This window comes from Ictalurus punctatus, unplaced genomic scaffold, assembly GCF_001660625.3.
Source record: "Ictalurus punctatus breed USDA103 unplaced genomic scaffold, Coco_2.0 Super-Scaffold_100, whole genome shotgun sequence".
Lineage (NCBI taxonomy): Eukaryota > Metazoa > Chordata > Actinopteri > Siluriformes > Ictaluridae > Ictalurus > Ictalurus punctatus.
The window spans coordinates 119,906-185,016 of record NW_026521086.1 but is presented as its reverse complement, the minus strand read 5'-3'; the positions used below and the strand labels follow the sequence as shown (position 1 = coordinate 185,016).

At 40.6% G+C, this 65,111-nt stretch overlaps 2 protein-coding genes, 1 long non-coding RNA gene and 3 other non-coding genes across 23 annotated transcripts; 5 read left to right on the top strand and 1 right to left on the bottom strand.

The window, feature by feature from the left end:
* The first annotated feature begins 4,893 nt into the window (after positions 1-4,893).
* LOC128629697 (uncharacterized) lies at positions 4,894-6,929 on the top strand. Its single transcript, XR_008394074.1, has 3 exons — positions 4,894-5,603; positions 6,492-6,639; positions 6,763-6,929. It is a non-coding gene; the product is annotated as an uncharacterized LOC128629697 (long non-coding RNA).
* A 2,623-nt stretch (positions 6,930-9,552) lies between these two features.
* On the top strand, positions 9,553-35,375 carry LOC128629631 (TBC1 domain family member 10A-like). 17 transcript variants are annotated; one of them, XR_008393975.1, is made up of 13 exons: positions 9,553-9,622; positions 10,481-10,534; positions 10,638-10,753; positions 13,737-13,815; positions 13,916-14,016; positions 14,124-14,297; positions 14,723-14,839; positions 15,123-15,282; positions 20,234-20,383; positions 24,100-24,910; positions 25,313-25,364; positions 25,492-26,556; positions 27,531-28,670. XR_008393975.1 is itself a non-coding variant. In XM_053678411.1 (8 exons), exons 6-8 carry the CDS (start codon positions 31,933-31,935, stop codon positions 33,130-33,132), a joined length of 855 nt encoding a protein of 284 aa, XP_053534386.1. In that variant the 5' UTR covers positions 15,290-15,802; positions 20,234-20,383; positions 24,100-24,910; positions 25,313-25,364; positions 25,492-26,556; positions 31,877-31,932; the 3' UTR covers positions 33,133-35,375. The 17 variants fall into 17 exon arrangements, 4 of the variants coding, with proteins under 4 accessions (XP_053534386.1, XP_053534385.1, XP_053534387.1 ...); XR_008393977.1 differs by lacking the exon at positions 27,531-28,670 and adding an exon at positions 27,030-27,523; XR_008393972.1 differs by lacking the exon at positions 27,531-28,670 and adding an exon at positions 26,820-27,023.
* A 3,623-nt stretch (positions 35,376-38,998) lies between these two features.
* Positions 38,999-42,344, bottom strand: LOC128629675 (dynein axonemal heavy chain 6-like). 2 transcript variants are annotated; one of them, XM_053678461.1, is made up of 3 exons: positions 41,954-42,344; positions 40,354-40,757; positions 38,999-40,243 (listed from the first exon to the last, which is right to left on the bottom strand). In XM_053678461.1, the coding sequence occupies exon 3, from the start codon at positions 39,684-39,686 to the stop codon at positions 39,348-39,350; it is 339 nt and encodes a 112-aa protein (XP_053534436.1). In that variant the 5' UTR covers positions 39,687-40,243; positions 40,354-40,757; positions 41,954-42,344; the 3' UTR covers positions 38,999-39,347. The 2 variants fall into 2 exon arrangements, with proteins under 2 accessions (XP_053534436.1, XP_053534437.1); XM_053678462.1 differs by lacking the exon at positions 41,954-42,344 and having other exon boundaries at positions 40,354-40,991.
* Positions 42,345-44,238: 1,894 nt separating this feature from the next.
* Positions 44,239-44,309, top strand: trnag-gcc (transfer RNA glycine (anticodon GCC)). Its single transcript has one exon. It is a non-coding gene; the product is annotated as a tRNA-Gly (tRNA).
* A 14,186-nt stretch (positions 44,310-58,495) lies between these two features.
* On the top strand, positions 58,496-58,577 carry trnas-gcu (transfer RNA serine (anticodon GCU)). The gene has a single exon. It is a non-coding gene; the product is annotated as a tRNA-Ser (tRNA).
* A 5,998-nt stretch (positions 58,578-64,575) lies between these two features.
* On the top strand, positions 64,576-64,657 carry trnas-gcu (transfer RNA serine (anticodon GCU)). Its single transcript has one exon. It is a non-coding gene; the product is annotated as a tRNA-Ser (tRNA).
* The last annotated feature ends 454 nt before the right edge of the window (positions 64,658-65,111 follow it).

The window sequence follows — 65,111 nt, the reverse complement described above, 5'->3', positions numbered from 1 at the left end:
TTTGGATTGTCTCTCCAATACGTTAGCCAATTATGACCTGGTACATTTGCTACTGTATTTACCAGCTGAGGCAACAAAGATTTCTGTAGCCCCCCCCCCCCCCATCTTGAATGTTGAATGTTTGAATTTACCAAAATGAAGCTCGTTTAACAGCATGTTTATTCCTTACATAATACATTATAAACGCAAAGCATGTAGGGTTCTACATGCATATAGTATTTGCACAATCAATAAACTATTCGAGTAATACATTGTCGTATATAAACTTGATTTTGTGTTTGTGTCTGCAGTGTCCAAAAGCCCAGGCCGACCCCCCACCCCTTCAACCTTTGCAGCAATGCTGGCAGCACTATTTCCCAAAGACAACCTCTGGATATGACGCTGAGCACGTGCAATCAACTTCCTCTTGGTCGACCATGCGCGAGCCTGTTCTGAGTGCAACCTGTCCTGTAAACCGCTGTATGGTCTGGGCCACCGTGCTGCAGCTCAGTGTCAGGGTCTTGGTAATCTTCTTAAAGCCTAGGCACATTTTATGTAGAGCAAGAATTCTTTTTTTCACATCACAGAGAGTTCTTGCCTTGAGGTGCCCATGTCGAACTTCCAGTGACCAGTATTTGGGAGTGTGAGAGTGTATGACACCAAATTTTACACACCTGCTCCCCATTCACACCTGAGACCTTGTAACACTAACAAGTCACACGACACCGGGAGGAAATGGTTAATTGGGCCCGATTTGGACATTTTTACTTGGGAGCTGTACTCACTTTTGTTGCTAGCGGTTTAGACATTGTGTTGAGTTATTTGAGGGGGACAGCAAATTTACACTGCTCTTACACAAGCTGACACTCACTACTTACACTGTAGCAAAGTGTCATTTCTTCAGTGTTGTCACATGAAAAGATATCATCAAAAATATTTACAAAAAATGTGAGGGGAGTTCTCACTTTATTGTGAAATACTGTACATCGGTTTATTTACTTTAATATTATTCATAGTGTGTGTGTTGTTTTTATATATATATATATATAAAATAGAAGAGGAGAGAGAGAGACGCGGAGCGAGCAACGGTTCGCGTGTTCAAATCATGTCGGGTCATCAATGCACTGGGGTGAGATCTACCATTTGATCTTGAAAATCTCCCTAATGTCCAGGGAAGGGAAACCAGCCAGTCTATGCCTTTAAAGGGCTCGTGCCTTGTCCTCTGAAAGAGCTCTTGCCCAGAGTCAGACACTAGTCGCACCGTCACAGCCCACCACCTGTCCCGAGTTCCAATGCGTCTTGATGGCCACGCGATGAACAAGTATGCCTTGCACCATGATGCGCTATAGGCTTCGAGCTGGAACTCGTGGCGCAAACGGAAGTGCGTCTTGACTCCAGATCAGAAGGTTCAATCATGTCTGGGGTCATTCAATGTGCTCCTTTTCACCACAGAACATGATTTTCTGCGCAGGTCTAATAAGGATGCTGTTATGGGACTCCAATCTCTATGATGAACACCATGTCTTGTAAACTTATGCTAAAAGGTAACAAAGCTTAGGTAGCACACTCTCACCTTAGTAACCATCAGTAACTTGACAACCTGCTGAAGTTACCATAGTTTGCCCATTTTGCTTGCTGAACAAAACATGCTGGAAAGAGGCACCTAGATGGTTTCACCGGACCTCCGGAGGATCTGGAGCTGTACTACAACACGCAAAACAGGACTGAAACCTGGACCCTCAGACTAAAAGTCTTGACGCTCTAACGACTGAGCTATCTGGGCTCGAGGAAGAGAGAGCGCCACTTTACTCAGCTTGTAGGTCAGCCTGTGGACGCTCTAGTTCAACGGTTCTCACAGGACATAAATCCCATCCTGGTTCTCAGGCTTCTACAAACTATTATACACACTCAGCACCACTATTCAAGGATACAAACAACAGGGTTTCAACCACGGCTCTGTCTTCATACTTCTTTACCCACTGAATGCCTGCAGTCTGAGACATACAAAGAGACAAGTTCCTGTGAAACCTGTAAAATGTGACGTTACCAAGAGAAGTGAACTTTGGGTCCTATTCTATTAGTTGGCCAGTTTCTAAGTTGAGATCAACTAACCCCAGTGCTTTCTGTTTAGCGACAGTGTTCGTATTTTGTTAAAATATCACACTTTGACCAGCATGTCGCTTGAAATCGGTTACCAGCATAACTATATTCGAAGGCTCACTCTGGAGGCTTGTCTGATTCAAGGAATGCCTTCGTGTCATGGTATGAGAACAAGTAGAAAGCATCAGCATTTTTTAATTAAACTGGCTTTTCTGCACAAGGAGACCAAAATTTCTAACCAAACACGTTAATTCCACACCACAAACTGACGTGTAATCTTGTCTCTGTATGCCTCGCAAAAAAAGCAGGTTTACGCCACCTTGCCACTGATTGCCCATCGTCTGACACGTATAATGACACAAAAGGCCGCATACAAATGGTAAATGTGTGAAGTTACCAGAAGAAGGCTGAAACCATGGTTCTATCGCATAGGCAGTTGAGTCCCTGAGTTGCGCTTCAGGTATAAGTTGTCCGCGCTCACTCTCACGCACTGGGGTGAGATCTACCATTTGATCTGAAAATCTCCTTAATGTCCAGGGAAGGGAAACCAGCCAGGTTATGCCTTTAAAGGGCTCGTGCCTTGTCCTCTGAAAGAGCTCTTGCCAGATGTCAGACACTAGTCGCAACAGTCACAGCCCACCACCTGTCTCCGAGTTCCAATGCGTCTTGATGGCCACGCCGATGAACAAGTATGCCTTGCACCATGATGCGCTATAGGCTTCGAGCTGGGACCTCGTGGCGCAACGGAAGTGCGTCTGACTCCAGATCAGAAGGTTCAAATCATGTCGGGGTCATTCAATGTGCTCTTTTTCACACAGACCCATGATTTTCTGCGCAGTCTAATAAGGATGCTGTTATATGGACTCCAATCTCTATGATGACACCCTTGTCTTGTCAACTTCATGCTAAAAGGTAACAAAGCTTAGGTAGCAACACTCTCACCTAGTAACCATTAGTAACTTGACAACCTGCTGAATGTTTACCCTTAGTTTGCCCATTTTGCTTGCTGAACAAAACATGCTGGAAAGAGGCACCTTAGATGGTTTCACTGGACCTCTCAGAGGATCTGGAGGGTACTACAACACGCAAACAGGGACTTGAACCCTGGACCCTCAGATTAAAAGTCTGACGCTCTACCGACTGAGCTATCTGGGCTCGAGGAGAGAGAGCGCACTTTACCCTCGAGCTTGTAGGTCAGGCCTGTGGACGCTCTAGTTCAACGGTTCTCACAGACATAAATCCCATCTGGTTCTCATGGCTTCTACAAACTATTAACACAGCTCAGCACCACTATTCAAGGATACAAAACAACAGGGTTCAACCACGGCTCTGTCCTTCATACTTCTTTACCCACTGACTGCCTGCAGTCTGAGACATACAAAGAGACAAGGTTCTTGTGAAACCTGTAAAAATGGTGACGTTAACCAAGAGAATGTTGAACTTTGGTCCTATCTATTATGTTGGCCAGTTTCTAAGTTGAGATCAACTTAACCCCAGTGCTTTCTGTTTAACGACCTTGTTCGTATTTTTGTTTACAACTAGCACACTTTTGACCAGCATGTCGCTTGGAAATCGTTACCAGCATAACTCTTATTCGTAAGGCTCACTCTGGAGGCTTGTCTTGGTTCAAGGAATGCCTTCGTGTCATGGTATGAGAACAAGTAGAATAGCATCAGCATTTTTAATTAAACTTGGCTTTTCTGCACAAGGAGACCAAAATTTCTAACAAACACGTTAATTCCACACCACAACTGACGTGTAATCTTGGCTCTGTATGCCTCGCAAAAAGCAGGTTTACGCCACCTTTGCCACTGATTGCCCATCGTCTGACACGTATAATGACACAAAGGCCTCGTACAAATGGTAAATGTGTGAAGTTACCCAGAAGAAGGCTGAACCATGGTTCTATCGCATAGGCAGTTGAGTCCCTGAGTTGCGCTTCAGGTATAAGTTGTCCGCGCTTCACTCTCACGCACTGGGGTGAGATCTACCATTTGATCTTGAAAATCTCCCTTAATGTCCAGGGAAGGGAAACCAGGCAGGTTATCCCTTTAAAGGGCTCGTGCCTTGTCCTCTGAAAGAGCTCTTGCCCAGATGTCAGACACTAGTCGCAACAGTCACAGCCCACCACCTGTCTCCGAGTTCCAATGCGTCTTGATCGCCACGCCGATGAACAAGTATGCCTTGCACCATGATGCGCTATAGGCTTCGAGCTGGGACCTCGTGGCGCAACGGAAGTGCGTCTGACTCCAGATCAGAAGGTTCAAATCATGTCGGGGTCATTCAATGTGCTCTTTTTCACACAGACCCATGATTTTCTGCGCAGTCTAATAAGGATGCTGTTATATGGACTCCAATCTCTATGATGACCACCCATGTCTTGTCAACTTCATGCTAAAAGGTAACAAAGCTTAGGTAGCAACACTCTCACCTAGTAACCATTAGTAACTTGACAACCTGCTGAATGTTTACCCTTAGTTTGCCCATTTTGCTTGCTGAACAAAACATGCTGGAAAGAGGCACCTTAGATGGTTTCACTGGTCCTCTCAGAAGATATGGAGGGTACTACAACACCCAAACAGGGACTTGAACCCTGGACCCTCAGATTAAAAGTCTGATATATATATATATATATATATATATATATATATATATATATATATATATATATATATATATATATATATATATATATATATATATATATATATATATATATATATATATAATATATTTCATTAGAAAAAGTGCAGTACATTTTCATGGTACGGTCAGTACTGTTTATTTTTGTAATAAAGTGAACTTAATTTTCCACTGAGTGTTATATTTTCATTCAGTAGTAATCGGTTATTAGTAGGTGCTACCCGACTTGGTTATCGGCATCTGTAAGATCCACTGTCGATCAGCCTTTAAAATAGATTAATGTGTATGACATGATCTTCTTTAATTAATAACGAAATGCGCTTGTTGACAACTTGCTGTGGTGTAAGGGGAATAAAACACTTCAGAATGTGCAGTTCTACCTTAGGGTGATAACGGTCACTCCACTTCATTGGATCGTTGACTGTTTTCCTATAACCGTATGTTTATTCCTTACATAAATTAAACACAAAGCATGTAGGGGTTCTACATGCATGTAGTATTTGTACAATCAATAACCTATTAGAGTAATACATTGTGGTATATAAACTGAACTTTGTGTTTGATGTGTCTGCAGTGCCCAAAGCCCGTGGTGGTGGAAGTGCATGGCGTTTGTGTGGAAGCAGGTCTGTTGGGAGTGTTAAGTACCATCATCTCATACACTCACCACAACTCTGGGAAGTTCCATCCATATTGTTTGCTGTCACTTTTCCTGCAACGCTTTAACCATCAGAGAGTTATCTTTTACTGGGGCTTTTAGCTGCAGGAGACTGAATTACTAAGTTTTTTTTTTTGTGGATCTGATTTCTTCTTTCGCAGGAGTGGATCTAATCACAGCCTGTGATATTCGTCTGTGCACACAGGATGCCTGGTTTCAGGTGAAGGTATGAGGAACATTAACTTGCCATACATTGCTTGCTTACATGTTTACACCAAGATCTGTAAACAAGCTATTTTTGTCCATGTGATCATATATAGAGATAGTAAGTGATGAGAAGATAAGAATGGGCTGATTGTTCTGACTCGTACAAGCCCCTATGAAAGAGTTGACCACAAGGGGGCACACTCTGAACAATTATTTACATTTGCAGTTTGTTGAAGATTAAATAAACCACTGTGAGCATCAGATGTCTGGTTTTAATACAAAGTTTTATGATGAACTATTTTATGATATTACCATCTTGTCATTTATCAAAGAAGAGCTACAAAACCTGAAATTTGTTCATTTTTAGACAGAAAAATTCTGCAGTGTAGCTCTTCTAGTGGGCTTTCCCACTGGATGTTTAGTCCAACACAGAGCAGTTTGCATGAAAAGTTGGTAATGTGACCGTCGTAATGTGGACTGGGAAGTGCACTGCGGTACCGAACCCGAGACTACCTGTAGAAGGTGGTCCGAGTTCAGTTACAATGGAACTGTGAATGTGAATTGTCCCATGAATGTGAACGTAACTTGTATCCGGGTCTGCACTTTTTCAGGAAGTAGAGTAACCTGTGCTGAAGGCCTGTTGTGGTGATGACGTGTCATGACATGTTTTGGCCCAAATTTGCAGTGACTTTGAAAAAGTGGAAGCTCCTCTGAATATTGTGGAGTTTCTTGATTTTGCGTTAATTTCTGTGATCACAAAAAGGTGAAATTCTGGACTGACACATGGAAGATATGGAATGATAACAGAAGAATGTGACTTTGGGTTGTACCATGTATTTTTTTCATGTAGCTTTATTATTTAGTATAAATGAAGGCAAGTGTGTGTTCTGTCTCTTCATCTCTGCAGTCGTGTGTTCCCTGATAGTCCATGATTGCTGGAGCTCTGGAAATAGCAGGTGAGATTGCAGGCCGGAGTCGCCGTCGCTGTCCAAGGAACCAAAATCAACCTCCTCTACTCCTGAGACCACAGTGTGACTGAGAGCCTAGACTACATGGTAAGAACCTGCTTAAGACATGAAAAGCATTTTTAGCCTCAAGGTAGACCCATGCACACACAGTATGGCCACAAACACAAAGTAGAGCGGTCGAAATCTGAGATATCTCCTCTGCGTCTCCAGGCTACTTGGAACATGAACATGTTGCAGACACAGGATCTTATGAAGTCAGCGCAGGCAGCCCTGGAAAAGAAGAGTCCGAAAGACGTGCCCTTCTCCAAGCTTTAAAGGAGAAGATCCAGGGCTGTTGAAGCTGCGGTGGAACTGAGACATCATCATCCACATATCTTCAGTTCTCTTCTTGCTAAGTCTGTTTCTTTTTAGTCTTTTATTTTTAGACTGGTCAAAAGACTGATTAGTGGAAGTGAAATGATAGATGAACTTTTATTTACTTGCTTTATTATTTGCAGGTGCCTTGTACAGTAAGACAGGGTAACTAATACTCAAAAGCTTTTTTTGTGTGTTAACATGTACAGTAGATGGACATATTTTTTCTGGTGCTGTGACTGCAGAATGTAGTGCAGTTAACACATTAAATTTCCTTGGATGCTCACTTTTAACTCTAGGAGGTCACAGTTTGCCCAGACATCTTTTTTTAAATCCGTCAATCCGTCACCCACACGTCATTCTGGGGACGAAGAGGAGGAAGCTGGACAGATAAATTTATTTATTTATTTATCATTGCTGTGTTTCCTCAATCGAGTGCAGAAAGAAGAAAAACAACACAACTGATTTAAAATAAAAATATAGAAAATAATCTAATGTAAGATTCTGATCCGGTTTGCTTTCAGCAGGAAGGCTGTCCTCTTTCCTGTTGCTCTTTCTCTTCTATTAGTCCATTTGTCCAGTCTGAATCGGTTTTGATTCGTTCGAGACGATTCGGAGTCGAATAATTTTCTAGTGAGAGTCGCACACTTCCAAACGAACTAGACTGAGATGAGTATTTGATTCTCACTAGAAAGTGATTCGACTCTGAATAAACTCGAAATGAATCAGTCAACTGATTCAGACTCTATAAAAGGACTATGAGATGTGATTAAGATATATATTCCAATGTTTTGCTTTACAATTCCATTGTGTGTGTGTGTGTGTGTGTGTGTGTGTGCGTGCGCGCGCACGTGTGTTTTTCAGGGAGAACGAGAAACTCGGACACAACAGTACATCCTGACCATTGGTACTGTGTACACATCAACATACACACACACGTCTCCATGCTGGACATCTCAGGAGCTTTCACACAGTGCTAGGAATATCCCGGGACAGAGAAACGCACCTTCTAAGTGAGCGAGTTTAGCGTCAACCGGTGAAATTTGCTGTAGCGTGAACACTTTGCCTCTGTGAGCTTCACTCTCCGTAGGGTTCACTGTAATTAGACATAAAATGTACATAGATTATTTTTCATGCATTTAGGATTTCATGGTTTTTTTTTTTTTTTTTTTTTTTTTTTTTTTTTTTTTTTTACTCTTCGAGGAAAAGAAATGATCTTTCGAGGCAGCTTCTTCATCACTACCTGCTCCGTTTGACTCAAAATGTAACGACCGGTTCAAAAAGTCACGATGTCTTCAGTTCATGAGATTTTACTGTTGAATTTAAACAGGAAATGTGAAATATTTTTTCCCTTTGTTTCCTCTACTGTCTTTTTGCTGTGATCTTGAACACAGTTGTAATTTTAAAAAAAAAATAATAAAAAAAAATGATAATTCTAGTTCTCTCACTTTCCTTGTCCTAATTGTCCTGTATCTGTTAAATCCGTTTCATCTCTGGTCTTTCTGTCTGTATGAACACTTGTAGAAATGACTTCTAGTCCATATTTTTAAATGATTCGTGATTTTGAATTTAAATAAAGATATTCTTTAATTCTGTATTTGTCATTTAATTATCATTAGAAATCAGAAGATCAGATTAAAGCCATGGCTTCTTTACCTGCCGAAGCTGTAAAACTTTCAATAAACCAGTCAATAGATCAGCTGGATAAATGTAGATTTTTAATTTACTTATTAGATGTATTGATGGTGTTGATAGATTATTTGAAGATTTTTATTGATATTGAAACAATCATTCAGTTCAATATTGAAAAAACTTGATAAATAGTTGATTAAATAAATGTGGTGTAATGTACTGAGTCAAATATGAAAACTACAAATAAACAACATCTATTTATATCTGTGTATAATTAAAAACCTCTCTCAATACAAGAAATTCATATCCTAAATGTTGCAAGTGATTAATCTGATCATTTTATTCAGCTGTTTAATTATTACTTTCTAAATAATAAACAAATGAATGTTCTGGATTCATGAGGAATGTTTACATTTTGTGTCCAAACTCAAAAGTTTAAACAAAGTGTATATTTATGATAATAAAGCACAAAGAACGTGAAACCTCAAAACGTCTACAATCATCGATGAATTAAATATTAATTTAAAAAATTTAATTAATAAGAGTAAGATGAAGTATATTTTTAATTAAAATGTAATTAGGAGCACTTTAAAGTGGATTTGATTTAAAATAATGATAAAGCTGTTTTTTTATGTATTTGTATATCTTATCCTCTATCGTGTTTAAGAAGAAGAGAATAATGAAGCTTTTATGAAATAATATTTGGGTTTATTTTATTTTATTTTCTCCTCAAAGATTCAAATTTACGTCAACGTCCGTTACGTTGGTGACGTCACCACGAGCGCGAGAAGTCGAAGGTAGGAGCAGAAAGCGGTGTTAGTGTTAGTTCTGGCCCGTTTGGACCCAAACTAAAGTGAGTTTATTTGGTTCTGTGTAACCGAACCCGTTCTGTTTTTTGCTGTATTGTGTGTATGTGTGTAGTTAACAGTGTTAACACCTGTGTTTCAGGTGTATCAGTATGAAGCAGGCGGTGACGGCGCACTGATTCACTCTCGGAGCTCGGTTCACTAATGAACCGAATCACCGAGGAACCGACCAAATATAACTCACACCCGCACGGAGAAGAAGAACAAGAGGAGGAGAAGTGAGAAATAACATTTTAAAACTGTTTTTATTCACTCTGGTTCAGTATTAATGTTAATATTATACAAATATACTAGCGGTGCTAGCTTTTGAGGAGCAGTCCAGTCCACGCATGCGCAGTGTAATTAATGAGCAAGCTATTCGAAATGTGATTAGCAAATAGGTCGATGTTATTTTTGATTCTATTTAAAAACGATGAATTCACTCTGTCAATAACTGCCCAGTCTGAGAATACTGCATGATTTACTTTATAAGTGGACGTGGCAGAACGACATTTAGCTTCACTGGCTAATTAGAGCTCTTTTACTAGTTTAATGCTGAGTCATCCGGCTTCGCGCATGCGCAGTGTGGGTTAAGGCGCTATAGTTCTCTTCTTTTGAATTATTATTATTATTATTATTATTGAGACCATTTGGGGTGAATTTGGAGCATGGGGGGTTCGAGTGACCCCAGAATGACCTATAAATATTCTTTTAATATCTCCGGAACTGAAGCAGCACAAACGAAAATTTTTACGGCACAAACCAGCACAAACTATTCTGCATGTTTTGTGTTGGTGGGGGGGCCAACTTCACGCAGGTTGTGTGTGTGTGTGTGTGTGCTCTTCAAATATCCAGGTGTTAGATGGTCAAGTGTGTAGTGTACAGATAGAGTGCACAATTTAAGAAATAGGAACCAGTCAGAGAGAGGACATCGAAATAAGAACAGAAAGCACTGACCAAATAAGGAATAGATTAAACCGGTACAACGGCGTATGGGAGGCAGGAGATCGTGACAGTTATGTTGAATTATAACGTGTTGGATTATAGAAATAATAAAGTGGTACTGATGTGTGTGTGTGTGTGTGTGTGTGTTTTAGGATGAACTGGAGTGGGGCAAAGAGAACTGCATTCAGATCAAACGGATACAAGAGGTTATGACTCTCACTCACTCACTCACTCACTCACTCGCACACATCTATACACACACTTCTCGACACAGATCCCTAACTATCATTTCTGGTGTGTGTGTATTAGAGGTGGCCGAGTTGTTTGAGGATCTAAAGAATTGAGTGTCACAATTCAACATGCACATCAGCGAAACTTTTCCCTCTGACTACACCAGCACGCACGCACAGAAATTCATAGTGCAGGTAACACACACACACACACACACACACACACACACACGAGTAGAGCAGGTGTAGTTTAACAGCATATGTGTATAAAGAGGCTTTTTTCTTCAGGTCAAAATATATACAGCAGGGGTGCCCAATATGTCAATCGCGATCGACTGGTCGATCGCAAAGGAAGTGCAGGTAGATCACTAGTTGACGTAGTTAGTTGACGTACAGGGCAGCCAGTCTGAGATCTCGTCTTTTCTCTCACCACACGTGTGCTATCAAGCGCGCCAGTGCTAAAGGCTAGCAAGCGAAATCGTGGGGAGAGGACATTTTTCAGTCTTTTAAAGACTTCATTGACAAAACCCAGCTCCAGTGTGCAAATTGATATCAGTCAATGGTTGAGCAGTGCAAATGGATTCATTGCCAAGTGCAGGGAAGACGATGCTTTCCCTGACTTCTTTAACTACCACTGTGTTGTGGATAAAAAATGTCATAAAATAAACATAAGGGAGACCTAGCATCCAGCAAAAAGAAGAAAAAAACGGGCACCTAGACACATAGAAGCGGGATTAGGCGGACATTGACGGAATGGAATTACACTTTAAAGATCTTTAAGAGCAGTAGTAGTCAAAAAAAGCCAAAAAGAGGTATACGAGCTGAGCTGAGGAGTGCTAATACACACACACACACACACGCTCGTACAGTCAAGGGCGGGCAAGTAGACACAACATACACACACACTCTCTCGCTCTCATACACACACATGAATAACTTTAATAATATCTTATAGTAATAGAGAAACTATAAAAAGACAGAATAGTAGGATATGCAGGACAGTAGAACTGTAATGATATTAAGAAGTTGGAAGTACAGTAAACCGCTTTTCAAGTAGTATAAATATATATATAAAATAAGAAATATAGTGCAAATATGAAAATAAATTATAAACTAGAAATACAGGAAAATGTAAACTTACTCATGACTCAAATGGTGAGGGTTCTTGGCTCGCAAGGAAGGCCTTAATTTTAAGAAAGAACCATGAGGAGCCAGTTATAAGGGTGGCTGGGTCAAACCGGCCCCTCCCGAGATAACGATAAGACCAAGGTCCCTCCCGGTTGTTTAGTCGTCTTGTCTACGTCATTTTATTTACCTAGGTAATTGAGAATCCTGGTTTCTGACCACCTAGGTAAATGAGAATCCTGGTTTCTGATTCTCTATGTAATTCAAAACGCTGGGTTTTTATTTTCTGGGTTATTAGAAATGCCTGGGTTCTGATTCTATGTGTAAGTGAAATAGGCCTTTTCTGGAAACATATGGGTTATCTAGTGTGTAAATACAGTATAAATACTGGAGCTTAAGCTCAGGGTAGGGGGATCACTTCTGAGAATTCTCATCGGTGTGGATCTCGTGTGGTGGAATGGAACAATAAAGCTGGACCCTTGCTTCTTCTCACTCACGGCTGGTGTATTTTTTCCATCTCCAACTGGTCTCAGAGGTAGATGTGAGTATTTATTGGCTTTTAAGTTGAGTTTTAAATGTTTTTGGGTAATAGGCTAAATTTGAGCCAACAACTGCATAATACACCAACAAGCCTTATGCACAAGAATGCTAAACGTGAAAGAGATCATGGATGTTGAAACAAAGATCGCCTGTTCTATACGTGCTCGTTCACTTCAAAGACGGCTGTTCCGTGCGCATCTGGAGAAGGCAGACTACGACCAATCAGCTCCTGCTACACACTGACGTGAGACGGCTTAGTAGGGGTAAATTCCTGCAGAGATTTCGAGAGCTCTGTCCGGAGATAAGCGAGTTTCTTTTTGCTGTTAAACATGCAGAATACACCCAGGTCAATGATGATCAGTGGTTGCTGGACTTTTTTTAACCGAGCATTTTTAACCGATCTGACCAACTTAATTTGGAGCTGCAAGGAAAAGACAAAAATTAAAGGCAGTTAATGCCTTTAAACGGAAAATGCAACTTCTGTTTTCAAAGCTGCAGCACCATGTTTTTGGGAACTTCCAAAACCTCGCGTCAGATCTGGAGACGCAGCGGAAGGCTTGTGCGCAGTTTAACATTGCACGCTACACGGAGCAGATTGACAGCTGTCGGTCAGAGTTTGACAGACGCTTTCAAGACTTTGCTTTATTGGAGGCATTCGCCACATTCATGTGCTACCCGTTTAGGGACAATGTTGAGGTTGATTCACTCGCATTGAAAATTGCAGCGCTGTTTCACCTGAACTCGTCTGAAGTGGAGGATGAGATTTTTGAAACTACAGACTGACATTCAGCTGAAGTCCAGGGCTCATGGACAGTTCTGGAACTTACTCACAGGGGAAAAGTACCCAAACATGAGGAAATGTGCCACCTCCTTGACTGCATTATTTGGCTCTACTTATTTATGTGAGTCAGCCTTTTCCCTCATGAAGATCATTAAGTCCAAATACCGTTCCACAATGACTGATCATCATTTGGAGGCCTGCTTGAGGCTGGCTACCAGCAGCTACTGTCCGGACTATGCAACCCTGGCTGATTCTATTCAGTGCAAGTCATCAGAGTAAGGTAATGACCAAAAATGTACTGAATTGTATCGCGCCATAAGGGTTCATGCAGTTATGCAAGGTACATGAACATATATTGTATGTATGTATGTGTGTGTATATATATATATATATATATATATATATATATATATATATATATATATATATATATATATAAGTATACGCAGTATATAAATAAATATGTTTAGCATTTTTAGTGTAGGTAGATCTCTTTGACTGGTCATGTTAAAAGTAGCTCGCAAGTCAAAAAAGTGTGGGCACCCCTGATGTACAGTAAATATAAATATTAGTCATAATTCGCAGCCTTAGAAGCACAAGCATCCAAAGTAAAATTGCAAATGCAGAGTTTAAAATTGTCACCATGACGACAAAGTCCAAGAAGTGTAACTTACTCCTGCAGAAAATAAATAATAATTATTATTAAGTATCAGTGATGTTTCCGTTGTTCAGGTGGCGATTGCAGGCGCATTTTATCCGAACTGCTTCCTCCAGGGAACTCTATGGAAACGACCCCAGGACCACCATAGTGGTATTCAGTCAGCTTCCATTTAACTAGGGGATTATTATTATTATTATTATTATTATTATTAATAATAATATTTCTCTCTCTCCCTCCCTCTCTCTCTCAGGTGTGTAATCTCCCTCCATTTGCATTCCTCTACTATAAACAGCTCCAGTCTCTCTTCAGACACTGTGGTTAAATCAAATCCATCTCCTTTGACAGCTCCAGGTGTGTGTGACACCACTGTGTGTGTGTGTGTGTGTGTGTGTGTGTGTGTGTGTGTGTGTTTAATTGTGATTTTCTATAAACATGTATTGTGGGTCTGTGTGTATCAGGGCCTATGTAGAGTTCTACCGCTCGTCAATGAGAGGTTCTGGCGTTCTCCCAGAGGTCTCTCTGTCTCTCCTCCTCACGCAGCAGAGACTTCCTCTCCATCTCAACGTTTAACCCGCTGGAGAGGTGGAGACTTGGGCAGGGGGGTAGTGTATCTCACACCTCAGATATACACGGTACACACACACTCTGCAGCGAGCATCATCAGATGAGTCATGGTTACATTTTAAGTGAGAGTAGTCATGTGACCACATCTCCTAGACAGTGACAGTTTAGATGATGTTCTGTACATTAGTGCTGTTCTGTTACAGGTCTCTCTCTCTGTGTCTCTCTCACTCACTGTGTGTGTGTGTCTCTCTCAGGGTGAATGTGGATTTTCAGAATCAGTCAGTGAGCCCTGTCGGGGTTCTGAGCAGCTCCATTGAGTTGGAGAATCTTCCGTCTAACCCTGTCTTTATCGTCAATATCACCGAGGTGTCTGTTCCGCCTCTTTCACTTTCAGTGCACAAATAAAAAAGAAGCTGTGGCTCCTGTGTGTGTGTGTGTGTGTGTGTGTGTGTGTATGTGTGTGTGTGTGTGTGTGTGTGTGTGCACTAACAAGGAGGTCCAGGTGCAGCCTTTGGATATTGATGAAGATTTACTGCCCCTGCAAGACCTTCCTCAACTGCGTAGTCTGGAGCAAAGGATGCAACAGAGCCCAGATTACAAGCAAAATCTGGTGAGTTTTTTTCCTTTTTGTTAACAACTACTTGCACAATTACACAGCTACTGAGAGCATTTCTGTTTTCTCAAGGTGACACACTCGTACTCAAAGCACAACACTGAACACCACTTTGATATTAGGGAACAGTTATGACCTACTCTTTAGTAGAGATGGAAAACACACAGGGCAGGGTAACTGCAGGAGTAGTGAGAAGCACTGACACAGTTGACGAGGCAATACATGCTTATTAATTATTTGTTTTTATACTAGTGTATATTATTTTTTAAATCGGTTTCAGGTAAACTGGTTGGCGCTTATTGACGGGGTGTATGTGCGTGACTGCACCTGGCGCATATTGAAGAGGGTGATTGCTAACTCCCTGGCAAAGAATCTCAATTGGAGGGGAGTCAATGGAAAGACTTCACTGTCCGCTCTCCAACTCGGAGAGGTCGTGATTGGTAAGTATATCTGTTTACATACAGAATTAGCTGTCTCTCTCAGATGATATGTAAGGGGTAATCCACGGCTAGATGTGCATTAAACGATTTTAATGCATGATGTGGAGGAAAAGAACCACTCGTTCAAATCGTTTAATGCACACCTAGCCATGGATTACCCCGCCTATACCATGGTCTTTCCACAATTAATAACGTTAAAGCTGTCATTGGTTTAGAAGTGCAAACTTTGATTAGAAGTTTAAAATAAACTTTGGGAGGTCCCACTTCGGCTCTAATTGGCTATTTATATTTCTCTGGTTTACTTTATTTAAATGGTTAGTAGTCATATGGATCCCAGCATAGCTGGGACAGGCACGCCTTTAAGATTTATTAGTTGGAACGTCAGAGGTATGGGTAATCCTGTCAAGACATCTAAGGATTTTATACATTTGAAACATTTAAACTTCAATATAGTATTTTTACAGGAGACGCACCTACGTCTTAAAGTATTAAAGATCATCAAAGGTTACTCTGCCCTTGGGTGAGTCAAGTCTTCCACTCGAACTTTAATTCGAAAGCAAGAGGGGTCGCTATTTTAATTGACAAAAGGTCACAGTTTTCCTCCACTAACGTTGTTGCTGATGTGAACGGTAGATATATTATAGTTGCTGGTACTCTGATGCAAAGACAGGTGTTGTTGGTAAATGTACACGCTCCAAACTTTGATGATGTGGAATTTGCTAATAGATTGTTGAGCAATCTCCCTTTTTAAATACTCACCTGTAGATTTTCGGTGGAGATTTAAACTGTGTAATTCACCAAAACTTTGATCGGTCTAATCCCCGTACTCTGAATCAATCTGCTATGTCTAAAACATTTTCCGATTTTATGGGTCAGAACGGTCTCGTTGATCCCTGGAGATCCCGTAACTCTGCTCTTAAAAAGTTTTCTTTCTTCTCCCAGGTGCTATCCTATTGAAATCCTATTCGAGGATTGATTATTTTTTATAGACAGCACTCTTGATTCTTGTGTAGTTTCTTCTGACTATTTGGGTATTGTAATTTCTGACCATGCGATCATGAATTAGATATTCATCTTTCTATTTATAAACGTAGCCCACCGCCTTGGAGATTTAATTCTCTTCTTTTAGCAGACAGTGAATTCTGTGAGTTCATTTCTACTTCTATGGATGACTTTCTTTTCTTCAGTCAGAATGACTCCACCTCTTATTCATTGTTATGGGAGACACTTAAATCCTATATCAGAGGGCAGATTATTTCTTACTCCACTCTCTGTAATTAAAAGCGCACTGCTAGGGTTAATGAACTTACATCTGCGATCAGTAGTCTCGATCAAAGATGTGCGTTGAACCCCTCTCCAGAACTTCTTAAACAGCGAATCGACTTACAGGCAGAATTCAATCTTATTTCGACTAAAGAGGCGGAGCGCTTGTTGTTACGTACTCCTGGTTCATATTATGAACATGGCGACGAGCCGAGTCGTTTACTGGCACGTCAGCTACGGCGACAGGCCGCTTCCCGTCTCATACCTAGTGTTAAAAACACTCATAATATCGTCACTACAGAGCCCATGGAAATTAATGCTACTTTTAAATGGTTTTACTCTTCACCTTATAAATCTGAATTTCCTGCAGACGATACTAAAGTGAATGCATTTCTTCAAGACCTTTGTAACCCTGTTAGTGATTCGAATACTGCCATGCAACTGGACTCCCCACTCTCTTCAAGAAATTTGAATTCAGTTAAAACTATGCAATCTAACAAAGCTCCTGGCCCGGACGGGTTTCCAGTTGAATTTTTTAAAATGTTTATTGGAAAATTAGCTCCATTGCTTTTATCTGTGTTCAACGAATCCTTGGAATGTGTCTTTGCCTCTGACTCTGACACAAGCCACGATAGCTCTGCTTCTTAAGGAGGGTAAGGATCCAACCTCCTGTGGTTCTTATAGGCCGCTGTCTCTGCTTAATGCAGATGTAAAGGTGTTGGTGAAAGTAATGGCATCTCGTTTAGAGAACGTACTCCCTTATATTATATGTGAAGAGCAGAAGGGTTTTATAAAGGGACGTCAGATGTTTTTCAATACCCGTACGCTCTTTAATATAATTTATTCAAAGCATTCGGCAGTGCTTCCTGAGATTGTGATTTCATTAGATGCTGAAAAAAGCATTTGATAGGGTTGAGTGGGAGTATTTGTTTGCAGTCTTGAGGAAGTTCGGATTTGGGGATGAGTTTATTTCTTGGATTAGCCTCCTTTACTCAACCCCTAATGCCAGGGTTCAGACAAACGATCTCGTCAAGGTTGTCCTTTATCCCCTCTGCTTTTTGCTGTCGCTATCGAACCTCTGTCTATCGCATTAAGATCTTCTCTCTTGTTTAAAGGAATAGTTCGATACGGTGTAGAATACAAATTGTCGCTATATGCTGATGATTTGTTATTGTATGTAACCGATCCTGTTGCCTCTATGCCAGCTGTCTTGGCTGTTCTGGAGTCCTTTGGTGTTGTCTCTGGTTATAAATTAAATTTGGATAAAAGCGACTGTTTTCCTGTCAATACTGCAGCATTTTCTCTCCAACAGTCAGATTTACCGTTTCGATTTAGTCAGTAAGGGTTTAAATACCTAGGTATCAACGTGACACGTTCTCTATCTAATCTTTCATCAGCTAACTTCACTCCCCTTATCTCAAAGGTTAAATCTAACATTCAGATTTGGGTAACTTACCCCTTTCTCTAATTGTCAGGATCAATGTCGTCAAAATGAATATATTACCGAAGTTTCTTTTCTTGTTCCAGCAAGTGCCTCTTTCTCTGCCAAAATCATTCTTCGATTCATTGGATAAGATAATTAGTACTTTTATTTGGGGAGGGAAGCCACCAAGGGTTAGTAAATTATTGCAGAAATGTAGACTTAGTGGAGGACTTGCATTACCCAATTTTCAATTCTATTACTGGGCTGCGCACATCCATAAACTCTGCTACTGGGTTAAATCTCCTGGATCTTCTTGGTCTAAATTGGAACTATTGTCGTGTAGGGAATCCTCTTTACCTGCTTTACTTTATTCCTCTCTACCTACAAAACTCTCCCTATATACTGGTAATCTAGTTGTCCTCAACACTTAGGACTTAGGACTTAGTATCAGTTTAGACGGCGCTTTAAATTTGTAGGTGCATCCTCTTTGTGTCCTTTAGTCAACAACCACCTATTTCCTCCATCGTGTTTGGACTCCACATTCTCAGTGTGGGATGACAAGGGTATTGAAGAAGTTAGAAATCTGTATCACGAAGGTGTGTTCGATAGCTTTGCCAATCTGGCATACACTTATGACCTCCCTGTGACTCATTTTTTTTCGGTATTTTCAAATTCGGAATTTCGTTTCTAGATGTTTTCCTGATTTCCCCTCTGCGCCTCCTGAACAGGCTTGGGAAAGCTTGTTTTCAAACAATCCACATCAGAGAGGGGTGTTGGGAACGTGCTATAGGGAGGGTACAGTCTACCACTTCCTGTGCTCGTCTTGGACTCATCCAGTTCAAAGTTTTACACAGAGTCCATCTGTCCAAGTCGAGACTTTCTGTGATGTATCCGGACGTAGAGGACAAGTGTGATAAATGCCATGGCTCTCCCTGTCATCTTGGCCATAGGTTTTTCTTCTGCCCTGATCTCCATGGTTTTTGGACTGTTTTTTTACCATCATGTCCACTATTCTCAGGGTAGATTTAAAGCCTTGTCCATTGATTGCTGTATTTGGGATTCCTGATGCCTCAGTTCCATTGAGATTGATACAAAAGGATGTTTTTGCTTTCACATCCCTTATAGCAAGACGTTCCCTACTGTTGCAGTGGAAGTCTGCTAAATACCCATCTATCTCCCAGCGGCTAAAGGGCGTGATGTTTTTTCTGAAACTCGAGAAAATAACATATAGGATGAATGGTTGTACGGACAAGTTTTTTTTATAAAGGGCATCCCTTTATTGTATACTTTATGGAGTTAGACACTTCCCACTTAAATTTTTGTGCCTGTTGTTGGATTTTACAATATCTTTATAACCAGCGACAGTTATTGGGTATCCATGATGAGGCGGGGGGCGGGTTTTCTGCATTTTTAATTTTGTTTTCCTTTGTTAGTGAAAAAAGAAGAAAAACCTGTGAATGTTTACTGCTGTGTGTTGCTCAATTTGTTTTCCTTGGGAAAGGGAGGGGAGGAGAGAAGAGAAAAGGTGATGTTCAGTTGACATGTAGACGTGTTCAGGAGAAATGTTCAATAAAAATGAAACTGGAAAGAAAAAAGTAGTTTAAAATAAACTTTAATTTCCATAAGTTAGGTGGTCAGATCTGGAATTTTGTCTGAAGTAAATCAGACACAGAGATAAAGTAGTGTGATAAGATTTAGGAATGATCACGGTGATCAAACTGGCTGAAATTACCTGTGCAATAAACAGTTACAGTGAGGGGGAAAAAAGTATTTGATCCCCTGCTGATTTTGTACGTTTGCCCACTGACAAAGAAATGATCCGTCTATAACTTTAATGGTAGATTTATTTGAACAGTGAGAGACAGAATAACAACAAAAAAATCCAGAAAAACGCACGTCAAAAATGTTATAAATTAATTTGCATTTTAATGAGGTAAAAGTATTTGACCCCCTCTCAATCAGAAAGATTTCTGGCTCCCAGGTGTCTTTTATTTTTTAATTTTTGACATGCGTTTTTCTGGATTTCTTTTGTTATTCTGTCTCTCACTGTTCAAATACAACTACCATTAAAATTATAGACTGATCATTTCTTTGTCAGCGGGCAAACGTACAAAATCAGCAGGGGATCAAATACTTTTTTCCCTCACTGTATAATGCACACCTTCCAGCCAATCAGAATCCAGTATTCACACTGACCGTGGTATAAGTGTAATTAATGCTTAAGATTCATAATGACTGTACGATATGTGTTGCTTTATTCCAAAGCTGCAGTTCATAGAAACCTCTTCACGGCTAAAGCTGCAGAGATGGAGGTCGAGGGGACCATGAAGAGGCGGCTCCAGCTGGCATCAGATCGAGAGTGTGGGCGCAAGAGCAGACTTTTGATAAAGGAGGGTATTTACAGTGTTTTAACTGGTGTGTTTTTTGCGCTATTATTAATTTGTTAAAATGTTCATATTATAGTCTATTTTTAATTGTTTATAAAAGTCCTTGCTGTTTTTAAGTGGCTGAATTAGTGTGTGTGCGCGCGTGTGTGTGCGTTGGTAGCTGGGTGGGTATATAGTTCTGGTCTGAAGTTGACATACCCCTTGCAGGAGAAAGAGACCCTGTGTAATCTGTTTAAACGACTTTTACGCATGTTTTGCAGAGAGATCATTTTCACCTTGCTGTTTGGGTCTCTGTCCCACACTGTTACAGTGCAGTATTGAGAGCGCAAGGGAGATCGATTTTCTATCAGAAACAGTAACTATATAAAATGGACGTCAACACGCAGCACTCTGTGAGGTCATTTCTCGCTCTCAACAGAGTAGTTGTGATTGTTCAGTGTTTACCACGGGGCCAAAACATTCAAGGCCATGGTGTATTTTGACTGTTCCTGTAGCATAATCTCACCAAACTGTGTGTACACGAGTCCACAGACACTGAGTCTATTCACAGTTCCATGCTGTGTAGATGTTCTGCTCATCCTCACTGTACCGTAAAGGTCAGAACCTCACATCTGTAACCTTGTAGCTTTCCTTAATCAACATGACTGCAACCAAGCTTGTGTAGCACTACTATTTTTAGATCTCCGCCTCTCAAAAGTATTGTCGCCCTGCGCGGCCGCCTCTCAAATCTTTTGGCGGCCAGCTCTCAAATCTGTTGGCGCCCTATGCGTCCGGCTGTCAAATCTATTGGCGCCCTATGCGTCCGGCTCTCAAAACTATTGGCGCCCTTCACGGGCAGTTCTCAAAAGTATTGGCACCCGATCTGAATTTTGCCACGGCAAGCACCACTCACATTTTCTTCAGGAAATGTACCTTAAAATAATAAAAAGTCTCTCACTAGGCTGTGTGTCGAGATAAACGTGAAAACATCTTGAGCTTGTGTTCACCACAGACCTTATTTCCGGCATTTAACCCAAAACCCCATTGACGGAAGTGCTAATACGCTGACTCGTTTCTGGGTTTCACGACTCATTCCTGCAGCACTCTGTAAGACGGGCTGTTGTTATCAAACCATCGAAGTAAGATAAGCGGCTTTGGTAATGATTCTTTAAATGAACCGATTCAGAATCCTCTTCTTGAATCGTTTGAGTCGTTCTCACTCGGTCAGGGTTGCACGTGTGGGTTGCTTTTCCTGCACGTGTAATCAGCACGTGTTCACAGACCGTAAATCCCGACCCCATGGTAGACACTCGACAGAAATTTCATACTAAAGTAAGTATTTTATATTTTCTGGGTCTAAACAGAGCAGAAGTATTGCTAACGTGTTGTACAGATTCTATTGGACTGGTGAACTGTGTGGATTTGTATATTTAACCCAGTTTAATATGGCCTGCTTTCTACAGTCAGAGACAAGTAAATCTGTTCTAATGTTCATTTATTTTCCATAGATAAAACACGTTTGTTTACACATGAATACGTACTTTATGCTTTCAGAATGGTGGAGATTTGGCTCTTAACTATGGTTAAGTGGGGGGTACTATAAAATGCACAGTTCTGAGACACTATATACCTATACTGTGAAATCAGTACATGTGTGTTTAGAATGATTATAGCTTTTGGGGAAAAAACTATTCTTGAATCTATTAGTCCTTGTTCTGATGCACCTGTAACGTCTCCCTGAGGGCAACAGATCAGAGCCAGGGTGAGAGCTGTCCTCAATGATGGTTTTTCCTCTGCTGAGGCAACGGGGGGTGTAAATATCCATCACGGAGGTGTTGTGGATAAAAAATGTCATAAAATAAACATAAGGGAGACCTAGCATCCAGCAAAGGGGAGAAGAAGAAAAGATGGGCACCTAGACACATAGAAGCGGGATTAGGCGGACATTGACAAATTGGAATTACACTTTAAAGATCTTTAAGAGCAGTAGTAGTCAAAAAAGTCAAAAAGAGGTATACGAGCTGAGCTGAGGAGTGCTAATACACACACACACACACGCTCGTACAGTCAAGGGCGGGCAAGTAGACACAACATACACACATGAATAACTTTAATAATCTTATAGTAATAGAGAAACTCTCTATAAAAAAACAGAATAGTAGGATATGCAGGACAGTATGGAGGATATGCAGGAGCTTAAGCTCATCACTTCTGAGAATTCTCATCGGTGTGGATCTCGTGTGGTGGAACGGAACAATAAATCTGGACCCTTGCTTCTTCTCACTCACGGCTGGTGTCTTTTTTTTCTATCTCCAACTGGGCTCAGAGGTAGATGTGAGTGTTGGCTTCTATGTTGAATTTTAAGTGTTTTTGGGTAATAGGCTATATTTGAGCCAACAGAGGGGAGAGGTAATAAATAAACTTATAAATGTGATTACTTGATGACCGTAGACAGAACTCTATAAATGTGAAATGTTTTGTTGAAGTTCAGATGAATCTCTGATGTACAGAATATTCAACAGAGTTCTGCAGAAAGATTTTGAATGCCTGTCATTCACCAGAACAAATTTGCAGTTGAACAGTCTGTCTAAAAGAAAAAATCTAAACACACAATATAAAATTCCAGCAGTGTGAATAAAGCCTTTGTGTTGCTTTTAGCAAACATGTCTAGTACTCTCGGTTCAATGTACACAATTTACCCCATTTAAATGCATTTTGGAAATTGTTCCACATGGCCTTAAAGTGTGAATATTCACTGTATGCCAAATAAGTAATCAAAGAATGGAACTGAATTTTTTCTTCTCTAACGGACCATTAATCACAATTATAAAAGATGATGCATCAGGTACAAAGTATCAGGGTTTTTCCCCCTCTTTTTCCCACAATAGTTGCATGATTTTTGCTACACCCTTTCCACCGTGTGTGTGTGTGTGTGTGCACGCGCGCTACAAATCACTTTGAGGTAAAAATATTTTAAGGCAGCCACTTTCACCTTCCTACAACAATTGGTGACTGGTCTGAGGTGAAGCTTCTTGTCATGTTACTGTGGTCATGGATCACATTGTGGGGATCTCTGTAATGTAACCATTTCTGTAATTATCCTTACCTGCTTTTGTGCTTCTGTGTCTTCTGTTGGTGCTTTATTCTGCTTTTTAGGACCCGAGCACCGCTGCTGCAAAGCCCTATTGGATCTGCTGTTTATTATTGGGGCAGTCCACCGAAGGTGCAGCGCTTCCGGTGACCACCGGAGGGTGCATGCACCGGAGGTGCAGGGCCCTATTGATTTTCTGGTGTTTATTGCATTCTTGTCGTTTTTAAGGGCCTAAACATGGCTGAAAACTCCCAAAACTCGGTAGACGCGCCAGCACCAGTGAAAATGTAACTTACATTGGGCATGGGCATGGTCGAGGAGCTCCTTAGCACCCCTGAAGGCAGGCAATGGTCGGGATGAAGTTGCTCCGATGTGCACGATTTACCATATATATATATATATATATATATATATATTAGATATTATATATATATATATATTAGATAGATATGGGGTAATAAAGTGTAAAATATAGATAATTCACAATAATTTAATATCAGATATCAGTTAGATTCAGCTTCGGACACAAGTTCCAGGTACTGATCGAGAAGGAGTGGATCAGCTTCGGACACAAGCTGACCTCGGTGCGTATGAGCAGTGAGGGCGTGGCTGTGTGTGGGTGCGTGAACGCATGTATATTTAACCCCATCTTTCTCTCTGTGTGTGTTTCTCAGCGTGTCGGCCTTGGAGATGAGAATCACGCCAACTCGGAACGATCCCCTCTCTTTGTGCAGTTCATCGACTGTGTGTGGCAGATGATGAGACAGGTCAGCTACTGATGCTTTACACCACAACACTGTTGAATTCTCCAATCTGATTGGTCAGAAGGCGTTGGAGACATTTCTGGAACAGCAAGATTCTGATTCCAGCTGCAAGGGAAATTACAGCTTTATAGTGATGTGCTCGTTCTCGTTCCTATAGTAACAGCTCTTTCACAGGGTCTAGTATGGCGTACGCAATACATATTCTAAGCTTAATCGTAAACATATTATAAACATGTCACTTAAAGAAAAAGACGTATGATCATTGTGATCTAGTTAAGATTTATAAGTTATCTATTTATGGAAGTTTTATGGAAGTAGTCTCCAGTGTCACGGCAGAGAGGACATTGCACTTTCCAGTTTCTCAGTAACATTGCAAGTCTTATTAATTTCAAGAGTTAGGGGGAAAAAAGAGAGGCTTGTGAGGGAACTATTGTTTTATTTTAATGTTATAAAGTAAGAGATCATAATGAGAACTAACTCTCTTTTCCAGGACATTCCAAATTGTTCTTTGGCTATGCCCCATGTTTGTGCAATGGTTCAGACCGGTTTTTCCTCTTTTCGCAGCTTCAAAATGGCTTGCTTTTCTCCCATAGACAGGTCTCTGGTCTTCATGTCGGTTTATTCTTTTTAACAACAAATGCTGTCTCCACAGGTGAAACCCAGGGCTCAAACCAAGAGAAGACATTCAGAGCTATTCATTCTTTAAAGTCCATTTAACGAGGTACACCTGGCCAGCAAGAAAAACCATCAGTCACTCGTTCCAGTATTTTTGAACAGTTAATGAATAGGATGGCTTCAAAAAAGCTGCCATATTTTAAGCTGTGTAACACGTCTAGATGTAAATATGAGGAAATGAAAGCTGAAATTCTGATCTATCGTCTCATATTCGTCTTTTATCTCAAACCCAAATGTCTTCAGTATACAGCAAAAGCAAGTGAATTGGCCTTGATGTTCCAATACTTTTGAAGAGGACTCTAATTGTAAGAATTAAATATAATTTCCGTACTGAACAAAAGACTGATTATCTGTTCAGGCACTATTGTGCAGATCCACATTTAAGCATCTTACTATACACTGAGTTCAAAGAGCTTTTTCTCATCCCCATCCTGGATCGCCCCTACAGCTGCCTGTTTGGTACATTCCTCTACAGCAGTGAGCAGGAGAGAATGGAAAAGGTACGCTCCACGTTTCTCCACTAATGGGCGGAGGCTTTCCAGCCTGTCTGATTTTTCTGAATGGAAATGAATTTGTCTAAGTGTCTTATGACTTCTCTCTCTGTCTCTCTCTCTCTTTTGTTTTTAGGAAGTACAGGGTAAAACGGTCACTGTGGTCCTACGTTAACAGTCAGCCGGAGGACTTCACTAACCCGTTCTATGTGGACTGTAAAAACCAGGTGCTGTATCCACTGGCCAGTGTCACACATCTGGAGCTCTGGGTGGGTTATTATGTGCGCTGGAACCCACGCATGAGACCACAGGTGCTTATACTGCAAACCACACTCTATGAAATTCTGGGGAAATGCTCAAAAATAGTGTTTCCAATATATACCAAAATACCCAGTTACTTGTATAACTGAACAGTGTCACTTCAGACACATGATGAATGTCTCTTTTTATTTCTAGATGTTTCTGGGTTTTAACACCAAGTTTGCTTTAAAAAAACAAAACCATTTCTATCAGCACAAAGCTAAAAAAAACACAAAAGCTGGAGTAATGGGTCGGTAAGCATAAAAAGTGCCGTACACAGTGGAACTGGACACACGAGGATCTCTGACACTGTTGACCCTTCAGTGGTTCCATTTTCAGTTCTAGTTTGTAGGTACAGGTTTCAGTCTTCAACAACATTGTAGTTTTCTTTTTAAAATGCACTCCTTGGTTGTGCTCACTGCATTACAAACTCAAATCCAACATTGTGAGATTATTTTTTTTTAAGTGTGTTGAAATGTAGTTTTCTTGTGATTCCTCTATATTCCTGTATATTTCATGATTGGCTGGTTAGAAAACTACATGAACGTACAGGTGTTCCTAATAAAGTGGACGGTGAGTGAACATGACGTGGCTGAAACGATTTCCAAAACACTTCAGGAGCAGCTAGCGATAAAGATTAAGGTTACACCGGCTTGATGATTGATCTTTTAATAATGCTACATAAATAAATAGAAAGCGAATGGAATGATTTAGAAAATCGGTGTCCCAGAACGAAACTGATGTTTGTGTGCTTTGTTGATTTCTTATGTAGACGCCGCTCCATCAGAATTTGAGAGTTATTGTTTTTGCGTGAAGAACGTGGAGGAGCTCCAGAGAGAGGCCACGTCATCCTGCTCCATCTCCTCATCCTCAGAGCATACTTCTCCCTCCTCACATAGTGGTACACCACTTCACACTGCCGTCTAAATACACACGCGCACACACACACATACATACATTTAAGAGCACACACTGTCTTTACTCAATGAATACACTCAGGCACAAGTAGGGAGTGGATGAGTATGAAGCGGGCACACACACACACACACACATTCCTGTTTGCAATTTTTTTAACTATAGAGAAGTAACCTAGTGTCACATTTTATAAATCTTTAATACTTAAAAATGGATCTTGGATCAATGAGGTTTTCTACTGTTCTCAAGGTTTGGCATGCTGTGCATCCTGAGATGCTTTTCTGCTCACCATGTATGTAAAGAGAGCTTATTTGATGTTACCATGGCCGTCCTATTAACTTGACCCAGTCTGGCCATTCTCCTTTCGCCAACAACGTGTTTCCACCCCGAGAACTGTCACTTACCGGATGTTTTTCACACAAGTGTGTGTGTGTGTGTGTGTGTGTGTGGAAATCCTAGGAGAGCCGAAGTTTCTGGAATACTCAAACCAGACCATTTAGAATCTACAACCATGCCACGGATAAAATCACTGGATTACATTCTGGTGTTTGATGTGAATATTGACTGAAGCTCTTCATCTGATCCTGCTTGATGTTGTACACTGTGGTGTTGCCATATGATTGGCTGATTGGATAATTGTATGAATGAGCACATGTACAAGTGATCAGTGAGCACATCTATCTACCATAGAGGTATTTTGGGGCAATACTTGACAATGTACCTGACTTTGTTAGATTTGTGGCCAAGTTGAAGAAGCTTTTGACATCCCAATGGAAAATAATAAATAAAACAATCCAGGACAAATTCACTTTCAGTATTTTATTTTTACATAGTTTTTTTCCCCCTTAATGTTAATCTCTTTCTACAGAACCCGTCCAAACTTCATATGTCAATGTAGTAAGCAAGATAAACTGTCTACAGATAAAGAATCTAAGCATGCATCTGTTTTCACCCTTATAGAAAAAGTTTTGCAGTTCCTATCCAAAAGACACCAAGAGCCCAGATGTCCTTAGAAACTAAATGTAACCTCCAACTCGTGGCCTTTTCAGAAACTCGATTCCCAGACGTCGCCACACTGATCACAGTGCACCCTTCAAATCCACCGTGCAGCGGAAATGGACCAGTCGATTTAAACGGATTGTTGAAAATGTATGTTGTTCAAGGCATTTGTGGATTTGAAATTTCGCTGCAAACCGAGTCTGAACAGTCGCCAGAATCTGAGGCAAAAACACACGAAGGAACGAGATCACGTCGTCATTGCCTCGTCTCTGGTGTTCTACATTTTTGACGAAAGTAACACCAGAGATGCTGCGTTAAAATGGTCAAGAAAATTACACCAGAGTAAAAAAAAATCCCATTGTGTTAGATTATAAACATCGACTGAAACTCTCGATAGGACGTGACACTGTTGGAGAGTCGCATACGAGCGGACATTCAACAATATTTAGTAGAAGCCTTGTGGATGTTTTCGTCTGTGTTCGTCTGTAATATACTGGACTGTCCTACCAAGAGTTCGACCACAACACATTCAACTGAAGCTCATACAGTCGGCATACTGAACTCTCCTTTTTGCCATAGTGCGGCCGCTTAACAGGATAAGGCCTCAGAAGTCAAGCACCAGCAGCTTGTGGCTAAAAAACTGCAGCAGAATTGAGCTCGGTTAGGAGGTGACGGGTGACGGAAAAAAGCCGGGGAACCTCGGAAAGGAAAACAGGGCTGTGTTCCAAATCTTTTATCGCCTCCTCTTCAAACTCCAAAAACCTCTGGGCCCTACAGCTAAATCCAAAGCTGAGGAAAACAACCGTTCAACTAAGAAGGCCTTCTCAAACACAATGTTTGAGCGAAGGGAGGAAATGATCAAACACAGATCAATTGGAACACAGCCCATACAGCAAAACCGTAAAAGGTGCCATAGAGCGTAAATGATTCAAAAAGACACAAATCTAAGCCCAGTACAACCAGTTGAACATGAATAACACGCAAAGCACATTTCACAAGCATGATATCTTTCAAAAATGTCCAAAAGTACAAATTCCCTAATAAAGGAAAAAGACATGTTTGTGCTAACATGTAAGACTTGAGTTTCTACATCTTCCAAACAAGTACACTTCAGCGTCTTCCTTACTGCAAGCTCGGCTCTGCAAATCTACTACCACTATTGTACCAGTAAACACACACACACAGACAGAGCAAGTTAGCAAAGATCGGTCAACAAGGTTTCTTCAACACAACCACCTTTTGATACACGTACGCTCACTTCATATTGTCAGTCCCTTTTTAAAAGTGAATTAAACCATGAGCAGCTATCTTCTCAAAAGTCCGGTCAATTTCAGAGCACAAAAAAACTGCCTATATACACAACAATTCAGTCCCACGTCTCTGAAAGAAATGCAGAGCACAAATGTACAAATCACTGTGATTTCTATTTTTCTTACATGTGAAAAGGATGCTTGTAAAAAGATGATAAATCTTCACTGGGAATTACTTTAAGGTCATCAACAATTAATTTATAAATCAGGGGAGCCTGGCTCTGGTCCTGAATTCCTGTGATCATGCACAGTGTGATGATTTCTCATCTAACACTCCTACCTAATGACCCGAGGACTTAAATCGGGTGTGATTCAGGAAAATTCCCAAACTGTACTGGACTGTAATCTTACAGGACCACAGTAAGGCTTCCCTGCTCTAAAGCGTTTCCTACAGAAATATTTATTTGAACATGATGTGGATAATCTAATCACAGACTCTGGATTAACGGTGCACACAGCAATGCTTTCACACAAAAGTGTGATGGACACTAAAAAGCTGGAGCAGCACTAATGCATGAATAGTTTGTCTCAGAGTTTGTACTTTCAATTAGAAACACATTAAACCTCTGCACAGTTTCCATCTTCATATGAATAATATTGTAAACAGTCGTATTAGTGAGAATGAGGACAAATGGTTAAATATTCACAGAAAGTTTGACTTAGTCACAAAGCAGATGTCCCTCCCCCACCCCCCACTGAGAGCATGTATGCATTGAGCAGTGCTCCCTCTTCAGGCTGGGAGATGTATCACAGGTTACACCACGTTGTCTTCTGTGGGCGGCTCAGCGTTGGGGGGCTGGAGGAGAGTTTGTTGAACTGTAAAATGACATTTTCACTTAGGGGTGTACTCACTTTTGTTGCCAACGGTTTAGACATTAATGGCTGTGTGTTGAGTTATTTTGAGGGGACAGCAAATTTACACTGTTCCACAAGCTGTACACTCACTACTTTACATTGTAGCACAGTGTCATTTCTTCAGTGTTGTCACATGAAAAGATATCATCAAATAGTACCATAGCAGGCTGAGAGTCTCACATCAACAAAGGTCAAGCGTGCTCATTAGAATATCAGCCTGGAAAGTTTTCAAATCGGTCTTATCAGTGTTTTTTTGCTCGCTCATTCACACTTTGCACTATGGTTACGATAACAGTCTATCCTTCTGCCCAACATGGATAAAACTGGCCATGTCAGCCATTTTGACAGCCTGTGGTGTTGTCTGGTTAAAAATGTAAGTTTATATTCTAGATTATATTTGTAGTACATCTCCTTGCACATGCACTTTTTCCCCTTAATAGTACAGGGACATACTTGTGCATGAAAAGCAGATAGAACAGTATAATCAAAAAGAGTGCGAAGAAGGGGAAAAAAGTAGAGTACTCGTGACCCCGCCCTCCTTTAAGCCAACCAATGAAAGCAAAGCTCGTTATCAAACAAAATCAAGGTCTACAAAATAACCTGTTGGGAGAACACCACATATAAACACTACACCTTAAAGTGACTAACATCCTATATAAGGTTTGCATAATTATTAGCTTCTCCAATTCAGGAAAATGGGTCAAAAAAAAAAAGGTCAGAAATTGTAAAATGCCTATCAGGGGGCTGCAGCACACTGACGATCGCAAAATTATGGAGGTGTGACCTCCCAACAAAAATGCTTTGTGATGAATACTCGACAGGAGGCAAAAAAACGCGGAGAAGAAAAGGCGCTAGTTGACTGCAAAAGACTAAGAAGAATAAAACGTGAGAGAACCCATTAGCCAGCACTGCCACCATGTTTCAGAACTGCAACCTTCCACGAGTGTCCAGAAATACAAGGTGGCAAGTGCTCAGAGACATGGCTACAGTAAGGAAGGCTGAAATACAACCGCCACTGCATAAGACTTACAAGCTGAAGCATCATGACTGGGCCAAGAAATACCTGAAGACCGTTCCTTATAGGTTTCATGGACCAATGAAATAAGAGTGACTATAGATGGAGCAGATGGACCTTTTCCGTCTGGTTAAAGATGGACTGAAAATGAACTCCCAAATCTCCAGTTTGTAGAAGATCCTTTCTTCAACAATGGTACAGGAAGAAGTCAGCAACGTTCAAGAAGACCATGATCTTTATGCAGGACAATGCTCCATTCAGCTAAAATGGATCATGAACAGATCAAGAAACTGACATTCAATGGAAGGCTCACGGCGGTTATTGAAAAGAAGGGTGGCTACATTCATCACTGAATAGCTTTGAAGGGCCAAAATAGTTCATTGTTACTTCACTGAATAACTTCCTGAGAAATTACATTTTTTTATTTGTTAAACCTTCTATTTTGTTGGGAAAGAAACATTTAGGATCAACTGAGATCACTGTATTTGTTCACCAATCAAATTAAGCTGAGAAGTACCATTTGCCATGTGTTTGGGTTTTTTTTTCTTTTTACAGGCCTAGTTAAATAAATTGGAATATAGAAGTACAGTAGAAACGAGAAACCGGACTGAATGCACGTTTTTAAAACGGCTATAGTTGTGTATCCGTGGATTGCAGGCGTGAAAAAGTGAAAAACTGAAATCTGACTGAAGCGAATGTAGTTCAGTTCAGTCTGAAGTTGTAGAGGAAACATTCGCACTCGGTAATCTAGTTTTGTAACGCCACACAGGTCATAAGCTCTGTTAGAAATTATATATCGGAGCTACAAACCCCACCCTGCTCCGCTGTACGAGGCGACTCAACACCGCCATCTTGTGTTTGTGTGTATGTGTTGCTGTGTTCATGAGGCAGTTTTGCTTAGTGTTTTCTTTAAGGTTTAATGTTCTATATTATTGTGAGTGTGTGTTTATGTATTTTAGTGTGAGCTGTAGTTTTGTTTTGTAATTTTACGTGTTTTATTTCTTCCTCCCAGATTTCTGCACTGCACAGTGTATTATTAGAAACAGGGCTTCTCTGTGTAGGAGAACAGTTGTTTTGTGTTATTAACAGCAAGTTATATCGCTTATTGTGAACCGTTATGTGTGCAGGAGGCGGTTCAGCTGGACGGAGAGATCCTGCATGCGCTGTGAAGCGAGTGTGTTCTATGGCGTATCGGCACCTGGACAAGCACAAGATCGAGCCGGTGCTCTACATGATGGAGTGGTTCATGTGCGCCTTCTCCAGAACTCTGCCCTGGGCCTCGGTCCTCAGAGTGTGGGACATGTTCCTGTGTGACGGTCAGACACAAACACACACTTGTCCTTCTTTTCTTTCTGTGTTGATTCTCTCTCTCATTCTTTCTTTGTGTAGGAGTGAAAATGATATTCTGTGTGGGTTTGGTGGTGTTGACGTCCATGCTGGGTACTCGGGATAAGCTCAAGGCCTGTCCGGGTCAGTATGAGACCATGGAGGTCCTCAGAGCGATTGAGCCTAGATACATGCAGGAGGGCTTCTTCGTGCTCCAGGTAACACAACAGAGAGAAGGAGGAGGAGGATGATGATGATGGGTCTCTCACTACTGTAACATTTCCTGTCATTACTGTAACTATGCGAGTCCATGCCATGGTGATCAAGCATGTTTTATCCATCATCACCTTCGTATTTCTACAAAATTAGCGTTCATAAATATTTATCATCGTCTTTTACATGACGTTGTAATGAAGCCCATTCTAACACATTAAGTACAGTAGAATGACATTCTATTCCAGTTCATTTTTGTGACTGATTTTTGCTGTAGGTTCTGGAGTTGCAGGTATCGGCACAGGACGTGGAACGTGAGCAACGCACGCAGCTGAAGCGCTGGAAGAAGGAGCACGGCGAGCCCGGCCCCAAACTCCCTCAGAGAATGCACAGTGCTCGCACCATCATGGCCACCGAGCCTCATACACACCAAGACCTCCGCCAGAAACCCACCATTATGGTCCAGTACCCATCGGTCCCTGAGGAGAAGTCCGAGCCGAACCTCAGGAAGAAGAGAGGGAGCCTGAAGAAAAACCAAGCCCTCATTCCGAACCCCTATGCGCTACCTGGCGAGTCTAAACCTAGTCAGATATTGGACATACAGCTTCTGAACCAGGAAAATCTCAATCTTGTACTTCCAAATACACCATCACATCCACCACGGCTCCCTACAATGCAGGAAAATCAGGTCAAAGAGACGAGCACTTCTACAGAGCGACTCGTGCAGCGTCCTCGAATTCCTCCATCGATAAGAAACTGGCGGAATCTATCCCTCTGCAACATCTATCCCTCCTTACTGCTCCTGTACACGGATCACCTTCAGCGTGGCGTCCTCACCTGCTGAAATGTGCTCCTGTCCAATCCGGACAACCTGACCATGATGAGCTCCCTAATAATACAGAAAACTCAGCCACCATTTTGGATCCATCTACACACTCAAGCCCTCTGCTAACGCACAACGCACCTGCCACCCACGACTCGCCTGCTGCTCCCGAGTACAAAAAGAACACTCATTGATTTTTTTTTTTTTTGTTGTGCGTGTTAAACAGTGTGATACGTTGAGGAATTGATTATTGGCACACGTCTACTGAATAGCAAGGATTGTTAAGTCTTTAACGTGTGTAAACTATACTTGTTATAAACTATACGTGTTATAGTTTACACCGGAGGAACTGCAAACAATCTGAGAGAGGACCACACTTGGTCCAAAAATGTACACACACTCCACAAAAACTCTGCAGTTGCTGAGGACTGTTTACTCGCTCCAGTCTTCAGAAGGGAAACTACCTACAGATTCACTTTTGAAAGACTTTCACAGGCATCACAAACATTTGTTTATATTACACTCGTATCAATTTGGCAGATTTTTTTCTTCTTAATCCGAAGCAACCACCACTTCTTTGTGTTTGTATTTCACAAATTTCCTTACCGCATCTTACAAGAGCTGCACGACAATCACAACAATCCTGTACAATAGGCACAGCCTTTTCATTAACATAACCTCAGTGAAATATCCTCTGTCTGTATACTTTACACGCAAACAAAACAACTCAAGCTGAGAACTTTATTGCTGATTCACTTTATACCACACCGCCTTCTAATATAGATCTGATCTATATTATATATACGTGTACCTTAGATAACGCCTCTCTGAACGCCATGGTGGGACGTTCCCGAGTTGAAGTACTGTACAAGTCCTAAGCATTAGATCACCCCAATTACTCTTGTATACTCTTTCCATACCATCGTGATCTTTGCCTGACGAAGCCATACACAAATCATAATTGACATTTGGGGCCTAATTCTAAAATCACCACATACAAAATGCACAACCATTTTGTCTTGCTGCCATCACAAAATAATAATGTTTAAACCTTAAGTAACAGGGTCACAGAGGGTGTATATATTTTTCCACACTACATGAAGTTTTGGGATTCTTATAGACTGTGGAACAGAAGTGTACTCAGTGTGTCTCCGCCGTTTTATTTCATATTGGAGTACAACCATTTTTCTTTTTTACCATTAAGGATGAAACACTTGTTTCTTTTAAAACACCGTCTTTAAATGTTTTTCTACCTCCTAACTAAACCCTCGGACTTAAGACAGGATCTTTGGAGTTGTTGACGCCCTGCTCAGGGTTAAACAACAACGTCTTTACATTACCTTCATTAATAATTTGTCAATCTATCCTCTTGGTTTTTTTATTTTTTTTTTGTAGCAAAAGTCAGGTCCTCTCTCATTTCAACAGGTCCTCTTGTTGGTGAATACACAGCAATCTTCTAAGGGTATTAGGATTTCTCGGAGCAGACATTGTAGCAGATAGTTGCAGAGTTTCTTCTGTGTTTTAACCACAACGTCTTAACCATTATTTTAACACTGAGACACACGACTCCCTTTAATTCGTTAACAAACACATTTGTAAGAATTCTGGTCAGCAAAACCCCCAAAAGAACACCTGTGTGTCTCTCTCTCACACACACACACCCCCGCACACCCACATGGTCACCAGAGGTCATAAATGTACTGCTGGGACACGGGATGTCAAAGCATAGACGAAAGCTTATGTATTTAGCGACAGTTCTGTGTAAGTATCCTCGTTGGCGGACCATTTTCTGAAATCTCGTTTATAGTTTAAACAAAATGCACGACTCTTTTAAAACACCGTCTTTAAAAAAGGTTTTTCACCCTTAAATTAACCTGGTTAGAAGGTAGGATATGTAATACATATTTTCATTTTCTTCAGGCATATTGTCACTTCAGTCTCCACAACAAATAACACCGATGGTTTTGAGCTTTCTTTCAGTAAAAGAGAACAACGACATCATACAGCCTTGAAGGACTGTAGAAATTTTTATTTTATCATCCTAAATGGTTAGGTTTAGAAGGCATGTAATACGCGCGTTTCTTATAAAACACCGTCTTTAAAACGTTTACCTCCTAAAGGGACCTATTTAGAAGGTATGTAAAAACTTTTTTTTTTTTTGGAACATTTCTTCGGGTATATCAATGTTTTAGAGTATTTATTTCAGTAAATTTTCATTCAAAGTCATGCCAATTTCTCAAAAGTGCAATCAATAAAGTTTAATTTATTTCACAAGCTTACATTCTGCTCATTTATGTTCACATTCAACCATTGTGTATTTTCTAACAGAGGAGCTATACAAAACAAACCCCCACAATCTAAATTTAATGTGTGGTTGCAAGATAAAAATTCTAATTTATTGAATTAATTAAATATTTAAAGTTGTACACATTATTTTGATGAGTTGTGTTGACATAATAATGTTGATAATTACATCAACTTAACATTGTGTGTAATTTCTGAATTAATTGATTTAAAACAAAATTTACGTCATAGTACATTTACATTTATTCATTTAACAGAGTGTTAGAGGACCTGTAGACTGAACAAATACTAAGGACATTACAATGTGATTATCATTTCACTTACCATTAAATTCTACTAAAGCAATGAATTTGGGGCATGTTCTCAAGTTGCGATATGACCGATAGTGGACTCGTGTATAGGCTACACCTGCTAATACATTTGATGGACTATTTTGCACTAGTACACGTAGCTACCGCTAGTCATATTTAGCAGTGTAATTTGAATATCTACTCTTTAGTTTACTGTAGCAGTGGATAAGAAGTAAAAAGTTTCATTTGACAAATCTGCTCTTCTAGAGAGGGCTTTTCATTTGTGCTATAGGAAAGATAAGCATGATTACATTTCTGCTTATTCATGTAAACCTCAACTACATTGTGTAATCTAATTTCATGTATTGATACATTTTTTATTTTATTTTTAAAAATCTTTTGTCATTCCCACACGTAGCCTTCTAGCTCCACAGCCTTTGGACTGTGGATAGTAGATAAAAGTAGTAGACACAGTGTGCAATATGTGCAATGTTCAGTACGTCATATTATAATAATAATAATAATAATAATAATAATAATAATAATGAGTCTTTATTGATCACATATACATTACAGCACAATGAAATTCTTTTCTTTGCATATCCCAGGTTGTTAGGAAGTTGGGGTCAGAGCACAGGGTCAGCCATGATACAGCGCCCCTGGAGTAGAGAGGGTTAAGGGGCTTGCTCAAGGGCCCAACAGTAGCAGTGCTGCCCCCATCTTGAATCATATTATCGTAAATACTTAAATGTGCAGTCATTTGTTTCTTTTTTTCCACTTTTTTATTCAATTCCTACTTATTCAGGCTCAGAGTCATGTAGGCTGCATTGAATTTTATTTTCAATTCCCTCATCTCTTTTTCAGTGACTTTATCACTAGCACGTTGCACTGCTTTCACGATTGGGGTGGCACGAGGGGCAGACCTAGCAATGACACAATCCCTGGCGGTCTCATGTTTTGTACTGTCTCCATGCTTCTTTACGGTTTCTTTTTTAAAATGACTCGAACTGGTAATGAACTCTGTTTTACCAGCAATAAAAAAATCTTGTCCTGCTTTAGCACAAAAGGTGCAGTACATTTTCCCTTTGTCATAACGTAACCAGGCGAACTCTTGTAGCCAAGCTGATTTAAACTGTCTTGTCGGGATGAGAGCCGCAGGGACGGGAGAAGACTCAACTCGCTGCGCTTGGCTGTCATCATCTGTAAAAGATTGCACACCGATTGAAACGGGCTGGGATGACTCAAATGTCACTTGGGAACTTTCACTGGTCGAGTTGGTCTCAACATCGTGGGCATCTGATGTAGAGGAGGCAGGGTTTGGACAGGCAGGGGATGAGGAAAAGTCTGATATTTTTCTTGTCAGCTGACTAACGTTAGTTAACTACGCAGTTAGCTAGCCTACATATAACGGATAAATTCACATTCTAACAAACTAAACCACATCAAACTAAATTAAACACCTTTAATAAAAAGGCTCAGGCAGGGTTAGGTTAGGGGATGACTCAACCCAACACTCATTGGTGTGGGAGGTGGCACAGGCACAAAACCTTGTCCTTCATTCTGTATATATTCCTCTATATGTATTTAACATTCTATGAGAAAATATCAGTTGTATAAAAAAATGGAAAATAAATTATATCATTTTTTAAATCTATATATTGTGTTAAAAATGAATTCTGCCACTTTAAAAAAAAATAATTTTCATGAATCTCATGAAAATGAATCACATGAAAATGAATCAACGTAAATGAATCACATGTAAATGAACCATATGAAAATGAATAAATAAATTAAAGACTTTAAAAAAAAATCTGTCTAAATGTAAGACGTTTTAGGTGAGGTTAACTATTGGGGGTTGGAGGATCAGTGTAGAGAACATATTTGTTTCTGATGGTTAAGTTCAGGGTTAGGGTTGGCCCCTAAGTTTCAACATTGGAAAAAGGAGTTTTTATTGGTTAAAAATTAGGTGATTAGAGTTTATTGTTTGGGTAAGCTCCTAGATTTCAAGATAAAAAATGCTTTTAATGGTTGGAATAGAAGTTTTAATTGGGTTTAAAGGTACTGGATCTATGTTCCCCATCCCTATTGTCCAACTTGTACAGATGAAATTTAATCTGGCCCAAATTTAGGGCCGAACCAGGAAAATGTTCCATTAATTTTGTCCATGTTCCCTCTCAGATCCTTCTTCCTATTGATTACTCCCCTCTCCCCTGAGAAGAAATGCCTTTCTCTCTATTAATATATACCCCCACACACATTTTATATATAATATTATATTATATTTATATTTTTGTGTCACGATATGGAGATTGAGATGGATACAAGTGCAGATTTTTTCAAGTTTTATAAAGAACTAAACAAAATACAAAAGACACTGACATTGGGGCAAAATACTGTGGCAAAGACTAAACATAAAACAAAGAGAAAAACACAGCACCAGGGACAAAGGTAAAGAAAGACAAACGTGAGACAAAGAGTGCAGTGAAAACTGTGGCTAAATACACAAGTGCTTACCAGGAATGTGATCCAGGTGCAGGTGGTCATGTGATTGTGATGCAGTGGCTGCTGGGAACTGTAGTTCAGATTTCCTTCTCTGATTACATGACATAATGGTGAATGGTGTAATATGTGGTAATGTACGGGTATTACTCTGTGCGTGTGTGTGTGTGTGTGTTTATACAGAGGCTGAATGTGTTGGCCATTCTGTTTCAGGGTAACTTACCCAAAATACATCAGAGCATCATCACAGCTCTCATTACTGTGGATGTCCACGCCAGAGACATCGTCACGGAGCTCGTCAATGAAAGGGTACAGACAGCTACACACCTTCTCTTCAGAGCGAAGGGAATCATGGATGTGGTCAGATCTGATTGGTCAGAAGCTGTTAATAAATCTTTTAAAAATAACTGCAGCTCTAACAGCAGTGCATATGCAAATCAGTTCCCAGGTTTATACAGTATGAACACACTCATTATAAACTATCCACGCTATATCATCAGTGAGAATGCCCAATTCGTATACAATGAGATCGTATATATATCACATGTCTTTGTGTATGTGTTCACGTAGGTGGACTCGAGCAGTAACTTTGAGTGGCAGAAGCAGCTGTGCTAATACTGGGACGTGGATCTGGATAAGTGCGTGGCCAGAATGGCTCTGTATCAGTACGTCTACGGATATGAGTACCCGGGAGCCTGCCTGCGTCTGGTCATCATCCCGCTCACAGTAAAGACGTGTTAACAATACGTTAAGAATTCATAATGCATAAGTGTAGTGCATGTAGTGTAGTGCATGTTATTATAATAATATTTATTTAAATACTATGCGTAATGCATTACGGAGGCTTTATAACATGCTTCGAATGCGTTTATCGCTCATTATAGGCGTGTGAAAGAGTGAAGTCTTAAAGATACGTTTGTGTGTGACCTTTCCATCAGGAACATGTTTAATGTAAAAAAAAAAAAAAAAAATCTTCTTGGAAATGACATGCTTGTGCTTGTTTGTGATGGTTTTTAGGACCGATGCTATCTGTGTCTGATGGGTAACACCTCGAATAACATGTGTGTAGAAGGTGTGAGCTTGATCCTTTCACCGTTAGCCAGACAGAGTGTCTTGTTGTTGTCCAACACGGCGGTGATTTTCTCAATCCACAGGCACGTCCACAGGTACGTCACTCACCACCCACTTGTGCGTGTCGGCGATGTCACTGCCGAGGGACGGTTTGATGGCACTACACTCCAGTGTGAGAGGGTCGTCTTCACCATACAGCTCGTCCAAACTTACTGACTGTGGGTTGAGCACGTCGGTCTCGATGGGCTTGTAGAAGGGATTCACCTCGCAGCCCTCTGTCTCGTGGAGGGTGCGCAGTGCGTCAGCGAGGGCACGGTACGCTGTGGTCTTACCGCCTCTTGTAGGGCCCACCAGCAAGACGCCCTGGTGCACCAGCGTGGTCTCGTACAGCTGGATCACCTTGGCGGTCATGCTGGAGACGGGCTGCAGGGAGCGGGCGCATAGAGCTGCCTCGATGTTCGACTGAAGCGCGCCGTAGTCATGCTCGGGGACGCCCACACCAGGAAAGAGGTCCGACAGAATACCGCTAAACGCACACAAGAAGGATTGGATTGACTCGATTGACACTAGGTTCAAGATTTTCAGATTATGGATGTTCAGATGTTCCAGGATTCTTTACTTTTCATCTGGTATAACATTACAAGGTGCTAATGTTATATACTTTAAATGCTTTAAAAAAAGTTATATAGTATATAATTACAGCTTTTTAGTTGCAAAGAATTTGCAAATGTCAGTTAATTGTATTTCCTAATTTGTCCTGGAATTTCCTCCTAGTGCCTGATTCCAGTGATCCTGTGATAATGACCTTTGATACTCCATATGTAAGCTTTGGCGTTCTTTACTATTTATCAATTTATTTTATTTTAAGTTCTGCATCATCCTTGAGTAACTTGGGCAGGTTGGAGTATCGTAGCGCTCTAATCAACACCACATTCTCACTCAGGTGTGGGTTCTCTCGCATCAGAGACCTGGAACACACACACACACACGCTCGATTTATTCCAGCAAGACATCTGTTACATTTATAGATAGTTTTAATTAACAATTTAGAAAAAACAGCGTATGAATCTAATCTAACCTAATATGTTCACCCTGTTCGTAGACGGACATACCCGGCCATGACGATAACAGAGTTGACGACTCTCATGCTGAAGTCGTAGTGGTCCTGCCGGGAAAGCTGCTTGCTGCACAGCTTATACAGCTGAATCATCTTCTTCGCCAGAGTCTCACTGGACTTGAAGCCCTCAGCTCACAAGTCCACCTACAGCAAAAAAGACAACGTGAAACGGTTCTGTAACACGCCAGAATACATCCGTTATTGCGTTCATTACATAACGTAATGAATGACGGCACCCGAGCACACCTCTGCGATGACGGCGTGGTCGGGCACAATCATGGAGACGGATCTGAAGCAGCCTCCAGGTTGTCCCGGAGCTCGGTCCTGCCTGCGTAGCCTGGGTTCATCGTGATTAAGGCAGCTTCCTACAAATGGAAGCAGGGGAAATGATAACGATTCAAACCCTTGCTAATATTCTGAAATCGATTGCAACACTGAGTGAGTCTGTTCCAAGAATCGATTCAGCACAAATCTCGAATTAAAGGTTAGGGGAACGACCCACAGTATTAAGTACATAGGATCATTATCATGATTAACAGGGCGATTCCTAATACCTGGTGTCAATTCGTAGATACCAGGTAATGAGAATAGAGTCGATTCAAAGGAATCAAGCTTTGGAGTCGACTCTATAGTCGTTGTGAATATGGAGTCAACTCCAAAGCTTGATTGTGGGGGAAGCATGACTGAAGAACCTTGATTTCTCAGTTTGGGAACAATCCCAAAGAAATAGTCGGGAGAGCGTTTGGCATCGTTGTGACAAACGCTGAATCTCACAGCTTTTTTTTTAGTTTTTAATTACTCAACATTTAAGACACAACTTTTAAGACACAAACCCCTCGTTTATTCCTTCACTTTCATCTTTCACTACTTTTTTTATTTTACATTTTGTTCTGATTCTTTCCCCCTGAATGTCTGGCTAGAACTTTCTGGAACTGGGAGCTAATGCTAAATTTAATGTTCTGTTAGAAAAGACAGCTTGATGTGTGGTTTCATTAAATTCATTCGATTTAAATATCTTGTCTTTCTAAGAAAAACTGCTGATTAAGCAATGCACTATACCATATTCATGAGAAAGTAGAATTTTGTATTTGTTATTTGGCGTTTGTGTAAATTCAATACGTCGTTTTCAGCTAGTGATTAAAGAATTGGTTCATGAGTCATCTTTGTCAGATATGCTGGTGGCGCTTTCTGATTTTAGTCATTTAACCATTCAAAAGAGTTATCTGTGTGTGGAACAGTGTTGCAATGCACCCGCGAATACCTGCAACCTGGAATGGAAAATAAGATTTATTTTGTTCCAACACTTTTTTGTTGTTGTTGTTGTTGCTGTTATTATTGCTCCAAAACTGAAAAGTGTTAAAATGGAAGCAGAAGTAAGTGTAGCTTCTTAAATTGTGTAGTGTAACACAGTGTTTTTCAATCTTTTTTGAGCCATGGCACATTTTTTACATTGGAAAAATCTTGTGGCACACCACCAACCAAAAATGTTACAGAATGACATTCTGTAGCCTAATACAGTATATATAATTACAATATAGTTTCTCAATTTATTTATACTCACTCAGTGTGAAACCTGGGCCTGTTTAGATGAACACAAAGCCGATATCCTGGCAGGAATTGAAGAAAGGCATACACGAAGCTCTTCAACAGCTCTCAGTCTCTCTCTGTTTTTAGTTTTTATAGCAGTTAGGCTTGAAAAGCTCAGCTCACACACATATGTTGTGGAAAATGGGAGCAATGTCAAAACTTTGTTGGCCGGAATGGGGAACTCCTTGGGAGCAGTCAACCAAAAACTGTCCAAAGGAAGTTCAGCAAATCTTAGCTTTAAACCACGATCTTGTTTCAGTTCAGTTAGTTCCTCCTGCTCCTGTAAAGTCATGTCCTTTCCAATAGCAGTCAAGGCATTCAGTGGAGGCTGAAGAGAAATAAAATGACAACTTCTCCTCAAGAGTTTTCAGATGTTTACCTATTACCTCGCACAGTGCAGCAGGGTGATCTTGCCGTTCCTCTGTGAGTGGGAACATCTCAAGGTTGGCACTTTGCACATGTTGTTGCCAGAGGTGCACCTTTAAATGGAATCCATTTATTTTATCCATGCTTGTAAGCAGGTTCTCATTTCGGCCTTGCATCCGTGTGTTCGGTTCATTCAGATGATGAAATATATCTGCCAGGTATGCCAGCTTTGCACACCACTCATCACTTGCAAACAGATTTGAGTAATCAGACCTCTCATTTGTCAGAAACACTTTAAGTTCCTCCAACTTATTAACAATTTAAGCTCATACACACGGGCCAGCAACTTGTCATGCTACAACCATCGGATCTCCGTATGGAGCAATAAGGCTTTATGCTTCGCTCACATTTCCTCACATAAAGGTGCAAATATACGACTTTTCAAAGGTCGTGTCTTTACAAAGTTCCCTATGTGCACAACATCATCCACCACAGGAACTAGTTCTGCTGGTAAAGTCTTTGCAACGAAGGTGTCACGGTGCAGAAAACCGTGTGTAACAATAAGATCTGGGTTTCTTTCCTTCACTCTGCTAATGAAGCCTTAGGTGTGCCCGACCATGGCTGCAGCTCCATCAGTGCAAACACTTGTGCAATTTTCCCACGTAAGTCCTCCCTGGTCAAGATATTCTGATGTGACCCAAAAAATTTCCTCTCCTGTTGTTTTTTTCTGGCAGTGCCTTACAAAATAGGAAGTTTTCTCTAATGGCATCTCCATCCACAAAACGCACATTGGCCAAGAGCTGAGAATATCCGTAGACTCATCAAGTTGCAACACAAATTTCCTACTGATGCGTATCTTTTCCAAAACATGGCTTTCGATGTCTGTAGACATGTCATCAGTACGTCTGGCGATTGTGTTATCTGACAGCGGGAGTTTAGATACGTCTTTAACTGCGTCAGGGCCGAGCATCTTGTTGACAGTGTCTTTGCAGGCAGGTAGTATTAACGTCTCTGCCACAGTGTGGGACTTTTTTCATTTAGCTACAAGTTCAGCAACTAGCTTTGAGGGCTTTCTAATTTACCTTTGTGGTTTTTCTCATTAATGTTGCCTGTTTCGGTGTTTTCACGCAGGCAAACAAAATAGTCCATCGGCTTGTTTTGAAGCGACGGGTGTTTCGCTTGGAGATAGCGTTTAAGCTTGCTTGGCACCATGGCGCTATTGGACAGCTTCTCGCCACACACCAAACATAATGGAGTCGGGGTCATCTCATCGCTGGTGAACGTAAATCCTAACGAAAGATAACTTTTGCTCGAGCTCACCATCTTTGCTTTCTTTTTACCACCACTCATACTAGGCCCTTCACCTGGGTCACAATCTTGTCCAGGGCCCAGTTTGGAGTTTGCATGTTTCCTTTTTAAAAACTTCTCCATCACTGCCACCACGACCTGTTGCATGCGTCACTAATTCTCTTGTCTCTAAGAAGGTAGGAGGCAATTACCTACTGCCACCTAGACGAATATTACATTACTCTGCCAGTCACTATATTACAGCACAGACACTCAACCGTGGCTTATTATTTGCAGATAATAATGAATAAATTTTAATAAATAAGAATTTTAAGACTACGTGAAATTGGACAATTTCTCAAGGCACGCCTGACGATCTCTCACGACACACTAGTGTGCCACGGCACAGTGGTTGAAAAACACTGCTCTACGGTATGTAGACTGTATTACATGCGTGTTGAGCAGAGAGGAGATATTATAATATTATACAGTATCTGGAAATATAGTGTGTGACTGCTGCTGAAATAAGGAAGTTACTTAGGATTCTCCTTTTCAAATCTGAAACCAAATTGCTGAAGCAGCATAGTCTTTAATTATTAAGCCTAAGCATTGGTGGTTCAGTGGTAGAATTCTCGCCTGCCACGCGGGAGGCCCGGGTTCAATTCCCGGCCAATGCAGAAGTGACTTTTGAAAGTTAAGCCTTCACCAAAAGAACATTACAAGCCTTATCATTTCTGCCCAAACTAGTCGAACTCCATAGGGAGGGTAACCATGCTCGTGAGTTTCGTTGGTGGAGTCCAAACAATTTAGAGATTTTTTTTTTTTTTTAACTTTTCCAGCCTGATGAGCATCAACAACTCTTTTTCTGAGATCCTCACAAATTTCCTTTTTTCATACCATGATACACTTCCACAAACATGTGTTGTGAAGATCAGACTTTGGTAGATCCCTGTTCTTCAAATAAGACAGGGTGCTCACTCACACCTGATTGTCATCCCGTTGATTGAAAACACCTGACCCTAATTTCCCCTTCAGACTAACTGCTCATGCAGACGCCAACAGTGTCTGCACCACTGCACGCTTCCCTTTACAGAATGCGCTTAAGCAAGGTCTTTACAAGAAAAATAGGGTCCAAACCCACATGGGCTGTGCACAGCGGATTGGCAGTTCATCACCTTAACCTCTTGCTGACATAGCTCACGCATATGAAATTACATCCCGGTGCAAAAAAGAGGTTTCGGTGCAGATTCTTTGCCCCTGTCGTCTGGACTGCGGAATGCGTTCTGCGTTGACGGACCTCCAGAGACGCCAGAGCCTTACAGCAACTGTGGCCAAGAAGCATTGAAATACAGTTCACAGTTGCGAAACACGTAGCCACAGTGCTAGCTTTTCACATTTCTCCACCCTCTCTAGTGCTAGCTAGCTTTGTCAGGGACCTGTACAAAGCTTCACATTTGTAGGCCTTGTAGGTGTGAGACAGACTGCAACAAAGCCAGATATTGCTGGAAAGAGGAGGCAAAGTAACAAGTTTGCGACGAGGATGGAATTCGAACCCACGCGTGCAGAGCACAACGGATTAGCAATCCATCGCCTTAACCGCTCGGCCACTCGCCATCGCAATGCAATTCAATCCTTGGTCGGCTAGGTACCGACTACCTATGGACTGCCCATCTCAGCGTGTTAAATTGCTTTGGAAAATGTAATACAGCTCATGGTTGCGAAACACGTAGCCACAGTGCTAGCTTTTCACATTTCTCCATCTCTCTCAAGGATATTCAGCTGGCCTGCCGTATTCGCGGAGAATGCGCTTAAACGACAACTCCGTCTAATATACACAAAGGCTCTTTTAAGAGTCACTTCATCGTCTCAGAAAACAGCTAATTTTATTTCTTGGGCTGTTGGAATATTTAGATAAGAGAAGGGGACATATATATATATATATATATATATATATATATATAAATGCTTTATATTTCTATCAACATATAGAAATGTTTATTATTCGTTATTAATGGGTGAACTTTATTATGATAAATATACTGCTATGTATATTACATAATGTTTTTTGTTTTTTATAGATGATGATGAACAGTGCAGAAGAGCCGTGTATTGTCCTTAGGTGAAAACTAGACAATACACAGTAATAACGCCGATGAGCTGTGTCTGTGTACAGTAGCCCAAATCTGCCTTCTGTTCCAGGCGGCGTTGTGTCTTGTGCTAGATGGAGCTTGACTGCCCTCGTGTGTCCAGTTTAAATATTAGAACGTGGTATGGAGAGAAAAGGATATATATATATATATATATATATATATATATATATATATATATATATATATATATATATATATATATATATATATGTATATATATATATATATATATATATATATATATATATATATATATATATATATATATATATATATATATATGTGTATGTGTGTGTGTGTGTGTGTAAATGATGTAAAAGGCTTTCTATCAACATTAGAAAAAGGTTAGTTATTAATTTTGAATTTTTAATATAAATATAGTGCTATGAATATTACATAATGTTTGTTTTTATAGAAGAGCCGTTAATTGTGGTTATGTCCGAACAATACAATGCACAGTAATGAGCTGTATCTGTAAATTAGCCCAAACCTACCTTCAGTTTCAGGTGGCGTTGTGTGTTGTGCTGGATGGAGCTTGACTGCCCTCGTGTGCCCAACCTCGGGAACGGCAATTTCCCAGCAGCGGTATTCTGTCATAAGAGTACATTTGTAGTTAGGCCCGAGTTGGGTAAGAAATATTATATGGTTTATATTACTGTGTCCTCTTTTTAACCAGTTCATGATCATTATTGTATACATTACAAAGATAAAGGTAATGTTCTTCCCTATTTGTGGATATTCTCGAAGTGAAATAGATGAGGCCACCTAGGGAACACTAAGTTATCTAGGAGCAGTGATGAGAATGACATGTCTAATAACATTAGAAATACATTAATAATGTTATTATAATAGAAATCAAGGTGTGCACTTTAACATTATAAAATATACATACACAGCAAAATCAACAGAAACAAATCCACTCTATTGGAGTTTCATTTCAACACTTTTAAAGTGTCCGGAGGGGTCCACACTCCACAGTGTCATTTTAACACTTTAATAGAGTTCACATCAATTCTTTGTATAGTTGAAATTGAACACTACTCAAGTGCTAGTTTCTCAACACCAGTGTGTAGTGTTATAAATTAATTCTCATAGGAGTAATTCATTAAATCTCATAGTGTTAATTGCGTACTATTAAATGAGTTGCCTCTAACACTATAAAGTGTTAATATGCTACTGCACAATTAAAATAACATTTAAATGATTACAAATGTAAAAGGCAAATAAAGAAAAAAAACAGTTGGTTGCTTTATAATAGTTTTCTTTTTTCAAGGGTGTTAACATTACTGACTCCTCAGGTCAAGGCTTTCTAAATATAACAATTGGGCACTATGTATTCTCTTTGATTATTCTCATTAGAGCACTGCTGGTCAAATGGCCTAAAGTGTGTCAGTTCATTCACAGAGATGACAGAAAACTCATCCATTCGGTTATCTTCTATACAGTATGCATTGAAGTGGTCATCATAGTACATCATTTTTACATTGCAGGAAATAATGAAAGCACTCTCTTCATATATTATTATATAACAGATCTTTTTGAACACAGGGAGATCATAGGTACATCCAGTGCATATGAACACAGCAACCTGATACTCAGTACCATAATGTCTGACCCACTTTGTACTTGTAACACTCAAACTTCTAAATATAATGTCTGACTGAGTTCTTCCCCACCTTGCAAGTTACAGATGGTTTTTGATGTAGGACCAAATTCAAACCTTCTAAAACAATCATTTTCATAGTTAAATGCCAATTGACTTTGATGTTGCTTTACTAATGATTTAATGAGATTCTTGAAATTTTTGTCACATCTTTTGAAAATATGGTGCTTAGCTTCAAATCGCATTCACCACATATGGATAAGAGGGCCAATTTTTTTTTATGCATCTCAGATAGTGCATCATCAAGTGGTGCTTGGGAATCGACGTCTTGTCAGGAAACAATTCTTTGAATAGAGTATGGTGATCACAGATCAGATGTTTTAAGTAACATATCATTCCATCAGTTATGGTGTAGGAAAACACTATATTGACAATCTGTATCAAAAGTAGGAGAAAGTTCCAGTGATTGTTATTCCTTTCAATGACCACCAAATATCAGTGGAGTGTTGTGCAGAAGACACCATGACTGTATGGCATTCAAACCCAGGTGTTTGCACTTATCATCCATTTTTAACCCACTTGGTTTGTTTTTACGGTCTGTGTAACCATAATTAAAGCTCTGCATCCTGTTTAACAAGGTACTCAAAAACCAGTTTAAGTTCATACTGTACCACACCCTCTAGCAGATCACGCATGATGTCAACAGCATAGTTATCAGTACAATGGAAATACTCTAATGAATTGAGCGCACATGACTTTTTGACACCATATATTGACCGCAGTTCAGGATTTTCATTTAGTGCCTTACAATGTTCAGTATGAACCTCTTTGGAACGAAAAATTAACCCAGAATGATCTTCAGAAAATATAGATTGAACTTCTTCCTTACTAATTAAACAAAGCCTACAGAAATTAGTTGCACTGTAAGATTCCCCGCAAGCCATTTAAAGCCAAATTATCTCCTGTTACTTGAATTACTGAGCCAAACAATGGTTGTTCAAAACAAGGAAGCTGTATGCCTTCGGTTTCTAAGATTTTCAGGTCATCAATAAGGGGCTTTAGTATCACATCAAAACCATATGTCTTAAGATCTTCCGTGTAGAATCAAGCTGCAAGATGTACATTAATCAGTACAGAGTTACACTTGTGTGGATGATTTTTTTTTTTAGTAAAATAGATACAACCAAGTTTGTGGATCCCCCTCTTGGAACCTAGAGGGTTAGCAGTTTCAAAATCGTTGTGATAGAGTAGAATCTGAAAAGCGTGCTTTTGCTGTGAGAACAGTGCATGGTTTTGGAAACACGACCCATCATTAATGTCTTTGTAAACTCCAACTTTGTAAACTTGGGCGATCATTTGAACATTCTGCCTCATATTCTCCCTGAGTGGAAAGATCCTGATTAGTATCAATCTCCTGATCCATAGTGTGACTATGTACCTTGCTGAGGTGTTTTCGGAAGCCACTATATGTACAAAATGATAACAGGCGACCTGGCTCTCCACATTTTAAATGTAACTTTTTGCTAGGATATAAACATGTTGAAATTTTAAATGTTGACGAAGAGCCAAACAAGTTCTGAGGTATGCTTTACATTCAAAACATATGAACATCTTCAAGGCTGTTAATCTCGCTGCAGCAATCATGCTCGAAGTTCTTTAACACGCGGGCTCTCCATTGCTCTTCTGACATCGATGTTATAGATAGTGGTTTGGATAAATGTGTAGAAATCACAAAGAGCTTCATCATATGAGAAACTGAAGACATAGTGAGCTTTGAACAGTTCATCAAAAGCTGCCACTGATGTGTGCGCCTTACATGGGATCGCCTTTTGGTCGATAATAACGTAGAACTTTGGGATATCCTTCTTTCGCTTACCGATACAGAGGAGGAATGGTTGTCTTGTGTCAGCACTCTCAATGAAGGTAGTCACACTGGCTCCTTCCTGAAGGTCAGCAAAGGGACATAAAATAAATATGAAAATAAAACTCTTTGCATGTTTTTTACATTATCACTAGCACCGTCACATCTTGTTTGCAGGTGGTGTAAGCAAAATAAGATGCAGGTCTCAGAATCCCAAAATAATCTACACCTCAAGAGCTCCTAAAATTAAGATCTGATGTTTAAATATTAACTTTTGCATACCTTAAGGTAGCTCACAAGATGGCTGATTGCTTGAGCTGAACTGATCTTGGATATTTTTTTCTGGCCTCTTGAGGTTAGAGGGAGCAGATGCAGCTGCAAAAGGATTGAGGACATATCGCTGTCCCATCCTAAAGACATCACAAAATAATTAAATGATCTCTCTTTAATTATTTTTTTAAAGACTGGAACATTTTTAAAATACAAAACAGTTTATACTGACCATTGTAGTCCTCAGATTCAGGTTCAGTTCCTGACAGCAGCTCGCCCATATTCTTAAGAGTCTTGCAGTCTGCAATGATTTTTGGCTTGAAGAATATTGACCACATTGCCAGGAACTTCTGAGACACTTTGTCACCAAACATCATGGAGAAATCGTGGTAGATCTTTAAACAAGGTTTATACAGGTTTAAACACAACGGACATAAATGGATAAAAGCTCAAATACTAAAAATTAAGATCTGCTGTGTTATTTTAGCTCTTCCAAAACACTTACCCATCCTTCCGGTTTTACCATTAACCGAGAGATGGTTGAAAGTGTGGAGCATTTCAGATATCTGGGCATTACATTGGATAAACATCTCAGCTTCAATCAGCACATTCTAGGTATTTACAAATGTTGTCAGAGACTCACAGTTATCCATAAACTTAAATATCTGTCTGTTCAGCCTAGTCTGCTTCTTCTTCTGTACCGAAGTATTATTGAACCGGTTCTTATATATGGTGCCATTTGTTTTTTCCATATGCTAACAGTAACTAATAAGAACAACCTTTTGAAAATAACTAATTTAGCAAAGAAAATTATTGGTATTCCCATCCCTAATTTATTGGACTGTGTCAATTCATTTACGCTCCAGAAGGCACATAAAATTTTGAATGACCCAAACCACCCACTTTATCAATATTTCAATCTCCTTCCATCTGGCCGCAGGTATAGACTACCCGTGTGCAGAAAGGCTGGCTATGGTAGGAGTTTTGTTAATATGGCTATACGAGCATTAAACACATAGGTACACAGCCATTGTGATGTCAGATGCATTGTTGTATGATGATCCTGATGTTTTTCTCCTCGTCCCCTTTTCCTCTCTATGGCTGTGATTGTTTATGTTGGTCTATACGTATGACGTTATGTTTTTGTACGCACCCACTGTGGAAACAAATTTCCTCTTTTTGAGGACCAATAAAATTATCTGTCTATCTATCTATCTACAGGACAACTCTGTGAATGTCCTTGAGTGGCCCAGCCAGAGCCCAGACTTGAACCCGATTGAACATCTCTGAGCAAGTTTCTTTTAGTAAAGTTGTGTGTAAATGTTTGCCCAAGTCAAACCAAACTAAACGTTTCTGCCGGATTTATAAAAGTTTCGGAAACGCCGATGTTCTTCGTACTTGTGTACGCGTGTTGTTCACCTCTAAAGTGCAAACCGTGTTCCTGACACAGCTCATTTCCATGTAGCAATGCCCACAAAAGTCCATAAAAGGAAACGGAAGTTATTTTTGACTCACTGTTACGACCCCAGTCTAGGGTCGAGGTGTAACATAAAAAAAGTATAAACAAAAACAAATCAGACTCAGAAATAATGAGGTTGACACCTCATTATCTCATTACCTCACGTCTTTCAAATCTTACAAATTTAATGATCACAAGAAAAATAATGCAAAACAAACAATCACTCGGAAAGCACCACTCTTCAGGGCTGGCAAGGCCAATGTAATAAACAAAACAGTCGATATCTTCCCTGTATCAGTTTAACTAACCTAACAAAAAAGGTATGTCAAAAGAAAATAGAGTCTAACCTGACTCCCTAACTGAGGCAAAAACAGCGAACAAAAGGTAGAGCCCAAAAATAAACGCCACACAACCCCTACAGCTTTCATGACAGTAAGAAGAGAAATATTTACAATGAAAGATGTATTTACAATTCAGGCGTACACTCAGCCACAACACAAGACAAACCAGGGGAATGGGACAACACAATATACTTCCACTCACTTCTTTCACTCGTACACACACGACAAGCAAGCGATTTCACTCAAACACCAGGAAAAACATTCGCTACTCAGTCGTACACACGCAGACACAGACACCCCACACATCCGCATTCCTCCCAACATATTGTTCGTCCTCCTTTTTAAAAGAGGGACAATCTTCTCCTCTCCAATCCCCGTGCAGCACGTCAGCACAACGAATTAGGGCAGAGCGACCTGTGAGAAAAAAACAGGGGGAGGGAGAGAGAACACAAACCCACACAATACGTCTGCTGACTTAACATCACTTCCATACCTTTGGAAAATATTTAGCAGCGTAACAAACAAGGTCAAATCATTAGAGACTAATTATCCAATCAGATCAATGACTGGGTTTCACTAAATTTCCTCGATGTCCCTGCAAATGTGCTTCAGGGGTTTCCTCCCCAGTCCAAAGACATCCGTTGTAGGTGGATTGGCATCTCCAAAATTGTCCAGTGTGTGTGTGCACGAGTGATTGTGCCCTGTGATGGGTTGGCACCATGTCCAGGGTGTCCCCTGCCTTGTGCCCCGAGTTCCCTGGGATAGACTCCAGGCTCCCCACAACCCTGTGTAGGATGGATGGATGGAAGTGTGCTGTGGTATAAGAAGAATAAAACACTGTTATTGGAACTGTGCTGTTATTGGAAAACTTCAGCGGCTAGTTTGTAGCTGTATCTTGCCAGTTACTGATGATTACTTTTCTATAACAGCACACGCCAAAATGTATTATTTCTTCCTCACTTTCATTTATTTTTCAGATTTTTTTTTGTTCATTGATTGTCAAACAACCAAACTTCAAACCGCATGCTTTGCTTTAATGAGCATTTTTCTGAGTTTGTGTGCAAATGATAACATAAGCCTTTCCTTCAGCTTTTCTGTGCTTACCACTTGCTAAAAAGCAGATGGAAGCAAACGCTTTTTCACAGCACAGTATGAGTATGCAGCCTTTTACTGGGGGTGGACAAGACAGTTACCATGGTGATGAGTGATGAAGCCTCAGAGGTCAGGATGGTCATCTACTTACAGAGAGACAGAGAAAGGGCCGTTTATGCTGGAGACAGAGGAGAGCATAGCGAAAAAAGTGAAACAAAGAGAAGCAAAAAATATTTGTACAAATAAGAGAATTTCAGACGTGCAGTGTTAAAGCAGTCAGACAAGGCAAGGGTAATAAATTATAGCATTCATATAATCATCTCTGAATCCAATTCATTAATTCTGACTTAATCCTATTATCCTAATGATTTACAGTGATGTTTGAGAAGCTAAAAATCATCTAATCTCTACTATTCCAAGCACACCATTTGCCCTTTAACCCTATATTATTTAAACTAGTCATGAAGTGAGATAGGAGAGAATGCACTTTTAGCTCAAGTTGGACATTATCCCCAGATAACTACTAGACCCGATTCGTGGTTTTATACACGTGTATACATTACTTTGCAAAAGAAATTAAAAGTATTTTTTCTGAAACCAGAGCCAGGCTCCCCTGATCAATTAATTGTTGATGATCACCTTAAAGTAATTCCCAGTGAAGATTTCTCATCTTTTTACATTTAAAAAAAAGAAAAGAAAAATAGAAATCACAGTGATTTGTACATTTGTGCTCTGCATTTCTTTCAGAGCCGTGGGACTGAATTGTTGTGTATATAGGCAGTTTTTTTGTGCTCTGAAATTGACCGGACTTTTGAGAAGATAGCTGCTCATGGTTTAATTCACTTTTAAAAAGGGACTGTCAATATGAAGTGAGCGTACGTGTATAAAAAGGTGGTTGTGTTGAAGAAACCTTGTTGACCGATCTTTGCTAACTTGCTCTGTCTGTGTGTGTGTGTTTACTGGTAGCAGATTTTCAGAGCCGAGCTTATAGTAATGAAAACGCTCAAGTGTACTTGTTTGGAAGATGTAGAAACTCGAGTCTTACATGTTAGCACAAACATGTCTTTTTCCTTTATTAGGGAATTTGTGCTTTTGGACATTTTTGAAAGATATCGTGCTTGTGAAATGTGCTTTGGTTGTTATTCATGTTCAACTGGTTGTATCTCCTGTCAACTCTCTCCAGCCTGGGCATCACTGGAACGGTTCTGCGCTGGGTGGAATCCTATCTCTCTTACAGATCCTTCAAGGTATCATGGAGGGGAGGTATTTCTGAAACTCAGCAACTCACAACTGGCGTTCCACAGGGGTCAGTTCTGGGTCCACTCCTCTTTTCTATCTACACCACATCTCTAGGGCAGGTGATTGAGTCTCATGGCTTCTCATATCATTGCTATGCTGATGACACCCAGCTCCATTTGTCCTTCCAGCCTCACGATCCATCCGTCTCTGCACGCATCTCTGCTTGCCTTTCAGACATCTCGGTCTGGATGAAGGAAAACCATCTTAAACTTAACCTGGCAAAATCTGAGCTTCTCGTCATCCCAGCCTGTCCCTCAATCAACCACAACCTCACTGTACAGCTCGGCTCACTCACACTCATGCCAACCAGGACGGCCAGGAACCTCAGGGTGATTCTTGATAATGGCTTGACATTTGCAGACCATATCTCAGCAAATGCAAGGTCCTGTAGGTTCATCCTTTACAACATCAAGAAAATCCGACCCTACATCACCAAACAGGCTACACAGATTCTAGTCCAGGCTCTTGTTATCTCTAAACTGGACTACTGCAACTCACTGCTTTCAGGCCTCCCAGCCAGCTCCATCAACCCCTTCAGATGATTCAGAATGCTGCAGCGCGCCTCGTCTTCTACCAGCCCAAGAGAACCCATGTCACACCCCTCTTCATCTCCCTCCACTGGCTTGCTGTAGCTGCCCGCATCAAGTTCAAGGCCTTGATGCTCACCTACAAGACCTTGTCAGGAACAGCACCCTCCTACCTCAACTCTCTCCTGAAGGCCTACGTTCCCTCTCACAATCTGCGATCGATTAGCGACCGACGTTTAGCAGTTCCAACTCAGCGTGGCGCAAGGTCCCTTTCCAAAACCTTCACACTAACTGTTCCTCAGTGGTGGAATGCACTTCCAATCTCAATCCGGACCGCGGAATCTCTCACCATCTTCAAAAAATAGCTTAAGACCCACCTCTTCAATGAACACCTAACAAACTCATAATATATATATAAAAAAAAAAAAAAAAAAAAAAAAAAAAAAAGCACTTACACCTCTACTCTGCACTTTGCTTCTTCTGGAATTCAATTAATAGATCTCGTATGGTAGCACTTATTGTATTGTTCTCTGCTTGATATCACTTTGCTTGTATCTTTCTCATTTGTAAGTCGCTTTGGATAAAAGCGTCTGCTAAGTGAATAAATGTAAATGTAATGTATCGGTGTATCTTTATATACACTTGTAGCAGTGCAGCAGTCATTTCAATGGTCATATGAAGTGTTTGGGCTTAGATTTGTGTCTGTTTGAATCATTTACACTCTATGGCACCTTTTTACGGTTTTGCTGTATGGGCTGTGTTCCAATTGATCCCCGTTTGATCATTTCCTCCCTTCGCTCAAACGTTGTATTTGAGAAGGCCTTCTTAGTAGAACGGTTGTTTTCCTCAGCTTTGGATTTAGCTGAGGGCCGAGAGGTTTTTGGAGTTTGAAGAGGAGGCAATAAAAGATTTGGAACACAGCCCTGTTTTCCTTTCCGAGGTTCCCCGGCTTTTTTCCGTCACCCGTCACCTCCTAACCGAGCTCAATTCTGCTGCAGCTTTTTAGCCACAAGCTGCTGGTGCTTGACTTCTGAGGCCTTATCCTGTTAAGCGGCCGCACTATGGCAAAAAGGAGAGTTCAGTATGCCGACTGTATGAGCTTCAGTTGAATGTGTATGTGGACGAACTCTTGGTAGGACAGTCCAGTATATTACAGACGAACACAGACGAAAACATCCACAATGCGTCTACTAAATATTGTTTAATGTCCGCTCGTATGCAACTCTCCAGCAATGTCACGTCCTATCGAGAGTTTCAGTCGATGTTTATAATCTAACACAATGGGATTTTTTTTTACTCTGGTGTAATTTTCTTGACCATTTTAACGCAGCATCTCTGGTGTTACTTTCGTCAAAAATGTAGAACACCAGAGACGAGGCAATGACGACGTGATCTCGTTCCTTCGTGTGTTTTTGCCTCAGATTCTGGCGACTGTTCAGACTCGGTTTGTAGCGAAATTTCAAATCCACAAATGCCTTGAACAACGTACATTTTCAACAATCCGTTTAAATCGACTGGTCCATTTCCTCTGCACGGTGGATTTGAAGGATGCACTGTGATCAGTGTGGCGACGTCTGGGAATCGAGTTTCTGAAAAGGCCACGAGTTGGAGGTTACATTTAGTTTCTAAGGACATCTGGGCTCTTGGTGTCTTTTGGATAGGAACTGCAAAACTTTTTCTATAAGGGTGAAAACAGATGCATGCTTAGATTCTTTAGCTGTAGACAGTTTATCTTGCTTACTGCACTGACGTATGAAGTTTGGACGGGTTCTGTAGAAAGAGATTAACATGAAGAGGGAAAAAAACTAAACAAAAAACATGACTGAAAGTGAATTTGTCTTGGATTGTTTTATTAATTTTTTTCCATTGGGATGTCAAAAGCTTCTTCAACTTGGCCACAAATCTAACATTATCAAGTATTGCCCCAAAATACCTCTATGGTAGATAGATGTGCTCACTGATCACTTGTACACGTGCTCATTCATACAATTATCCAATCAGCCAATCATATGGCAACACAACAATGTACAACATCAAGCAGGATCAGATGAAGAGCCTCGGTCAATATTCACATCAAACACCAGAAAGTAATCCAGTGATTTTATCCCTGGCATGGTTGTAGATTCTAAATGGTCTGGTTTGAGTATTCCAGAAACTGCGGCTCTCCTAGGATTTCCACAAACACATACTTGTGTGAAAAACATCCGGTAAGTGGCAGTTCTCGGGGTGGAAACACCTTGTTGACGAAAGGAGAATGGCCAGACTGGGTCCAGTTAATAGTACGGCCATGGTAACGTCAAATAACCTCTCTTTACATACATGGTGAGCAGAAAAGCATCTCAGGATGAACAGCATGCCAAACTTTGAGAACAGTAGAAAACCTCATTGGATTCCACCCGTGTCACCCAATAACAGGAATGTGAGGCTACACAGACTGGAAAAAGAGCCGGTTATTCGAGTCTTCAATAGTCCCGTTTCGGTGAACCCCATACGTCATGCTGATGTTACATGCTTTCAAAAAAAGAAATGAAAAGTTTTTCAGTGTTCATTAAATCAGAGATTCCATCGATCTTACACAGGGTCACCCTGGAGTCTATCTCAGGGGACTCGGGGCACAAGGCGGGGGCCGCCGTGGGCGAGGTGTAAGCCTATCATACACCTGTTCACACACTACGGACAATTTACAACGCATGTCTTTGGACTAGGGGAGGAAACCAGAGTACAACCTGGGGGTGTGAAGCAAAGAAGCTAACTGCAAAGCCACTGCGCCGACCCTGATACTCCAAAAACTGTATTTTTATTACAGCCTCTCTTTAAACTTGATTTTGCCCATTTTCTAAAATGTAAAAGCGTAAATACAGAAACGTTTATAGGATTATAAAGGATTATTGACTGGTTTAACTGCAGTTAATATTTTTGCAGTCTTCTTTGAGGGTTACACATTTGGCTCCCTTAAACAATACGAATCTCCCCATGCTCTTCAGCAAAAAAAACTAAACAAATAAACCAAAATAAAAACCCCTTTATCCAGCACAACACGTGAAGAAACCAGTAACTTCTGGGTCATAGTCAATCGAAAAAAAAAAATGTTCAAATGAAACCTGGACATTTGACCCGTTTTCTAATCGCTTATTTTAAACTTGAGCGTGAGATTGAAAGAACGGAAAACAACTTGTTTTTTTTCTCCTCTGTTTCGTTTTGGATCTCGAAATGAATAGTAAAATAAGCCATTTTTCCATTTTCAGATAATTGGATAATTGAATATGAAAAGAACAAATGATATGATACACGGATTCTATTAATTCAATGGTGTCGAAATTTCATTTCCAAATTCAATGGATTTTCACATTCAGATCTTTGTCTCTGTTTTGCTTCCCTATCAGTAACGACACTTTCCATTACCAGTTTGATTTATTCAAACGATACAATTATTGTTCAATTATTATTGTTCAATTGTTCAATTATTACAATTATTATTCAAAAGTCCACGAGGCAGGAAAGCCGTACAACTCAAAATTTTAACACCTTCATACAAAAACATGACAAATTGACTGTTTATTCAGTGCTCCCATATATTAGCAAGGTGAAAGGCAGGTGTGTGAGAAATGAATAATACTGACATAACTATCACGCTTCAGTGTGATGACAGAGCGGACATAAAATGGAAAGTGAAGCCTGTTTGAGTGTTACAAGTACAAAGTGGGTCAGACATTATGGTACTGAGTATCAGGTTGGTGTACACACTGGTGTTGAGAAACTAACACTTGAGTACTGTTCAATTTCAACTATACAAAGAGTTGATGTGAACTCTATTAAAGTGTTAAAATGACACTGTGGAGTGTGGACCCCTCTGGACACTTTAAAAGTGTTGAAATGAAACTCCAATCGAGTGGAATTGTTTCTGTGGATTTTGCTGTGTATGTATATTTTATAATGTTAAAATACACACCTTGATTTCCATTATAATAACATTATTAATGTATTTCTAATGTTACTAGACATGTCATTCTCATCACTGCTCCTAGATAACTTAGTGTTCCCTAGGTGGCCTCATCTATTTCACTTCGAGAATATCCACAAATAGGGAAGAACATTACCTTTATCTTTGTAATGTATACAATAATGATCATGAACGGGTTAAAAAGGGGACACAGTAATATAAACCATGTAATATTTCTTACCCAACTCGGGCCTAACTACAAATGTACTCTTATGACAGAATACTGCTGCTGGGAAATTGCCGTTCCCAGGGCGGGCCTCGGACGAGGTGGCCGAGAGGTTAAGGTGATGGACTGCTAATCCATTGTGCTCTGCACGCGTGGGTTCGAATCCCATCCTCGTCGCAAAAACTTGTCACCTTGCCTCCTCTTTCCAGCAATGTCTGGCTTTGTTGCAGTCTGTCTCACACCTACAAACGGGAAGCTTTGTACAGGCCCCTGAGCTAGCACTAGAGAGGGTGGAGAGATGTGAAAAGCTAGCACTGTGGCTACGTGTTTCACAACCGTGAGCTGTATTTCAATGCTTTTTGGCCACAGCTGCTGTAAGGCTCTTGCGTCTCTGGAGGTCCGTCAACACAGAACGCATTCCGCAGTCCAGACGACAGGGGCAAAGAACCTGCACCGAAACCTCCTCTTTGCTCCACACACCGGGATGTAATTTCACATGCGTGAGCTATGTCAGCAAGAGGTTAAGGTGATGAACTGCCAATCCGCTGTGCACAGCCCATGTGGGTTTGGACCCTATTTTTCTTGTAAAGACCTTGCTTAAGCGCATTCTGTAAAGGAAGCGTGCATGGTGCAGACACTGTTGGCGTCTGCATGAGCAGTTAGTCTGAAGGGGAAATTAGGGTCAGGTGTTTTCAATCAACGGGATGACAATCAGGTGTGAGTGAGCACCCTGTCTTATTTGAAGAACGGGGATCTATCAAAGTCTGATCTTCACAACACATGTTTGTGGAAGTGTATCATGGTATGAAAAAAGGAAGTTTGTGAGGATCTCAGAAAAATAGTTGTTGATGCTCATCAGGCTGGAAAAGTTAAAAAAAAAAAAATCTCTAAAGTGCCTGGACTCCACCAATCCACAGTCAGACAGATTGTGTTCAAATGAAGGAAATTCACGAGCATGGTTACCCTCCCCAGGCGTGTTCAGCCAACAAAGATCACTCCAAGAGCAAGACATGTAATTGTCCACGAGGTCACAACGGATCCCAGGGTAACTTCTAAGCAACTAAAGGCCTCTCTCGCATAGGCAAATGTTAATGTTCATGAGTCCACCATAATGAGTACACCGAACAACAGTGGTGTGCATGGCAGGATTGCAAGGAGAAAGCCACTGCTTTCCATAAAGAACATTGCTTCCTGCATGCAGTTTGCTAAAGATCACATGGACAAGACACAAGGCTACTCGAAAAAACCTTTTGTGGACAGGTGAGACCAAACTAGAACTTTTTGGTTTAAATGAGAAGGGTTATGTTTGGGGGAAGGAAAACACTGCATTCCAGCATAAGACCCGTATCCCATTTCTGAAAAATGGTGGTGGTAGCATGGCAGTTTGGGCCTGTTTCGCTGCATCTGAGCCAGGACGGCTTGCCATCATTGATGGAACAATGAATTCTGAATAATACCAGCAAATTCTAAAAGAAAATGTCAGGACATCTGTCCGTAAACCGGATCTCAAGAGGAAAGTGGGCCACGCAGCAAGACAACAACCCTAGGCACACAAGTCGTTCTACCAAAGAATGGTTAAAGAAGAATAAAGTCAATGTTTTGGAATGGCCAAGTCAAGGTCCTGACCTCAATCCAATAGAAATGCTGTGGAAGGACCTGAAGCAAGCAGCTCATGTGAGGAAACCCACCCACACCCTAGAGATGAAACTGTACTGTAATGAGGGATGGGCTAAAATTCCTCCAAGCTGACGTGCAGGACTGATCAACAGTTACCGGAAACGTTTGTTTGCAGTTGTTGCTGCACACCGAAGTCACACCAGATACTGAAAGCAAATATAAATTTCTTTTAAAAATATGAAAAAGTATAATTGTTTTAAAATTATGAGGGTTAGAGTACAACACAATGTTCAGGCAAATTGGGCCGGCTGTTCAGTTAACATGGACCAATATAAAAAGATAACAGGTAATTTCGACTGAAACCATTTTAATTTTAACAGTAAATTGATAATATTGTGTTCAGTGTGCCATAGCAGCAACACCGTAAATATATTTAATTTAATAGAAAGCACATCTTCTCCACAGCTCTCGTGGTACAATGAGTTGCACTGACAGCAGCACACCCTAAATGTTCCCGCTGCATTGAATGCTGAAGGACTGTCACGGTCTCTCCTTTCTCCCCAGCAGTAACCTCTACACAGGGTTTACCCACCTCCCCAACCACACGAGTAGAGTAAAACTGATCTTGTAGGCCAAATACATCACAATTCCACAGATGTGATGGAACATCTCTGATTGCAAGTTCCTCCAGCAGGTCTTCATACTGTGGAAACCACTTTCCTAACACACTACATTGCTGTATGGTTCAAGCTGCTTGGTTTGTTTCCTGCTCTCCAGGTCCTCCCTCAGTAGAGTAGAGGTTGATGGTAAACTAACTGGTTTCTCTTCCATTATTATTTGTAGTTCCTTAGTTAAATCTGTGACCATAGGCACTTCTACTGTTTGTTCTGCATGTTGTTTTAAGTTCCTTTCTCCCCTTTTTCCTTTAGGGCCAGCCTGTGTTGGGGTTAATGAAAGTCTGGCTTTCCCCTCTCTACCGAACCCCTTATTTTCCCTTACGGTCCCCGCACAGGAACCCATAACAGGTTGCGTACTCGGTTTAAGAGGTGGAAACGATTCAGGGTCATTGAAGGATTCAGCCAATGGGGTGAGTGACTTTTTTGGCATTTCTGTTAACATTGATTTCAGGGTCTGTGCTGAACTCGCTGTGAATTTCTTTCTATATCTTGTTTTGCTCCAGGTTACTGCGCTGTTGAAAACCTGAATGTCCAATTCCCTTATTTCAGACAAAATGGTTGCTATTACTTCATCGTAGTGTTCTTTTAAGATCTCTATATTATTGTCCATCCACTGTGCTGTGTTTTGTTTGACCTTTTCCAGTGTTGACTGGTTTGGAGAAGGTTTAATGAAAGATGTGAATTTTGTGACCTGTCTGAACACACTTGGTGGATAAGGATTAGCCGGTGTTGTGGCCGCCAGAATTTCTGAATGATGTAGAGCCTGTAAAAATTTGAAATATTTTGTCAGTGTTAAATCTACAGCAGTTTTTGATTTGAGACACCTTGAATTTGGTTTTCACTTACATTTGCAGGTTCCCTTATTGGTCCAGAGTCAGCGAAGACTTCAAATCTGTTGTGCAATACTACAGACATATTGTAAAAGTAAGTTCACTTTAAAAAGGAAGAAAGATGGAACAGCCTGTGCAAAGGGGAAGAATGAATAGGGGCAGAAAATCCTTTAAGATGAAATAGAATTCAGAAAGGAGAAACAGTCAAGGAAATTATTCAATCAACACAACACCAAATCAGAAACAAAACACATACCTGTGTACGTATAGGGAAAAATGTAGAAGTGATGCCATCTGGTGGATGAATTAAGGAATCATTCCTTTGATGGACATCTTGGAACATGTGCATAAAATACGCCTTGTCTTTCTTCACAGGACTGCAATTTTGAGGTCTGGGTGAGCTACTGGCATAAAATGGAGGAAGAACATCCCAACAGGAGAACAGGAAAACTTTCTTTGCAAAGTTGTATATATCCTTTTCTCTTCTTTGTTTTCAGTGTGCACACTCTTTGTAGACTTTACGTAGAAAAGGATTGTACTTACTCCTTTCAGGGTTTGGTCATCGTTGTTGTTTGAGGTTTAGTAGAGCTCCTTTCCTCTCTGGATCTCATTAAAAAAATTCATTTATTTATTTTATTAAACATATTCCAGGGCTCCAGGCAAAAAACAAAATCTTGGAGCCATTGGTTCCTAAACCCCAAATATTTATGTGCCAAATCAAATTTTCAGGAGCCAAAATAGTGATGTCATATGACATATGATGATATCATTGTTAAATGGCTACCTCACACTGCCTTTTCTTTCCCTTCTGTACTGTCTGCCTTTGTTTACTCTGCCTCCCATAGTTTACACAATGTATTCTTTACATACACAATATGTGCAATGTTCAGTACGTCATATAATAATAATAATAATAATAATAATAATAATAATGAGTCTTTATTGATCACATATGCATTACAACACAGTGAAATTCTTTTCTTTGCATATCCCAGGTTGTTAGGAAGTTGGGGTCAGAGAACAGGGTCAGCCATGATACAGCGCCCTGGAGTAGAGAGGGTTAAGGGCCTTGCTCAAGGGCCCAACAGTGGCAGTGATGCCCCCATCTTGAATCATATTACCATAAATACTTAAATGTGCAGTCATTTGTTTCTTTTTTTCACTTTTTTATTCATTTCCTGCTTATTCAGGCTCAGAGTCATGTAGACTGCATTGAATTTTATTTTCAATTACCTCATCTCTTTTTCAGTGACTTTATCACTAGCACGTTGCACTGCTTTCACGATTGGGGTGGCACGAGGGGCAGACCTAGCAATGACACAATCCCTGGCGGTCTCATGTTTTGTACCTGTCTCCATGCTTCTTTACGGTTTCTTTTTTAAAATGACTCGAACTGGTAATGAACTCTGTTTTACCAGCAATATCTTGTCCTGCTTTAGCACAAAAGGTGCAGTACATTTTCCCTTTGTCATAACGTAACCAGGCAAACTCTTGTAGCCAAGCTGATTTAAACTGTCTTGTCGGGATGAGAGCTGCAGAGACTGGAGAAGACTCAACTCGCTGCGCTTGGCTGTCATCATCTGTAAAAGATTGCACACCGATTGAAACGGGCTGGGATGACTCAAATGTCACTTGAGAACTTTCACTGGTCGAGTTGGTCTCAACATCGTCGGCATCTGATGTAGAGGAGGCAGGGTTTGGACAGGCAGGGGATGAGGAAAAAGTCTGATATTTTTCTTGTCAGCTGACTAACGTTAGTTAACTACGCAGTTAGCTAGCCTACATATAACGGATAAATTCACATTCTAACAAACTAAACCACATCAAACTAAATTAAACACCTTTAATAAAAAGGCTCAGGCAGGGTTAGGTTAGGGGATGACTCAACCCAACACTCATTGGTGTGGGAGGTGGCACAGGCACAAAACCTTGTCCTTCATTCTGTATATATTTCTCTATATGTATTTAACATTCTATGAGAAAATATCAGTTGTATAAAAAAATGGAAAAGAAATTATATAATTTTTTTAATCTATATATTGTGTTAAAAACGAATTCTGCCACTTTAAAAAAAAAAAAGAATTTTCATGAATCTCATGAAAATGAATCACATGTAAATGAATCAACGTAAATGAATCACATGGAAATGAACCATATGAAAATGAATAAATAAATTAAAGACTTTAAAAGAAAATCTGTCTAAATGTAAGACGTTTTAGGTGAGGTTAACTATTGGGGGTTGGAGGATCAGTTTAGAGAACATATTTGTTTCTGATGGTTAAGTTCAGGGTTAGGGTTGGCCCCTAAGTTTCAATATTGGAAAAAGGAGTTTTTATTGGTTAAAAATTAGGCACTTGAGTCTCACAACAGCCCATTTGTCGCGCCCATGCCAGATTTCTTGTTGTCCGGCGGAATGACCCGGTCACCTTCTTACCACAAATGGGTTTACCACCTTGCTAGCCTGGGGGCAGTGTGGCCGAGTGGTCCAAGGATTTAGGCTCCAGTCTCTTCGGGGGCTTGGGTTCAAATCCCACCGCTGCCAGGGTAGTTAGCTTATGGTGGGTGATGCCTCGTCTCCGAAGGCTTTACGCAGGTTTCTTTTCCCACGCTTTCATGCTATACACCATGTAGCATGCTGCCTCATGAACGTCCCAATTCATGCCCCCCTTTTCCACAGTCGTTGTGTATATCCAGGTAAGGATAAAAGTTACATTTCCATCCATCCATCTTCTATGGATCCTACGTAATCCTACTCAGGGTCACGGGTAAAAGTTACATTTTCCAAAGAAATTTAACTCGCTGAGATGGGCAGTCCATAGGTAGTCGGTACCTAGCCGCCCAAGGATTGGACTGCATTGCGACGGCTCGACTATGGAATTGTCCCGTTCCGTGAGACCTTTGGGCCGTCTCGCCGCATCGTCACCCTTCAGTTTATATGACGGCACAGCTCATACCTCAAGACTTGAATCAAATCTATTTGAGAAGCAGTCATCTAGTCAGCGAACATGAAACCCTCATTCCCATAGTTTTCGTTAAACGGGGTGGGCCTTGGACGAGGTGGCCGAGAGATTAAGGCGATGGACTGCTAATCTGTTGTGCTCTGCACGCGTGGGTTCGAATCCCATCCTCGTCACAGAAACTTGTCACTTTGCCTCCTCTTTCCAGCAATGTCTGGATTTGTTGCAGTCTGTCTCACGCCTACAAACGGGAAGCTTTGTACAGGCCCCTGAGCTAGCACTAGAGAGGGTGGAGAAATGTGAAAAGCTAGCACTGTGGCTACGTGTTTCACAACTGTGAGCTGTATTTCAATGCTTTTTGGCCACAGCTGCTGTAAGGCTCTTGCGTCTCTGGAGGTCCGTCAACGCAGAACGCATTCCGCAGTCCAGACGACAGGGGCAAAGAACGTGCACCGAAACCTCTTTTTTGCTCCACACACCGGGATGTAATTTCATACGCGTGAGCTATGTCAGCAAGAGGTTAAGGTGATGAACTGCCAATCCGCTGTGCACAGCCCATGTGGGTTTGGACCCTATTTTTCTTGTAAAGACCTTGCTTAAGCGCATTCTGTTAAGGAAGCGTGCATGGTG

Bases quoted from the DNA above. Each gene is read 5' to 3' on its own strand.
- LOC128629631 (XM_053678411.1), top strand. From the start codon at position 31,933: ATGGCGTATCGGCACCTGGACAAGCACAAGATCGAGCCGGTGCTCTAC. The intron at 32,066-32,138 runs GTCAGACACAAA...TTCTTTGTGTAG, and splicing joins GGACATGTTCCTGTGTGACG to GAGTGAAAATGATATTCTGT. The intron at 32,294-32,565 runs GTAACACAACAG...TTTTTGCTGTAG, and splicing joins AGGGCTTCTTCGTGCTCCAG to GTTCTGGAGTTGCAGGTATC.
- LOC128629675 (XM_053678461.1), bottom strand. From the start codon at position 39,686: ATGACCGCCAAGGTGATCCAGCTGTACGAGACCACGCTGGTGCACCAG.